This window comes from Trachurus japonicus, chromosome 20, assembly GCF_045865225.1.
Source record: "Trachurus japonicus isolate A0001 chromosome 20, Traja_1.0".
Classification (NCBI taxonomy): Eukaryota; Metazoa; Chordata; class Actinopteri; order Carangiformes; family Carangidae; genus Trachurus; species Trachurus japonicus.
In genome coordinates, this window is record NC_140926.1 from 5,644,933 (window position 1) to 5,709,237 (window position 64,305).

General features: G+C 39.7%; 2 protein-coding genes and 1 long non-coding RNA gene across 3 annotated transcripts; all 3 read right to left on the reverse strand.

The window, feature by feature from the left end:
- Positions 1 to 7,671: 7,671 nt before the first annotated feature.
- On the reverse strand, positions 7,672 to 18,002 carry LOC146966264 (WW domain-containing adapter protein with coiled-coil-like). The gene is made up of 8 exons (XM_085763958.1): positions 17,978 to 18,002; positions 15,238 to 15,507; positions 11,202 to 11,324; positions 10,716 to 10,864; positions 9,341 to 9,465; positions 8,323 to 8,518; positions 7,872 to 7,999; positions 7,672 to 7,785 (listed from the first exon to the last, which is right to left on the reverse strand). Exons 1-8 carry the CDS (start codon positions 18,000 to 18,002, stop codon positions 7,716 to 7,718), a joined length of 1,086 nt encoding a protein of 361 aa, XP_085620084.1. The 3' UTR covers positions 7,672 to 7,715.
- An 8,954-nt stretch (positions 18,003 to 26,956) lies between these two features.
- LOC146966265 (uncharacterized) lies at positions 26,957 to 29,021 on the reverse strand. The gene is made up of 5 exons (XR_015034485.1): positions 29,005 to 29,021; positions 27,998 to 28,193; positions 27,252 to 27,379; positions 27,035 to 27,148; positions 26,957 to 26,982 (listed from the first exon to the last, which is right to left on the reverse strand). It is a non-coding gene; the product is annotated as an uncharacterized LOC146966265 (long non-coding RNA).
- A 4,835-nt stretch (positions 29,022 to 33,856) lies between these two features.
- Positions 33,857 to 50,468, reverse strand: LOC146966266 (WW domain-containing adapter protein with coiled-coil-like). Its single transcript, XM_085763991.1, has 10 exons — positions 50,462 to 50,468; positions 48,694 to 48,963; positions 45,837 to 45,959; positions 45,351 to 45,499; positions 43,984 to 44,108; positions 42,756 to 42,897; positions 41,524 to 41,651; positions 35,263 to 35,458; positions 34,077 to 34,204; positions 33,857 to 33,976 (listed from the first exon to the last, which is right to left on the reverse strand). Exons 1-10 carry the CDS (start codon positions 50,466 to 50,468, stop codon positions 33,907 to 33,909), a joined length of 1,338 nt encoding a protein of 445 aa, XP_085620117.1. The 3' UTR covers positions 33,857 to 33,906.
- Positions 50,469 to 64,305: the final 13,837 nt, after the last annotated feature.

Genomic DNA, 64,305 nt, shown 5'->3' on the forward strand with positions numbered 1-64,305 from the left:
GTTTGCACCCCTGAAACTTACAAGATAAAATATACACGCGCCTGTTAAGAAAAAAATAACATACAAGTGTTTATGTAACAGTTCAAGGTTAAAAAAAGAAAAATATTGTTTTGCTCTTTTAAACTCACATGTGAAGTTATTGTACTCTGACTTGTTTCAATGCCTTTTTTTCCATTACAAATCTATGTGTGGCACAGAAATTATGAATAATTTACACTTTTATGTGTTTACAACAAATAAAGTTTTCTATAATCACTACAAATGAAATAAATCAAACTACTTTAGGTCATAACAGAGCAACAGCAGCAGCAACAGCAGCAGCAATGTTCTGTGTGTATGACCCTTAAAAATGTGAAATATTATAAATAATATTAATACAAAGTTGACTTACCAGTTTCTTTTTAGATTTGTTTCAACTATGAGATATTGTCAGAAACTTATTTAGTCTGTTCTCAGCTTCCATACATCACAGGAGGAAACACTGAGCAGCTGGCGCCACCTGTCGGTCAGAGAGAGGAGCTGCAGGGAAACAACATAAAAACAGCTGCGTCCTATGAGATCATTTACAACTTAGATAATGAGACACTTTAATCACTGATGAGTTGTTAATAACATCACAACAGACTGAACAGCTGCTGCTCTGCACTGAACACTTAGAGTTGCTATGTTTTGATGTAATTAATATGTTTTTTCTACTGTAAATATTAAATATTATAGGCTGAAGTCTGGAAGATAAATAAAGAATATGAATATAAGTACATTTATACTTTTTAAACTATAGTTTCTTATTTATTTTTGTGTTTGTTTAGATTTAGTTGCTTTGTATTTTTGTACTTTTACTCATTTGAGTACATACACCGTAGATCCATCTCTCAAACACTGCAACATTTCTTCTGTCATTGTGCTGCTGTGCTGTTTGAATGCTTATCTGAGACTTTTGCCTGAAGACTAAACCTGTAACTTTGTGCTTTAAATAATCAACCTGTTTGAATTGCATGAAGAATATTGATCGTTTAAACTCTAAACCGATCCTAACATCTATAAAATAAAGTATTATAGTTTGTGTTTTACATGCAGACTCTGTAAATAGGTAATTCAGAGAGAGCTACAACAGGGAATCAGTGAGGAAGGCTGGATAAAGATTTGTGCTCAGATACAAATGCCAATTCATGGAGAGAGTTTCAATGGAAGATAGTAAAAGATAGTAAAAATTTGTTTTAGAACACCTGAAACTATGGCAAAGATAAATTCAAATCAGACAAGTTTATGTTGGTAGGGGATGTGGTGAGAACACAGCAACTCACTTACATATATTTCGGCAATGCCCATTGTTAGACAATTTTTGGGAATCAATTTTTACTACTGTGAACAAAGCACTAGAAGTTGAACTGGTAGGAGACTGTCTGTCAGGATGAAACCAGATGTCATTCTCAACAGGAAAAGGATGTAGCTACAGTGTATCCTACACGGTGATGGGAATAGCTTCTCTCATTTTCTCTAAACTGTGAACACAAACCCCAATTTTCAAGCTACATTCACAAAACCTCAGACTCTTCTTGCAAAACCAAACTTTCACCTCAAAACAGTTCAATCTGTGCCCAAAACTGAACTATGTTGTCAAATCGTGCCCCGAGTCAATCAAAATTAAAAGCACTACTGAGCAGCCACTAAACACTACATAGAAAAATAGAAAACACAACGCTCAGCACATGAAGCTGTAGAAATAAATGTTTATCGTTCACTGTAGCTAAATGCATGTTGCAAAACAAAAAACCTGTGCATTTACACTGTAGAACTTCTCTCCTTCCCTTTCTTTCACCCTCTTCCTTCCCTCCCCACATCCACTTTATCCCCTTTTCCTTCCTTCTTCTTTTTTCTTCCCAGTTCATCCCTCCCTCCCTCCCTCATCCTTTCTTCCTTCACCCTGTCGTCTCTCATCTTCTCCTCTTGCAAAACAAAAAACCTGTGCATTTAGCACTTGTACATAGTAAAAAAAAGAAGTACAAAAACCAGAAATCCTGTGCATTTACAGGTAGCAGTTGTACAGTACAAAGACAAACAGAAATCTTGTGCATTTAGCATTTGTATACCGTAAGCCTACGTAAAAAATAAAGTACAAAAATATAGAAATAAAAGAGCATAACTCAGCCACATCATTTCTCTGTACTGGATCAGGCCACAGGACTTCATCCTGAACTGGCTTACAGTATATGTGCCCTCACATCATTTGACACAAGTGTTATCAATTTATCAATTTTGAGTTGTTGTGTTCAACCGGTGAAACTTGTGCTTTACTTGTGTTTGACTTTTGCCTGTGCTCAGCATTATGCAACACAGGTGCATCACAATGAAAATGTGTTGGTAAGATGTGTCTAAACAGGTGAAAAGTGCTGATGGTTTTGCCAAAAGAGTGACTGATTCAATCAGTGGGTTCAGGCAACTGAGAATTTGGTTCAGACAACAGGGTTTAGTGTTTTAGCAACTGAGAAAAACTGTAAATGAGGCGCGTTACAAACTACTCAGTGAAGCCGTTCTCCTCCGACTTGGCTCATCTCAGCCACGAAGCTGTTAAACTGTTTTTTTTTTTTCCTTCTCTCCTTTGGTGAGGGGAGGGAGGAGTAGGGAGGGACGAGACAACCGCATAAGTGATGATGATTGGTTGAGGCAGAGTAAGGTTTCATGCTAAGCCAATCAGAGGCAGTGTTCAGTTTGTACACAAACTACACACGCACGCAGTTTAGCCTCACACACACAAACTAGCAGAGGGAAGCTGCCGAGTTCAGAGGTAAAGTACAGACACTACTTTAATCTCCTTGAGGTAAAAGACAAGAACATGTGAGGTGTAGCTACATTATGTCCCGGAGCGAAGTGTTTGTCCTGAGCTTCTGCTCACCTGACTCTGTGCAGCTTCTGCATTAAATCCAAACAGTCCGACACAGCGACGCACTGCTCCTTTAGACTCTGAAGTCTCTGTAGCTCATCAGCCCGGAACTCTTCCAGAGCAGGTACAGCGCAGCGTTGTGACCTCAACCGTGGTTGATGAGAGCAGAAATGTTGTTGTTGTAGTGAAAATGGGCGAGCTCGTGAAGACGCGAATTTACACAAAGTCAAAACGAGCGATAAACCGCGTATCTCGCGTTTGGTCGCGCGTCACAACTCGAGCGAAAAAAAAAGCGTTCCTCGTGTTTGGTGGGAAGCCCCTTGTGGGTCTTCCCACCAAACACGATGAAATAGACGAAGACGCGAGGGTCCCGTCGCCATAAAAGAATCGGGTGTATTGCGTCGCAAAAAAAAAAAGTCGCGTCTACCGCGTCTCGCGCCTAATCGCGTCTTTGCGTCACGGCCTTTTACACCGCGGACGTAACGAATAAACGGTGACGGTGTGAACGAACAACATAGAACAGGACCAGACGTGGCGTTGTTTCCTCTTTTCACCGACAGCTCCACTCTCCCTTACTTACACTAACTACTGTTATTGTTGAGGCCAGAGAATTGTGGGATTTGTAGTTTTTGACCAATCGCAGGTTGTGCTCTTTCTTTTTTGTGATTTTCCCGGTTCACACATGTATTTTTTTTTAGGGGCAAATGCGAGACTAAAATTATTGAAGACTTGAACACAATAATTCAACAAATTTAAGACATTTTAAGACCTAAAATTTTGATTTTCAAATTTTAGACTTTTTAAGACCCCGCGGATACCCTGTTATTTCATATAAAAGTTTAAGTGCAAACATATTTAATGATGCTGTGTATTATATATTATATATTTAAGACCATCTTTGAATTTTCTAATAAATGTAATACTTTTTAAGGCCTTAATTTTAGATACATGAATTTAAGACTTTTTAAGGATCCGCGGATACCCTGAGAAGTTGTGCGCTCGCAGCAGGACAGATAATCAGATGGATAATCGGTAAAGTTAATAATTTCACTTTATGTGCCCATGAATAAATTAATTTCGATGTTTCCTGTTATTGTTGCCCAAACGCAAATCTTGAATAGGTCTCCACTGTTTTCACATTTAAAAAGGTCTTTGTTGTCTTTGTACAGACAATATGAGATTTGCTTGTAGGCAGCCACAGCACTTAAAAAACCCACTGTAACCTATTTTCATACGCACACCAGCCTCGCTTTCAATAAAACACACACTCGCATTCCATAATTGCGATCAGTGAAATATATGAAAACAATAAAATACAATTTAAAAATGCTCTTGGAAAGAAAAAGTAACGCAATAGTTACTTTCCCTGGTAACTAGTTGCTATTATAGTGAAGTAGTGGAGTTACTAACTCAGTTACTTTTTGGAAGAAGTAACTAATTACTTTTTAAAATTAACATTCCCAACACTGATCCTACAAATACAAATAGCAGCAAAGAAAGCCATTACATTAAGATGGCTTAAACAGGTGCTGAATAGGTAACAATCCTAAGAAATATTAACACAATGGGGGGAAGAAAAATCACATTTATGTTGAGATTAAAGAAGAAAGTGTTTATAGAAAGATGGAGGTGGTTGATAACTCAAAAGAGTTTTTCTTCGTTTGTTTGTTTTCAAGACTTGAGCTGGATTATAAGTGATACCCAGAGGTGAAAGATAAAAGATATATAGCCTACGTGCTGATGAATTGATTAAGGGTATTTACGCAAAGGGAATTTATAACCCTATGATTAGTTTTAATTTTGATATATTGTTTTTCTTCTCTTTGTCTTTCCTTCTTAAAATATTCTAAATTTTGATTTTCTGCATTACTTTTTACACACACATAATGAAACTAATGCTGATTGTTTGTCTACTAAGACCACTTGTAAACGATGTTGTTGTAAAAGTGGATGTAATTCAGCGCATTCAATTCACTTTTCTGGGGATTAAAAACCTCTTTTCTTTTATTCTTTTGACAGCTCATCATCTACTCTTATGTAAGAAGCTGCTTACGACCATCTGATAACATTAATCTCCTGGAGTTCCCATAGTCACTACACCACCAGCAGGGGGCAGCACAGTCTCATCTTTGTTTTATTGTTTTTTTTTTTTTTTTAAAGCATCTAAACCAAAATATCAAACACTTTTTTTTTTTAAATAAAAAGTTGAAGGGACCAAAAGAGCCAGAGAAGAAGCACGTGGCCCTGGAGAGGCATATTTTATTTCATTTGTTGTCAATATACTTCAGGAAACAATATACAAAGCAATGATGTGGTCACCGTTACTGAATGTGTGGTGCAGCTCAGTTATTATAGACTCAATAGATAAGTAATGGTGGCAGAAAACAGGCCTTTGCAGCGTCGGACCCTGCTCTTCATGAGTGGAGGGGGGCAAAGGGGCAAAGGGAGGGCAAGGGGGGCAAATAATAGAGAGATAAAGAGGGGGATGATGGGATGTGCTGGAGAAAACAAAAACCCCTGTGCACGACGACATCATGCCTGTTGAAGATCTCACTGTTGGTTTGTATTTTAAAAGAAAAAGAAGTGAAGGAGGATAAAGGGATAGTTCAGCATTTTGGCAAATTGGCCCATTGCCATAATCCCTATAGTCAGAGCAGTAGGTTCGTTACCTTTAATTGTCGGTGCAAGCTATTTTTAGAATGGCGGGGCAGAGCCGTGAGCTGCTCAGAGCTACACTACGGAGGCTCATGGGATTTCTTGGTTTCCCCTCATCAAACTCATCAAATACACAATCCAACAACTCCACAACGCTCTGGTGGACAAGTTGTGACCTGCACATTTACCACGCTATGAGATAATAACACGTCGTTACCAGACAGAGTTGTTGTAGAGGGAAATTCATGCAAAACCACTGATGCGCGTTGCCTTCAGGGACTGTTTTTCATCAAGCAGTCTCTGCATTTCCCTCTAAAACAACTCTGTCTGGTAACGTTGTGTTATTATCTCATAGTGTGGTGAATGTGCAGGTCACAACTTGTCCACTAGAGCGTTTTGGAGTTGTTGGATTGTGTGTTTGATGAGTTTGATGAGGGAAACCAAGAAATCCCATGAGCCTCCATCACGTAGCTCTGCTCCGCTGTTCTAAAAATAGCTTGCACCGACAATTAAAGGTAACAAACCTACTGCTATGACTATAGTGATTATGGCAATGGGCCAATTTGCCAAAATGTTGAACTATCCCTTTTTTAAAGACTTTCAACAAGGCACTAGCGTCCGAACCAAACCAAAACCAACCTATACCGCTCCAATAAAATAACCAGTGCTCGCTTTTTTATATGTTTAATATGTTTATTACAATACATACAGTTCACATTTGACCTTGTGACCGCTCGTTTGCCCAGCACATCTGCCTCTAACCTCAACGCCCACCGCCGCCACAGCTGGGTGAAGACGCCACTGCTGCTGCTGCTGCTGCTGAACCGGGTGCAGATGAGTGACTAAAGTTATAAATAAAACCTTTTTTTTTCTGTTTTTCTGTTTTGTTTTTCATTTTCTCTGCATCTTAAAACTTCATTGTTGTTGTGTTGTTGGCGACTGTACAAAGGAATGAACCAGTGGAACAAAAACAAAAAAATAAGAATAAAAATAAGAAGTAGAAGAACCGATGTGGAGGGTGTGGGTGTGTGAAGTGACTCAAGACTCAAGGAGGGAGGAAGAGGAGGAAGAGGGGGAGAGGGGAAAGAAGAAGTAGTAGTAGTAATAATAAAAGTGGGAATGGTCCAAAGCAGCACGTCATCATCACATCTCTAATTTATTTATTCATTTATATATATTTTTTTGTTTCTTTTTCTCGTCTTTTTCTTTAAATCACTCACTCCACCACACCACCAGGCACTGTTTTTTGTTTTTGTTATGTTTTCGCTTTTTCAGACTGGGAAACGCAGGGCCACCAGAAGCTGCAAAAAAACAAAAAAGAAAAGGAAAAAGGAAAAAAAAAAACAGAAAAAGAAAGAAATAGATCAGTGAACCAGGGGGTGAGGCGATGGCATGAACAGCTCGGGATTCAGACGGTCGTTGCTTTAACCAAGATTATTATGAAGAAGAGAAGGAGGAAGAGGAGGAGGAACCACTTTGACACCAGTGTGTTTATGTTTTAATGTGAATAAAATGGCTTCGCTGCAGCCGCCATCGCACGCCGTTCGCTCGCTCACTCTCTGGTTCTCAGATCCACGAACGGACAAAATGAAGCTTTAAGTCTGCAGACGAGTTAACATGAAGGAGAGGCTAGGCTAATGAACGTAGCCGCCTAGGCGTTGATTAGTTTGGATGTCAAAAGCTTTTGATAGGCATGGCTTTCCATGGCTTCAATCTACAAAACATATTTACAACATAGATAATAACATCTACAAGAAATCTACATTTTTTTTTCTCCGTTGAGGGTTTTTTACAAAACCTGTAAATCGCCCCGCCCCCTCCCCCTCCATCCCTCCCTCCCCGTGTTTTTTTATTCTCTGTCTCTCTTTCTTTCTCCCACTCCCACAACAACGACAGCTCTTCCGTGTTTCCCCACCTCTTGGTTTTTAACCCAGCCCAACGGTCCAAAGGCAAAACCCCGACTGCCGCTCCTGTGTGTGTGTGTTTGTGTGTCTGTCTGTGTTTGTGTGTGTGTTAAGACTGGGCTCAAGAGGAACTGAACAACTGCAGCTTCCAACTATGTGCAATGGGTCTTTTCTTCTCAACCCCCTCACCCCTTCTTTCTTTCTCTCTCCCTCCCTCCCTCCCCCTCCCACCCCCAACCAGAAAAACGCTCTCAACTCGCACAAACCAGAAGTTCTCAGACCATGAAGGAATTCTGATTCTTCAACTTTTCAAGTTCTTTGATTTGCTGTCTCAGAAACAGTATCCTGTGGACGGGAGAGAGGACAGGCGTTAGTTCACATCCATACAAACAAGTCAACGATACATGAACAAATAGCAGCAGTGTTGTTACCTCTGCTCACGCAACGTGGCTTGTATTTCACAGACTCTGACCAAAGACCGGAGGTTTTTGAGCTCGGTGCAGTTCTCCGACATACAGATGCTGCCCATGGTGTGAGCCTCTTCACGTAGCCTCGACGCCTTCAAGGTCAATTCAGAAGAAACAAGAATGAGCTTTAATGTGCACAACCAGAACCATTATAAACTATTATGGGTTACACTTTATAATAACCGTACACTTCTCAATTCATCATTTATGAAGCATTCTTCCTGTTGATTGTTATCTAACATAACATCATCAGCTTGATCTTTATGATACTTCATCTAACTAGTTTGATTATCTGCCCTTTTAATTATTGCTGTTTTTAATAATCACTGTTATAATAAACTTGTAAGGTCTGATATACAATTGAAACCCAGCTAGTGTGTAGTTATCACAGGTTGTAAATAAATGAAGCACAGACCTGCTTCTCTGCGTGTTCGGCCGGCCAACCCTGCACGTGTTTGATAAGATTCTCATTGAAGTGGGCGGCGAGGGTGGGGGTGAAGGTGCAGGAGGGCCGGGCTGCGGAGGCGGAGGGGGGGGCGGAGGCAGAGTTGGGGGCATTGCTGCTACTGGAGGCGACGTGGTTGGGACCCGGGGAGGGACTCCTCTGACTGCTGCAACCAACACAGGGAGGAGAAATGTGAAGAACATCCATAGATATGAATTCTGTATCTTGCAGAAAATGTTAATAATTAATAAGCTCTGCATTTGAAATAAAATCTTTGCATATCTTATGGTTTATGGGTGTGTAATTGTTTGTAAAAGTTGTCTTGTTATCCATGTTATCGTCACTACAGATGTGTATTGTGACATATTTTAAAAGCACCACGTCAGCATTTTCAGCCAGTTTGTCTCTACGTGACTGTACAAATAAAGTTATGTTCACACAAATATTAACATGTTTATAATATTCCCAGATCCACTTTGGATTTGGAGAATGACCGACTTTGCTTTCTGGTGTTTTATCGACCAAACAACTCATCAAAAAAAATCAATTGTCAGATGAGTCAATAATGAAAATGTTAATTAGATAGACTTACAGTTGTGAATCTTCACTAAATCAACACTCTGCCTCATGTGAATTAACATTTTAATGAATGTTTTTCCCTTAAAATGTTCAATGTAAACACTCTAACCTGTAGTAATAAATATCTGTCATCAATCTCACTACTTATTTGCTCCTTTTAGTAAATTATTGCACAAACAACTGCATGAAATCAATGAATGAATGAATGAATGAATGAAACAACTGTTGTTCCTTTAACGACCAGCAGATGGTGCCGACGTGCTGCTGGAGTGAACGACCCGTCCTGTTTAGATGGGGTTTTTTTGCCTCTCAAACCATCATTATGATCTAATTATCTATAAATAATCATCAATTTGCCTGTTTTTTGTCATGTTGTTGCATGCTGAGTTGTGAGTTGTGTGCGACCTACCCTTGGCGCTGCAGGGTGCGTGGCGAGGCCGTGGTGACGTCGTGACTGTGCTGCTTATCGCTGGAGAGGGACTGCTGGGACGTGGGCTGGGGATGAGACGCCTGCTTCACCGCTGGCGTGCTCACCTGAACGCATCACCAAGACACAGACATTAAAAACACATTTTCATTGGCAACAAAGCACCAAACGCTTCCGAAATCCATCGTTTCATGGCCACATTATTCAAAAAAGCTCCACAAAACGACACTGTTTTTGTTGTTTTTAAACTAAAGATGCATCCAACTCCATTTGCAATGATTAAATGTTTTTTTTCACACAACAACCTACTTCCACCCTGCAAACAGGAGCTGTTCAGTAATCTGCAATATGAGTAAATTTATCGAATAACCTTGATAAAGAATTAAAAACGTGCCCATCAGTCACTAAATTTAAAAAGATGTTTAAAACTAAGGTATTCAATGCAATGAATATAAAAGATTATGATACAGTAAGCCAAGTATTAGTAAAAAAATTTAAGATAATAACGTATAATGACAAGTAAAAACCAAAATACGATACACAAGGACAAATGCATTGATTACTAATTAGCAATGAATGTATTGACCTGTGTAATAAGATTGGTACTGCGATGGACAGTCCAGTCCATTGCTATGTACTGTATGTGTGTATATATAATATAAACTAGGGATGCACAATAACTTTTTTTTGAAACCGATACCAATAACCGATAACATACCTGGAGATAAGAAAGACTAGTGAGGAGGTTTGACTCTTTAAATGAAGATATTCTATTAGCAAGCCCTTCAAACATTCGCTAAAAGATATGAAACAAAACGTTTTGATATCTCAAATGAACATCGATTTAAATAAGGTGCATTACTTATTGATATAAAAATAAAGGCCTATAGAACTGATGCAAATATTTTGAATCAGGATTTTAAATAATTTGACCGATAATTACTGCGCATCCCTAACATAAACTTAATAAATTGTAAGACTCTTTCTTAGATAATCTTATTTATTCTTCTCAGTTGAGTTTAAAAAAAAATCATTGTTAAATTGTGTTATCTCGTTACCTAGCTCTGTTATGCAACTTTTAAATAGGGTAGGCAAAATAAGCTGCGGCTTCAGCTTGACATAGTAATCCAAAATGTATCTATGTATATATTATGTTCTGTTGAATGGACGAATAAACTACTACTATACTACTTTAGACTCAAGTAATCCACACAAGGCTTCCTCACTAAAAAGCTTTAAAAAGTGAAATCTCTGTCGCTTTTTTTTCTCCAGTGTGACTCAAGAGGAAATCTACTTGTGCTGAAACAGGGAGTTAGTTCCTCTACTGGATTTAAATCAGTGTGGTCTCTCTCTTTACCTTTGGCTGTGATATGACGGGCTGCGTGCTGAGATGGGGCTTATGAGGACCGGCGTTGGTCTGTGGTGTGCTGATCCTCGGAGAAACATAGGACCTGGGCGACGAGGCGTCCGACGTTAACGACATCGGCGACTGGTTCGATTGCTGAGCTGTTTATAGAGAAAAAAAGAATAAAGAGGGACAATAAGGAATCAATAGAGTCAAGAAATTCAATATCCAGCAGCAGGAAACACCACAGACGTTTTCTTGTTCTTCAGACACTTGAGTTTTCAAGCACCTTCAGTTTGAAACTACATTAAAGTGTCAGTACAAAGAGAAATATGTGAGATGTTGCCCTTGACACAAATACAAATATAGTTTATGTGAAAGGCTGCAACAAAGGTGAGGAAACAGACTTTATGATATCAATATTAAACAAAAGGTGTTAACCTCAGAGGAAACATTAAAACACTTAAACCCTGCTGCTTCTGTGAGGCGTTCACTTACCTTGGTTGGAGAGTTGAGCAGCTTGAGAGAGGATAGTAGTGATATTAAAAGCCGATGGTCCAGCAGTGAGGATCTTATGAAGCATCGACTGTAATGAAGCTTGTGTGACAGCAGCTGTGAGAACTAGAGAGAGATGTGGAAAGAAAAATAAATGAAAGTTTGTCAGAGCAGTGATACTGATCTGTTGCTGCAGTGTGTCAAAGTTAATCTGTACGAATCATTTAGCTTGAACGGACTCGGCGTTAATCAAAATGAACATGTTTCCACTGAGGATGCAGTCGCAGTGAAACAACTCTGCAGAGGGCTTTTATTTTGAAAATGGAAGAGACAAATAACTGATTCACCAACACAGAAATACGGCAAGATAAAGATGCTCGTCATGTCATCCAGGAGTTTCTATTATTATCTTATTATATTTTTTGCTAACAAGGTCAATAATGACTGTAATTTGCTCTTGTTACTTTCACTACAGCTTAACCGAGGCTGTTGAGGCCCAATCAGGGAGCGACCATGGGACGGCGACCATCAGCCCGTCACCAGCACAACCTCAGGGTTTTAAAACTACAAAAGGACCAACACCGTAGGGCTGCACGATTATGGCCAAAATGATAATCACGATTATTTTTGTCGATATTGAAATCACGATTATTAATCACGATTATACATTATGTTAGATAAAACATGTTTTTATTGCACTTTCTATTTGAAACAAACAATAGGCTATGTGAACAAGGCTTTCAGTTCAAAATAAAACGTAAAATAAAAATAAATAATAGCCTAAAATAAAATTTACCCAAGACAAAGGGCTAGCGAAAAATAAATGCCATTGCAGAGTGCAGAGGTGTCATTCTGTACAGTAGCGTACAGATACTTGTGTAAAAAACAAAAAATAAAAAATAAATCTGGTAGAAGTAGCTGCTGATTCAACTCCTTTACTCAAATAAAAGTAAGAAAGTACAGGCTCTGAAATGTAATTTCAAAGTAGACTATAGGTAAAAATTAATTTTTGCCATCAATGATACACAGAGATGTGTGGGCAAGAGTCTGTCCAGCATGGACCAAAGCACAGCACGGGTGGTTCAGCAGCAATTTGGAACGAATTAAAAACATTTAGGCTAATTAACAGACCAAGTGTTTTCACACAGGCAGCGTCCAGCAGGTCGGCCTGGCTCAACTGTGCTGCCACCAAAACGGCCATAGATCGCCGTTACCGGCCGTTATGATCACGGTCGGAACGTTTTATTTACACGACGTATGTAATTAACACCAAAACGGCCGCGTGGGGTGACGGGGTCTCGGCCCAGCTTAGAGACCACCCTGCAGCCCGACCTCGATCCGATCCAGAGAGAGACGGCGACAGTAGACAGCCTGAGGTGCTGACTGACCAGACACAGACACACGTCATGTCTGTACTGTCGCCGTCTGCTGCCGACATCGTCTCACTCTCACTTCAGAGTGAGATCCATACAGTCTAGGAGTGAGACGTAACACCGGGCGCAGAAGGTGACACAGTACAGCAGCATCTGAAGGTGCCGACTGACCGGCCGGCCGGGACACACACTCTGGACTGTAAACAACATGTAAAGGGAGGATGCGCTCGCTTGTTAGTTAGGCAGCTTCATGGAGCCCTGACCTCTCGTTCGCCCCCTGGTGGTTGGCGGACTATTGGTTGAGAAAGCGCTTGATTTGATGCAGCACAGCCCGTTTTTTTACATGTTAATAATCGTGACGATCATCTTAATTTAATCGTGGCAGCCAAAATCGTGATCGTGATTAAAATTCGATTAATTGTGCAGCCCTACAACACCGTTCTCAAAAAACTCAATTTTCAGGGCTCGAACAACTCTGGAGAAGTGTGGACAGCAGGAAAACGTCATCCGCACACCCAGACAGCACAAACAGCTTAATTTGGCCATAAACTATGATTTTAGCTTCTTTCTAAACTAGGGACTGATCGTCTGGGCCCAAAAAACTAATATTCAGTACATTAGCCAAATACATTGTGAATATATTTCCATTCAAAATTCAAACCTCAAATTTCAATTTTCATTCAATTATCAATTAGTTGGGGAAATGTTCTTCATTGGTGGAATAATCAAAAGGTAACTTTATTTACTTTATCACAGTACTGGTTTAAAAATCAGGTGCAAAATATAAATGTATATACACTACATGATAAATGTTGTTTATTTGACCACTCTGAATTGAATCACATTCACATTTTGTTCCTGAATCCACCAAACTGCTGCGATCAGAATAATCCTGGATCCAAGGTTTCCAGATCCTACTAAAAAGTTTTGAACACCACAAACTGAGGGTTTGATCCAGATTAAAACCAAGACTGGATTACGTGATCCAATCCGATCCCAGAATCCATTTTTAGTCTTGAACAACCAAAATCTAATCAGATTACTTCTGAACAACTGGGCTCTGCTCCTGAACAACCATTGGACCAAATGTCTGACGTGTCATAATAAATGTTGGTCGGTCGACCTCAGCCTCTCACACACACACAGATGAAGCAGAGCAAGGAGTCAATTCCCCAACAACAGTGTCTTTTTTCTCTCACTACGCCTGCATGAAGTGACTAACACAACGTCTGAAAACGCCATGGCAACACGACGCTGGAGAGAGACAAAAATATGGAGGCCAGGTTGGTCGAGCTGCTGCTGCCTCCTCCTCCCATCATCATCACAGCCGATACGAACCAGAGTAAAAAGCACTGATGCACAAAGCAGCTTCTTCTGCCACTGAGCTTTCAAACAAATCTTTATTGACACTTGTCAATAGTGACGATGGTGCACATGGGGGGCAACAGGCCTTTTTGTTTTTACTCGTACAGTGTGAGCACAGAGATCGTGAGCTTTGGCTTCACACTGCAGATGATTGACTAAAAATCGTACAGTGAATCAGACGCAGGACTCAAACTGAGCTCAGACCAGCAGGACAGAACCAGATCATCATGTCGTCGTCTAGACAGACAGCCGACAGCAGATGCAGCAGCCGCAGCAACAGCCTGAACGTGAATAATCTGCATCTTAAGGCGCCGTTTCCACTGCAGGACCGTCTGGGTAATTTTACAGGGCCTAAACGAGTCCCTGCCCCGAAAAACTTCAGGTCGGGCTTGAGGTTTACTCGGTGCTGATCAAAGCGTATGGATGTAGACATGTTTCTGAATGGAATAAGGCCTCCCCTTGCATCCCTCAGACACAAAGTATAACAGGCTGCTGATGACTCATGATTACATAGTGTACTGCAGACTGGAAATAAGGAATCATTATGTCATAAATATTACTGTCTTGGTCAATTTGACCCTGATCAAATACACAATCCAACAACTCCACAACGCTCTGGTGGACAAGTTGTGACCTGCACATTCACCACGCTATGAGATAATAACAGAACTTTACCAGACAGAGTTGTTTTAGAGGGAAATTCATGCAAAACCGCTCTCGTCGGGACAGTTTTTCATCAAGCAGTCTCTGCATTTACCTCTAAAACAACTCTGTCTGGTAACGTTGTGTTATTATCTCATAGCGTGGTGAATGTGCAGCTCACAACTTGTCCACCAGAGCGTTGTGGAGTTGTTGGATTGTGTATTTGATGAGTTTGATGAGGGAAACCAAGAAATCCCATCAGCCTCCGTAGCGTAGCTCTGAGCAGCTCACGGCTCTGCTCCGCCGTTCTAAAAATAGCTTGCACCGAAAATTAAAGGTAACAAACCTACTGCTATGACTATAGGGATTATGGCAATGGGCCAGTTTGCCAAGATGTTGAACCATCCCTTTAATGAAAGACATATGATAAGTGGACAGCAAAGATCAAAACAACATTTTTACAACCCGGTATTATTAGAAAGCGTCTATACTGCCAGAAAAACCAACAACAACCAGAGCAGGAAACAAAAAAATGCAGCACAATGATCGAAACCGTTGCACGTCGCCTCAAGAGTCCGAATGGTTCCCGTAAAAATCGTCTCTCTATACCAGGAACTGCTTCAGTGGGAACGCGCCTATAGATCTGCGTCGTTTCTTACCTTCGTTGATTTTCGCCATGTCCACGCTGGCGTTGTTGAGCTGCAGCGCGGTCTGAAGTGCTGGGAGGAGCTGGCGGAGCAGGGTGGGGTCTTGGAGCAGCGGAGGGGCGGGCGACTGCAGGACCGGAGACACGGGCACCGTGGACGCCGACGACGAGCCGGGCGGCCCCGATGACGGGTTCAAGCTCCCTGAGCCTGAGGATGATGACGACGACTGGGACTGGGACTGGGAGGAGAGCGTCGCCGAGGGCTTCTCCGCCTGGGACGACTCTGTGAGGGACCGACAGGGGGCGACACGTGAGTGAAATCCAGAAAACACGCACAACAAGAAGGAGCTTTTGTGTTCCTGTCTGTGGAAATAAACTATGGAACAGTTTGAATGTCCAAACATAATCCAGTTCAAAAAGAAGTACAAAGAAATGATTTTCTATATGTACAGGAATGAGGTTTGACAATTACAAGGTGCTTATTATTGGCATTTACTTACTTATTTTTCTTTGTATATGTGTTTATGTCTTTATACACTGCTCAAAAAAATAAAGGGAACACTTAAACAACACATCTTAGATCTCAACACATCTTAGATCTCAATTAATGAAATATTGCAGTTTAAAACCGTTATTCAATATATAGTAGAGTGTGTTGAGAACAAAATAACATAATCAAAATTATCATCCCAGGTTGATTTCACACGGGTGTGATATACTTGGAGTTACAATGTGTTGTTTAAGTGTTCCCTTTATTTTTTTGAGCAGTTATATTGGAATAAATCCAGCTAAATTGACTTTAGCTGGACTTTAGCTTAAATTGATTTTTTTATGACTCTGTAAGACAAAAACTGTTTAGTAAGGTAGATCCAAATAATGAATTTGTGTGGTTAGACGATGCTGAGTAGGGGTGGGAGAAAAAATCGATTCACATAGATATCGCGATATCTTTTTTGACGATTTTTAAATCGATTTTTTTTTTCAAAAATCGATTTTTTTTTTTTGAAAAAAAATTGTTTTTTGAATTTTTGAAATTTTTTTTTTTGAATTTTTTTAAATATTGTGCAATGTGTATTTGTTAGCCTCTTTTACATACAGAGAGTACAGGCTTTGAAAAGGGTTTAAGTTCATTTTATAATGGAGTATGTTAATTTATAGGCTCCTACAGTGTTTGTGTGCAGATAAATGTTAAAAATGCGACTAAAAATCGAGAGAATCGGCAATATCGTAGAATCGCAATTTAAATCGAATCGGCATCCAAAAAATCGTAGAAGAATCGAATCGGGAGAAAAGCATATCGTCCCAGCCCTAATGCTGAGAAGCTAAAACATCTTTTTCAGTTGAATATAGTTTATTTTCTTGAAAAGGCTTGGGCAATGAGACGAAGAGCGATATGTAGTTGAGTACTCTAAAATTGTTTATTTATGTCACACTTGTATGGCAGGTAACACCAACAGGAAGGACTGTTTAGTCTTTTTCAAATTCATTCATTCATATAGATTATAATGACAAGGAAGCTTGATAGTTAATTTATGAATAGGGGGTGAGAGTAAATAAGTTTCACTTCTTCCCACTGAAAAATCTAATTATTTTCATTTTCAATTACTTTTATCTTTCATGTGTTGTCTTTGTAAAGTATTTATTTGTTATGTCGGTCCATTACTGTATTATTTTTAGTTGGTTAGTTTCAGTTTATTTTTCGAACATGTTAAAAGAAATAAGTGTAGTTCCTTCTTTTTTTTTTTTTAAACTTTTTATTGGTTTCCATCGGAAAACATAAAAATAGGACAAGAGCAGAAAGGGCTCAATAACAACAAAGCAAAAAAAAGGGAAATTATATATGTACATAAATAAAAATAAATAAATACAAAGACAAACACCAGACAAGAGAAAAATCCCCCCCTTCCCGCCCCACCCCAGGCAGCAAGGACACATCAGTTCAAGGACAGGCTCAGAACATCAGATTATACTTGGACAAAAAAAAAAAAAAGAGAAAAAACAAAAAAAACAAAATAGAGGAAACACACAACATACGAGGCTCTAAACATCAATTTGAGGGCACAAAAGGTTCTTAATTTTTTCTATTGACGAAGTCCAGGAGGTAATAGTGGCTTGCTTTGCGTTGTGCATTCTGGCTACTGACAGCTCCATGTACAGGATATCTAACAAAGAAAGTAACCAGTGAGTCCGAGAAAGAGAATGAGGAGGTTGCCAGCGAAGTGCTAGCATCTTTTTGGCAGCTGTCAGGCTAGCAAACAAAGCAGGGTAGTGGTAACTAGGTAAATTCAAAGCAGAGGTATCATTCAATAAAAACAATTTGGGACAGTACGGAATTAATACATCAAAAAGTTTAGTCAACGTTAAGGATATCATTTCCCAAAAGGTTGTGACTTCTGGACAGTACCAGTACATATGCATGAAAGATCCAACATCACGATTTGGGCAGAGATCACAATTAGGAGAGGATACAAGTTTCATTAGATGGAGTCTTCTAGGTGTAAGATACATCCTATGTAAAAATTTGAAGTGTATCAATTTGTGATTGGGATTTTTGGAAACATGATCTAGATTACTCCAAACAGTTGTCCAACATATATCTTTCTCCGTAATATCAAGATCTCTACTCCAAATATAACCAATATTTAAAGATTTACAACCAGAATTTAAAAGAGCATAAATTTTGGATGTTAGACCTTTAGTTTTACCTCTGACATTTAATAAAGAGTAAAGTGGATGAGTTGCCAACTTTTCACCCCATGGAACGCCGTAAGTGCGCATAGCTAGTCTGAGTCTAAGATAAAAGAAAAAAGAACTCTTTGCGACATTGTACAGGGAACATATATCATCAAAAGATCTCATCCCATTTTCTTCCCAAACATCCATTAAAATGTTGATTCCCTTAGTAGACCATTGAGGGAGCTTAAAAGGAGCTCCTCCCGTGGTGAGGTCAAAATTGTTGAAAAGAGGGCTATGTGTGTGCCATTTTAAAGAAATCTGACATTGTTTCTCTATTGCTCGCCATGTTGACAATAAAAAAGACATAATAGGACCAAGTTGGCGTTGAGTACTCTTGGAAGGGAAAGCAGAGAAAACAAGGTCCTGTAACCTATGTGGGTAAGCCAAGTTTTCTTCAATTGGTCTCCAGGAGACCACCATAGATGGATCAAACCAAACAGATATTGGACGAATTATATAGGACCAAGAGTACAATTTAAAATTTGGAACATTTAAACCCCCATCCTTCTTGCTCCTTTGCAGTGTAGACAACTTGAGACGTGGTCTTTTACCACCCCATATAAAGTTTGTAGTGATCTTATTCAGACTGTCCCAGTAGTTTTTGGGAGGTGCAAGAGGAATCATATTTGAATAAAAATTTATTCTTGGTAGAACATCCATTTTAATTATGGATATTCTTGCTGACATTGAAATAGGTAATTTTGTCCATCTTTCCATATCTTCCTCAACACGTTTAAAGGGATAGTTCACCCTAGAATGATATTTCGCTCATTATCTACTCACCCTCATGTTGACTAAGGGCTGGAAGAAGTTTCAGAGTCCTCCGTCCCTTCTCTGAGTTACAGGGGGTCTTAGCGTAGCAGTGCATTTCAAGGCAACGGTTGTAAAGGGACACCAGAGCTCTTCGTAAAAAAACACACACAAAAAAACATCCAAATACCTCCATGATGCTCGTATGTAATGTCCGTCTTGTGCTGAAGCCCCAAATTGCGTAATTGTCCCGAAAAAAATTAAATAAGTCCACATTCCAAGCATGTTTGTAGCATTAGCTCTGTGTCTGTTGTCCGGTCTTCCGCTGCCAGCGCGCATGCGCAAGGTTCGCACTGAGACCGACTCGAGTCTCAGTCTGGTTGCGCATGCGCGCTGGCAGCGGAAGACCGGACAACAGACACAGAGCTAATGCTACAAACATGCTTGGAATGTGGACTTATTTAATTTTTTTCGGGACAATTACGCAATTTGGGGCTTCAGCACAAGACGGACATTACATACGAGCATCATGGAGGTATTTGGATGTTTTTTTGTGTGTGTTTTTTTACGAAGAGCTCTGGTGTCCCTTTACAACCGTTGCATTGAAATGCACTGCTACGCTAAGACCCCCTGTAACTCAGAGAAGGGACGGAGGACTCTGAGACTTCTTCCAGCCCTTAGTCAACATGAGGGTGAGTAGATAATGAGCGAAATATCATTCTAGGGTGAACTATCCCTTTAAATATGTGTTGGAAATTTTTGGTAGCGATAACTGATAAGGTGGGATAAATATCAACACCTAGGTATTTGAAAGAATTAACCACCGGGATAAGAGATGGAAGTGTAGATAGACTAACAGATGGATTTAAGGACATTAGTTGAGACTTAGTCCAATTAATCTTGTACCCAGAGAGGTTACTAAACTCTAACACACCCAGAAACTAAACTTACAAGATAAAATATACATGTACAAGTGTTTATGTAACAGTTCAAGGTTAAAAAAAGAAAATTATTGTTTTGCTCTTTTAAAATCACATGTGAAATTATTCTACTCTGACTTGTTTCGATGCCTTTTTTCATTACAAATCTATGTGTGGCACAGAAATTATGAATAATTTACACTTTATCAAAGATTATTAAATCTAAGATGTGTTCACAACAAATAAAGTTTTCTATAATCACTACAAATGAAATAAATCAAACTACTTTAGGTCATAACAGAGCAGCAGCAGCAGCAGCAATGTTCTGTGTGTATGACCCTTAAAAATGTGAAATATTATAAATAATATTAATACAAAGTGCACTTACCAGTTTCTTTTTAGATTTGTTTCAACTATGAGATATTGTCAGAAACTTATTTAGTCTGTTCTCAGCTTCCATACATCACAGGAGGAAACACTGAGCAGCTGGCGCCACCTGTCGGTCAGAGAGAGGAGCTGCAGGGAAACAACATAAAAACAGCTGCGTCCTATGAGATCATTTACAACTTAGATAATGAGACACTTTAATCACTGATGAGTTGTTAATAACATCACAACAGACTGAACAGCTGCTGCTCTGCACTGAACACTTAGAGTTGCTATGTTTTGATGTAATTAATATGTTTTTTCTACTGTAAATATTAAATATTATAGGCTGAAGTCTGGAAGATAAATAAAGAATATGAATATAAGTACATTTATACTTTTTAAACTATAGTTTCTTATTTATTTTTGTGTTTGTTTAGATTTAGTTGCTTTGTATTTTTGTACTTTTACTCATTTGAGTACATACACCGTAGATCCATCTCTCAAACACTGCAACATTTCTTCTGTCATTGTGCTGCTGTGCTGTTTGAATGCTTATCTGAGACTTTTGCCTGAAGACTAAACCTGTAACTTTGTGCTTTAAATAATCAACCTGTTTGAAACTGCATGAAGAATATTGATCGTTTAAACTCTAAACCGATCCTAACATCTATAAAATAAAGTATTATAGTTTGTGTTTTACATGCAGACTCTGTAAATAGGTAATTCAGAGAGAGCTACAACAGGAAATCAGTGAGGAAGGCTGGATAAAGATTTGTGCTCAGATACAAATGCCAATTCATGGAGAGAGTTTCAATGGAAGATAGTAAAAGATTTTCTCTAAACTGTGAACACAAACCCCAATTTTTAAGCTACATTCACAAAACCTCAGACTCTTCTTGCAAAACCAAACTTTCACCTCAAAACAGTTCAATCTGTGCCCAAAACTGAACTATGTTGTCAAATCGTGCCCCGAGTCAATCAAAATTAAAAACACTACTGAGCAGCCACTAAACACTACATAGAAAAATAGAAAACACAACGCTCAGCACATGAAGCTGTAGAAATAAATGTTTATCGTTCACTGTAGCTAAATGCATGTTGCAAAACAAAAAACCTGTGCATTTACACTGTAGCACTTCTCTCCTTCCCTTTCTTTCACCCTCCTCCTTCCCTCCCCACATCCACTTTATCCCCTTTTCCTTCCTTCTTCTTTTTTCTTCCCAGTTCATCCCTCCCTCCCTCCCTCATCCTTTCTTCCTTCACCCTGTCGTCTCTCATCTTCTCCTCTTGCAAAACAAAAAACCTGTGCATTTAGCACTTGTACATAGTAAAAAAAAGAAGTACAAAAACCAGAAATCCTGTGCATTTACACGTAGCAGTTGTACAGTACAAAGACAAACAGAAATCTTCTGCATTTAGCATTTGTATACCGTAAGCCTACGTAAAAAATAAAGTACAAAAATATAGAAATGAGAAGTGCATAATAACTCAGCCACAACATCATTTCTCTGTACTGGATCAGGCCACAGGACTTCATCCTGAACTGGCTTACAGTAGGCTATATGTGCCCTCACATCATTTGACACAAGTGTTATCAATTTTGAGTTGTTGTGTTCAACCGGTGAAACTTGTGCTTTACTTGTGTTTGACTTTTGCCACCTGTGCTCAGCATTATGCAACACAGGTGCATCACAATGAAAATGTGTTGGTAAGATGTGTCTAAACAGGTGAAAAGTGCTGATGGTTTTGCCAAAAGAAGTGACTGATTCAATCAGTGGGTTCAGGCAACTGAGAATTTGGTTCAGACAACAGGGTTTAGTGTTTTAGCAATTGAGAAAAACTGTAAATGAGGCGCGTTACAAACTACTCAGTGAAGCCGTTCTCCTCCGACTTGGCTCATCTCAGCCACGAAGCTGCTAAACTGTTTTTTTTTTTTTCCTTCTCTCCTTTGGTGAGGGGAGGGAGGAGTAGGGAGGGACGAGACAACCGCATAAGTGATGATGATTGGTTGAGGCAGAGTAAGGTTTCATGCTAAGCCAATCAGAGGCAGTGTTCAGTTTGTACACAAACCACACACGCACGCAGTTTAGCCTCACACACACAAACTAGCAGAGGGAAGCTGCCGAGTTCAGAGGTAAAGTACAGACACTACTTTAATCTCCTTGAGGTAAAAGACAAGAACATAGGCTACATGTGAGGTGTAGCTACATTATGTCCCGGAGCGAAGTGTTTGTCCTGAGCTTCTGCTCACCTGACTCTGTGCAGCTTCTTCATTAAATCCAAACAGTCCGACACAGTGACGCACTGCTCCTTTAGACTCTAAAGTCTCTGTAGCTCATCAGCCCGGAACTCTTCCAGAGCAGGTACAGCGCAGCGTTGTGACCTCAACCGTGGTTGATGAGAGCAGAAATGTTGTTGTTGTAGTGAAAATGGGCGAGCTCGTGAACACGCTAATTTACACAAAGTCAAAACGAGCGATAAACCGCGTATCTCGCGTTTGGTCGCGCGTCACAACTCGAGCGAAAAAAAAGCGTTCCTCGTGTTTGGTGGAACACGATGAAATAGACGAAGACGCGAAGGTCCCGTCGCCATAAAAAAATCGGGTGTATTGCGTCGCAAAAAAAAAAAGTCGCGTCTACCGCGTCTCGCGCCTAATCGCGTCTTTGCGTCACGGCCTTTTACACCGCGGACGTAACGAATAAACGGTGACGGTGTGAACGAACAACATAGAACAGGACCAGACGTGGCGCTGTTTCCTCTTTTCACCGACAGCTCCACTCTCCCTTACTTACACTAACTACTGTTATTGTTGAGGCCAGAGAATTGTGGGACTTGTAGTTTTTGACCAATCGCAGGTTGTGCTCTTTCTGTTTTGTGATTTTCCCGGTTCACGCATGTATTTTTTTTTAGGGGCAAATGCGAGACTAAAATTATTGAAGACTTGAACACAATAATTCAACAAATTTAAGACATTTTAAGACCTAAAATTTTGATTTTCAAATTTTAGACTTTTTAAGACCCCGCGGATACCCTGTTATTTCATATAAAAGTTTAAGTGCAAACATATTTAATGATGCTGTGTATTATATATTATATATTTAAGACCATCTTTGAATTTTCTAATAAATGTAATACTTTTTAAGGCCTTAATTTTAGATACATGAATTTAAGACTTTTTAAGGATCCGCGGATACCCTGAGAAGTTGTGTGCTCGCAGCAGGACAGATAATCAGATGGATAATCGGTAAAGTTAATAATTTCACTTTATGTGCCCATGAATAAATTAATTTCGATGTTTCCTGTTATTGTTGCCCAAACGCAAATCTTGAATAGGTCTCCACTGTTTTCACATTTAAAAAGGTCTTTGTTGTCTTTGTACAGACAATATGAGATTTGCTTGTAGGCAGCCACAGCACTTAAAAAACCCACTGTAACCTATTTTCATAGGCACACCAGCCTCGCTTTCAATAAAACACACACTCGCATTCCATAATTGCGATCACTGAAATATATGAAAACAATAAAATACAATTTAAAAATGCCCTTGGAAAGAAAAAGTAACGCAATAGTTACTTTCCCTGGTAACTAGTTACTATTATAGTGAAGTAGTGGAGTTACTAACTCAGTTACTTTTTGGAAGAAGTAATTAGTAACTATAACTAATTACTTTTTAAAAGTAATGTTCCCAACACTGATCCTACAAATACAAATAGCAGCAAAGAAAGCCATTACATTAAGATGGCTTAAACAGGTGCTGAATAGGTAACAATCCTAAGAAATATTAACACAATGGGGGGAAGAAAAATCACATTTATGTTGAGATTAAAGAAGAAAGTGTTTATAGAAAGATGGAGGTGGTTGATAACTCAAAAGAGTTTTTCTTCGTTTGTTTGTTTTCAAGACTTGAGCTGGATTATAAGTGATACCCAGAGGTGAAAGATAAAAGATATATAGCCTACGTGCTGATGAATTGATTAAGGGTATTTACGCAAAGGGAATTTATAACCCTATATAGTTTTATTTTTGATATATTGTTTTTCTTCTCTTTGTCTGTTTGGTGTTTTTGATGTTCCTTGTCTTTCCTTCTTAAAATATTCTAAATTTTGATTTTCTGCATTACTTTTTACACACACATAATCAAACTAATGCTGATTGTTTGTCTACTAAGACCACTTGTAAACTGAATTGTTCGGATGTTGTAAAAGTGGATGTAATTCAGCGCATTCAATTCACTTTTCTGGGGATTAAAAACCTCTTTTCTTTTATTCTTTTGACAGTTCATCATCTACTCTTATGTAAGAAGCTGCTTACGACCATCTGATAACATTAATCTCCTGGAGTTCCCACAGTCACTGCACCACCAGCAGGGGGCAGCACAGTCTCATCTTTGTTTTATTGATTTTTTTTTATTTTTAAAGCATCTAAACCAAAATATCAAACACTTTTTTTTTTTTTAATAAAAAGTTGAAGGGACCAAAAGAGCCAGAGAAGAAGCACGTGGCCCTGGAGAGGCATATTTTATTTCATTTGTCGTCAATATACTTCAGGAAACAATATACAAAGCAATGATGTGGTCACCGTTACTGAATGTGTGGTGCAGCTCAGTTATAGACTCAATAGATAAGTAATGGTGGCAGAAAACAGGCCTTTGCAGCGTCGGACCCTGCTCTTCATGAGTGGAGGGGGGCAAAGGGGCAAAGGGAGGTGGGGTGGGGGGTCAAATAATAGAGATAAAGAGGGGGATGATGGGATGTGCTGGAGAAAACAAAAGCAACCCCTGTGCATGACGACATCATGCCTGTTGAAGATCTCACTGTTGGGTTTGTTTTTAAAAAGAAAAAGAAGTGAAGGAGGAGTTAAAGGGATAGTTCAACATTTTTGGCAAGTTGGCCCATTGCCATAATCCCTATAGTCAGAGCAGTAGGTTCGTTATCTTTATTTGTCGGTGCAAGCTGTTTTTAGAACGGCGGAGCAGAGCCGTGAGCTGCTCAGAGCTACGCTACGGAGGCTCATGGGATTTCTTGGTTTCCCTCATCAAATACACAATCCAACAACTCCACAACGCTCTGGTGGACAAGTTGTGAGCTGCACATTCACCACGCTATGAGATAATAACACGTCGTTACCAGACAGAGTTGTTTTAGAGGGAAATTCATGCAAAACTGCCGATGCACATTGCCTTCAGGGGCATTTTTCCATCAACAGTCTCTGTATTTCCCTCTAAAACAACTCTGTCTGGTAACGTTCTGTTATTATCTCATAGTGTGGTGAATGTGCAGGTCACAACTTGTCCACCAGAGCGTTTTGGAGTTGTTGGATTGTGTGTTTGATGAGTTTGATGAGGGAAACCAAGAAATCCCATGAGCCTCCATCACGTAGCTCTGCTCCGCCGTTCTAAAAACAGCTTGCACCAACAATTAAAGGTAACAAACCTACTGCTATGACTATAGTGATTATGGCAATGGGCCAATTGGCCAAAATGTTGAACTATCCCTTTTTAAAGACTTTCAACAAGGCACTAGCGTCCGAACCAAACCAAAACCAACCTATACCGCTCCAATAAAATAACCAGTGCTCGCTTTTTTATATGTTTAATATGTTTATTACAATACATACAGTTCACATTTGACCTTGTGACCGCTCGTTTGCCCAGCACATCTGCCTCTAACCTCAACGCCCACCGCCGCCACAGCTGGGTGAAGACGCCGCCGCCGCTGCTGCTGCTGCTGCTGAACCGGGTGCAGATGAGTGACTAAAGTTATAAATAAAACCTTTTTTTTTCTGTTTTTCTGTTTGTTTTTCATTTTCTCTGCGTCTTAAAACTTCATTGTTGTCGTGTTGTTGGCGACTGTACAAAGGAATGAACCAGTGGAACAAAAACAAAAAAAATAAGAATAAAAATAAGAAGTAGAAGAACCGATGTGGAGGGTGTGTGTGTGTGAAGTGACTCAAGACTCAAGGAGGAAGAGGAGGAGGAGGAAGAGGGGGAGGGGGAAGAAGAAGTAGTAGTAGTAATAATAAAAGTGGGAATGGTCCAAAGCAGCACGTCATCATCACATCTCTAATTTATTTATTCATTTATATATATTTTTTTGTTTCTTTTTCTCGTCTTTTTCTTTAAATCACTCACTCCACCACACCACCAGGCACTGTTTTTTGTTTTTGTTATGTTTTCGCTTTTTCAGACTGGGAAACGCAGGGCCACCAGAAGCTGCAAAAAAGAAAAAAAAAAGGAAAAAAAAAACAGAAACAGAAAGAAAAAGAAATAGATCAGTGAACCAGGGGGTGAGGCGATGGCATGAACAGCTCGGGATCCATACGGTCGTTGCTTTAACCAAGATTATTATGAAGAAGAGAAGGAGGAAGAGGAGGAGGAGGAACCACTTTGACACCAGTGTGTTTATGTTTTAATGTGAATAAAATGGCTTCGCTGCAGCCGCCATCGCACGCCGTTCGCTCGCTCACTCTCTGGTTCTCAGATCCACGAACGGACAAAATGAAGCTTTAAGTCTGCAGACGAGTTAACATGAAGGAGAGGCTAGGCTAATGAACGTAGCCGCCTAGGCGTTGATTAGTTTGGATGTCAAAAGCTTTTGATAGGCATGGCTTTCCATGGCTTCAATCTACAAAACATATTTACAACATAGATAATAACATCTACAAGAAATCTACATTTTTTTTCTCCGTTGAGGGTTTTTTACAAAACCTGTAAATCGCCCCGCCCCCTCCCCCTCCATCCCTCCCTCCCCGTGTTTTTTTAATTCTCTGTCTCTCTTTCTTTCTCCCACTCCCACAACAACGACAGCTCTTCCGTGTTTCCCCACCTCTTGGTTTTTAACCCAGCCCAACGGTCCAAAGGCAAAACCCCAACTGCCGCTCCTGTGTGTGTTTGTGTGTGTCTGTCTGTGTTTGTGTGTGTGTTAAGACTGGGCTCAAGAGGAACTGAACAACTGCAGCTTCCAACTATGTGCAATGGGTCTTTTCTTCTCAACCCCCTCACCCCTTCTTTCTCTCTCTCCCCCCTCCCTGCCCCACCCCCAACCAGAAAAACGCTCTCAACTCGCACAAACCAGAAGTTCTCAGACCATGAAGGAATTCTGATTCTTCAACTTTTCAAGTTCTTTGATTTGCTGTCTCAGAAACAGTATCCTGTGGACGGGAGAGAGGACAGGCGTTAGTTCACATCCATACAAACACGTCAACGATATATGAACATATAAATATAGAAACAAATCGCAGCAGTTGTTGTTACCTCTGCTCACGCAACGTGGCTTGTATTTCACAGACTCTGACCAAAGACCGGAGGTTTTTGAGCTCGGTGCAGTTCTCCGACATACAGATGCTGCCCATGGTGTGAGCCTCTTCACGTAGCCTCGACGCCTTCAAGGTCAATTCAGAAGAAACAACAATGAGCTTTAATGTTCACAACCAAGAACCAGGACCATTATAAACTATTATGGGTTACACTTTAAAATAGCTGTACACTTCTCAATCCATCATTTATGAAGCATTCTTCCATCACCTTGATCTTTGTTATGATACTTCATCTAACTAGTTTGATTATCTGCCCTTATAATTATTGCTGTTCATTTTATTTTCTTTATCTGTGTGACTGTACGAAGGAATTTTAACTTATTCAATGTAAGTTCTGATATACACTTGAAATTTCCTAAGAAATATTGCTTAAAAAGAAAAAGATTCTTCCTCCTTTGATACTAATTTTTGCATTTTCCATCTGAGAACAAACATTTTTTCAAACAGTTTTTTCTAACTTAGTATTTTTCCTAATTTACTTATATTTAAGAGTTATATCAAGTGCTGCACATATCTAGAATATGCAAACCATTAATATCAACCAGTAAAGACTTCTTGTACGGTATAACATGGGTTTGTATTTTCATAAAATAAACTGTTCTCCAAATAATCAGCAAGAATGCTTCATGAATAATGAGTAACAGTGTGTAGTTATCACAGGTTGTAAATAAATGAAGCACAGACCTGCTTCTCTGCGTGTTCGGCCGGCCAACCCTGCACGTGTTTGATAAGATTCTCATTGAAGTGGGCGGCGAGGGTGGGGGTGAAGGTGCAGGAGGGCCGGGCTGCGGAGGCGGAGGGGGGGGCGGAGGCAGAGTTGGGGGCATTGCTGCTACTGGAGGCGACGTGGTTGGGACCCGGGGAGGGACTCCTCTGACTGCTGCAATCAACACAGGAAGGAGAAATGTGAAGAACATCCATAGATATGAAATCTGTATCTTGCAGAAAATGTTAATAATTAATAAGCTCTGCATTTGAAATAAAATCTTTGCATATCTTATGGTTTATGGGTGTGTAATTGTTTGTAAAAGTTGTCTTGTTATCCATGTTATCGTCACTACAGATGTGTATTGTGACATATTTTAAAAGCACCACGTCAGCATTTTCAGCCAGTTTGTCTCTACGTGACTGTACAAATAAAGTTACAAATATTAACATGTTTGTAATATTCCCAGATCCACTTTGGATTTGGAGAACGACCGACTTTGCTTTCTGGTGTTTTATCGACCAAACAACTCATCAAAAAAAAATCAATTGTCAGATGAGTCAATAATGAAAATGTTAATTAGATACATTTACAGCTGAATGACAGTGAATCTTCACTAAATCAACACTCTGCCTCGTGTGAATTAACATTTTAATGAATGTTTTTCCCTTAAAATGTTCAATGTAAACACTCTAACCTGTAGTAATAAATATCTGTCATCAATCTCACTACTTATTTGCTCCTTTTAGTAAATTATTGCACAAACAACTGCGTGAAATGAATGAATGAATGAATGAAACTGTTGTTCCTTTAACGACCAGCAGATGGTGCCGACGTGCTGCTGAAGTGAACGACCCGTCCTGTTTCGATGTTTTTTTTAGCCTCTCAAACCATCATTATGATCTAATTATCTATAAATAATCATCAATTTGCCTGTTTTTTGTCATGTTGTTGCATGTTGAGTTGTGAGTTGTGTGCGACCTACCCTTGGCGCTGCAGGGTGCGTGGCGAATCCAAACAGTCCGACACAGTGACGCACTGCTCCTTTAGACTCTAAAGTCTCTGTAGCTCATCAGCCCGGAACTCTTCCAGAGCAGGTACAGCGCAGCGTTGTGACCTCAACCATGGTTGATGAGAGCAGAAATGTTGTTGTTGTAGTGAAAATGGGCGAGCTCGTGAACACGCGAATTTACACAAAGTCAAAATGAGCGATAAACCGCGTATCTCGCGTTTGGTCGCGCGTCACAACTCGAGCGAAAAAAAAGCGTTCCTCGTGTTTGGTGGGAAGCCCCTTGTGGGTCTTGGTGGGAAGCCCCTTGTGGGTCTTCCCACCAAACACGATGAAATAGACGAAGACGCGAAGGTCCCGTCGCCATAAAAAAATCGGGTGTATTGCGTCGCAAAAAAAAAAAGTCGCGTATACCGCGTCTCGCGCCTAATCGCGTCTTTGCGTCACGGCCTTTTACACCGCGGACGTAACGAATAAACGGTGACGGTGTGAACGAACAACATAGGACAGGACCAGACGTGGCGTTGTTTCCTCTTTTCACCGACAGCTCCACTCTCCCTTACTTACACTAACTACTGTTATTGTTGAGGCCAGAGAATTGTGGGATTTGTAGTTTTTGACCAATCGCAGGTTGTGCTCTTTCTTTTTTGTGATTTTCCCGGTTCACATGTATTTTTTTTTAGGGGCAAATGCGAGACTAAAATTATTGAAGACTTGAACACAATAATTCAACAAATTTAAGACATTTTAAGACCTAAAATTTTGATTTTCAAATTTTAGACTTTTTAAGACCCCGCGGATACCCTGTTATTTCATATAAAAGTTTAAGTGCAAACATATTTAATGATGCTGTGTATTATATATTATATATTTAAGACCATCTTTGAATTTTCTAATAAATGTAATACTTTTTAAGGCCTTAATTTTAGATACATGAATTTAAGACTTTTTAAGGATCCGCGGATACCCTGAGAAGTTGTGTGCTCGCAGCAGGACAGATAATCAGATGGATAATCGGTAAAGTTAATAATTTCACTTAATGTGAATTAATTTTGATGTTTCCTGTTATTGTTGCCCAAACGCAAATCTTGAATAGGTCTCCACTGTTTTCACATTTAAAAAGGTCTTTGTTGTCTTTGTACAGAGACAATATGAGATTTGCTTGTAGCCACAGCACTTAAAAAAAACACTGTAACCTATTTTCATAGGCACACCAGCCTCGCTTTCAATAAAACACACACTCGCATTCCATAATTGCGATCAGTGAAATATATGAAAACAATAAAATACAATTTAAAAATGCCCTTGGAAAGAAAAAGTAACGCAATAGTTACTTTCCCTGGTAACTAGTTGCTATTATAGTGAAGTAGTGGAGTTACTAACTCAGTTACTTTTTGGAAGAAGTAACTAATTACTTTTTAAAATTAACATTCCCAACACTGATCCTACAAATACTAATAGCAGCAAAGAAAGCTATTACATTAAGATGGCTTAAACAGGTGCTGAATAGGTAACAATCCTAAGAAATATTAACACAATGGGGGGAAGAAAAATCACATTTATGTTGAGATTAAAGAAGAAAGTGTTTATAAAAAGATGGAGGTGGTTGATAACTCAAAAGAGTTTTTCTTTGTTTGTTTGTTTTCAAGACTTGAGCTGGATTATAAGTGATACCCAGAGGTGAAAGATAAAAGATATATAGCCTACGTGCTGATGAATTGATTAAGGGTATTTACGCAAAGGGAATTTATAACCCTATGATTAGTTTTATTTTTGATATATTGTTTTTCTTCTCTTTGTCTGTTTGGTGTTTTTGATGTTCCTTGTCTTTCCTTCTTAAAATATTCTAAATTTTGATTTTCTGCATTACTTTTTACACACACATAATCAAACTAATGCTGATTGTTTGTCTACTAAGACCACTTGTAAACTGAATTGTTCGGATGTTGTAAAAGTGGATGTAATTCAGCGCATTCAATTCACTTTTCTGGGGATTAAAAACCTCTTTTCTTTTATTGTTTTGACAGCTCATCATCTACTCTTATGTAAGAAGCTGCTTACATCCTCCCATCTGATAACATTAATCTCCTGGAGTTCCCACAGTCACTGCACCACCAGCAGGGGGCAGCACAGTCTCATCTTTGTTTTATTGATTTTTTTTTTTTTTTAAAGCATCTAAACCAAAATATCAAACACTTTTTTTTTAAAAAATAAAAAGTTGAAGGGACCAAAAGAGCCAGAGAAGAAGCACGTGGCCCTGGAGAGGCATATTTTATTTCATTTGTTGTCAATATACTTCAGGAAACAATATACAAAGCAATGATGTGGTCACCGTTACTGAATGTGTGGTGCAGCTCAGTTATAGACTCAATAGATAAGTAATGGTGGCAGAAAACAGGCCTTTGCAGCGTCGGACCCTGCTCTTCATGAGTGGAGGGGGGCAAAGGGAGGTAAGGGAAGGGGGGGGGGGCAAATAATAGAGAGATAAAGAGGGGGATGATGGGATGTGCTGGAGAATACAAAAACAACCCTGTGCACCATGACGATATCATGCCTGTTGAAGATCTCACTGTTGGTTTGTGTTTAAAAGAAAAAGAAGTGAAGGAGGAGTTAAAGGGATAGTTCAACATTTTTGGCAAGTTGGCCCATTGCCATAATCCCTGTAGTCATAGCAGTAGGTTCGTTACCCTTATTTTTCGTTGCAAGCTATTCTTTAGAACGGCGGAGCAGAGCCGCGAGCTGCTCAGAGCTACGCTACGGAGGCTAATGGGATTTCTTGGTTTCCCCTCATCAAACTCATCAAACACACAATCCAACAACTCCACAACGCTCTGGTGGACAAGTTGTGACCTGCACATTCACCACGCTATGAGATAATAACACAACGTTACCAGACAGAGTTGTTTTAGAGGGAAATTCATGCAAAACTGCTGATGTGCGTTGCCTTCAGGGACAGTTTTTCATCAAGCAGTCTCTGCATTTCCCTCTAAAACAACTCTGTCTGGTAACGTTGTGTTATTATCTCATAGCGTGGTGAATGCGCAGGTCACAACTTGTCCACCAGAGCGTTTTGGAGTTGTTGGATTGTGTATTTGATGAGTTTGATGAGGGAAACCAAGAAATCCCATTAGCCTCCGTAGCGTAGCTCTGAGCAGCTCTCAGCTCTGCTCCGCCGTTCTAAAAACACCTTGCACCGACAATTAAAGGTAACGAACCTACTGCTATGACTATAGGGATTATGGCAATGGCAATTTGCCACAATGTTGAACTATTCCTCTAAGACTTTCAACAAGGCACTAGCGTCTCTGAACCAAACCAAAACCCTATACCGCTCCAATAAAATAACCAGTGCTCGCTTTTTTATATGTTTAATATGTTTATTACAATACATACAGTTCACATTTGACCTTGTGACCGCTCGTTTGCCCAGCACATCTGCCTCTAACCTCAACGCCCACCGCCGCCACAGCTGGGTGAAGACGCCGCTGCTGCTGCTGCTGCTGCTGAACCGGGTGCAGATGAGTGACTAAAGTTATAAATAAAACCTTTTTTTTTCTGTTTTTCTGTTTTGTTTTTCATTTTCTCTGCGTCTTAAAACTTCATTGTTGTTGTGTTGTTGGCGACTGTACAAAGGAATGAACCAGTGGAACAAAAACAAAAAAAATAAGAATAAAAATAAGAAGTAGAAGAACCGATGTGGAGGGTGTGTATGTGTGTGTGTGAAGTGACTCAAGACTCAAGGAGGGAGGAAGAGGAAGAGGAGGAAGAGGGGGAGGGGGGAGAAGAAGTAGTAGTAGTAATAATAAAAGTGGGAATGGTCCAAAGCAGCACGTCATCATCACATCTCTAATTTATTTATTCATTTATATATATTTTTTTGTTTCTTTTTCTCGTCTTTTTCTTTAAATCACTCACTCCACCACACCACCAGGCACTGTTTTTTGTTTTTGTTATGTTTTCGCTTTTTCAGACTGGGAAACGCAGGGCCACCAGAAGCTGCAAAAAAACAAAAAAGAAAAGGAAAAAGGAAAAAAAAAACAGAAAAAGAAAGAAATAGATCAGTGAACCAGGGGGTGAAGCAGCGGCGGTGGCAGCGGTGAACAGCTCGGGATCCATACGGTCGTTGCTTTAACCAAGATTATTATGAAGAAGAGAAGGAGGAAGAGGAGGAGGAGGAACCACTTTGACACCAGTGTGTTTATGTTTTAATGTGAATAAAATGGCTTCGCTGCAGCCGCCATCGCACGCCGTTCGCTCGCTCACTCTCTGGTTCTCAGATCCACGAACGGACAAAATGAAGCTTTAAGTCTGCAGACGAGTTAACATGAAGGAGAGGCTAGGCTAATGAACGTAGCCGCCTAGGCGTTGATTAGTTTGGATGTCAAAAGCTTTTGATAGGCATGGCTTTCCATGGCTTCAATCTACAAAACATATTTACAACATAGATAATAACATCTACAAGAAATCTACATTTTTTTTCTCCGTTGAGGGTTTTTTACAAAACCTGTAAATCGCCCCGCCCCCTCCCCCTCCATCCCTCCCTCCCCGTGTTTTTTTATTCTCTGTCTCTCTTTCTTTCTCCCACTCCCACAACAACGACAGCTCTTCCGTGTTTCCCCACCTCTTGGTTTTTAACCCAGCCCAACGGTCCAAAGGCAAAACCCCGACTGCCGCTCCTGTGTGTGTGTGTTTGTGTGTCTGTCTGTGTTTGTGTGTGTGTTAAGACTGGGCTCAAGAGGAACTGAACAACTGCAGCTTCCAACTATGTGCAATGGGTCTTTTCTTCTCAACCCCCTCACCCCTTCTTTCTCTCTCTCCCCCCTCCCTGCCCCACCCCCAACCAGAAAAACGCTCTCAACTCGCACAAACCAGAAGATCTCAGACCATGAAGGAATTCTGATTCTTCAACTTTTCAAGTTCTTTGATTTGCTGTCTCAGAAACAGTATCCTGTGGACGGGAGAGGACAGGCGTTAGTTCACATTCATACAAACACGTCAACGATATATGAACATATAAATATAGAAACAAACAGCAGCAGTGTTGTTACCTCTGCTCACGCAACGTGGCTTGTATTTCACAGACTCTGACCAAAGACCGGAGGTTTTTGAGCTCGGTGCAGTTCTCCGACATACAGATGCTGCCCATGGTGTGAGCCTCTTCACGTAGCCTCGACGCCTTCAAGGTCAATTCAGAAGAAACAACAATGAGCTTTAATGTGCACAACCAGGACCAGAACCAGGACCATTATAAACTATTATGGGTTACACTTTAAAATAACTTAACACTTCTCAATCCATCATTTATGAAGCATTCTTCCATCACCTCGATCTTTGTTATGATACTTCATCCAACTAGTTTGATTATCTGCCCTTATAATTATTGCTGTTTTTAATCATCACTGTTCATTTTATTTTCTTTATCTGTGTGACTGTACGAAGGAATATAAACTTATTCAATGTAAGTTCTGATATACAATTGAAATTTCATAAGAAATACTGTTTAAAAAGAAAAAGATTCTTCCTCCTTTGATACTAATTTTTGCATTTTCCATCTGAGAACAAATGTTTTTTCAACAGTTTCAAACACAGTTTTTTCTAACTTAGTATTTTTCCTAATTTACTTATATTTAAAGGGACAACGAGGAGTTTCTATTTGGTTATAAAAAAGTCTCATATTAATGTGGATGAATCTACGTTACCACTTGTTAATGGGCCCATTTTCGATAAATATATCGTTTTGTCTCTATCGTTATTTTGTTATTATTAGTGGTGGCGGAAATGCTGGTCGAGCCGACCAGCGTTTCTTTACTTTCAGTTTCGCGGACGCTGCCTGTCGAGTCATGAGAATAACGGCGCCGAATCGCCGTTTATGGTGGGAACTACGACGGTATGTGATCGTCTTCGAACCTCTGACTTTAATTCTTGATGAATGAAAACATGAGTCTGTCTTGCGCCGGTCAAAGAATTTCACGGTGCGGAGGCTCATAAATGTAGTGTGAAAACGCTTCGCTTTTCCAAAACTCCTCGTTGTCCCTTTAAGAGTTATATCAAGTGCTGCACATATCTAGAATATGCAAACCATTAATATCAACCAACAAAGACTTCTTGTACAGTATAACGTGGGTTTGTATTTTCATAAAATAAACTTTTCTCCAAATAATCAGGAAGAATGCTTCATGAATAATGAGTAACAGTGTGTAGTTATCACAGGTTGTAAATAAATAAACCACAGACCTGCTTCTCTGCGTGTTCGGCCGGCCAACCCTGCACGTGTTTGATAAGATTCTCATTGAAGTGGGCGGCGAGGGTGGGGGTGAAGGTGCAGGAGGGCCGGGCTGCGGAGGCGGAGGGGGGGGCGGAGGCAGAGTTGGGGGCATTGCTGCTACTGGAGGCGACGTGGTTGGGACCCGGGGAGGGACTCCTCTGACTGCTGCAAGCAACACAGGGAGGAGAAATGTGAAGAACATCTATAGATATATGAAAACGTGTCATCACGTCTCCTCTAACGACAAATAGTTATTTCAGATTTTAAATGCTGCTTGTACAAGGAAGTGGCCAAAACTAGAAAAACCTACAGTGGATTGACATAATTTATGACATTTTTAAGATGGAAAGAATTACTTTTGCCATACAGCTACAAGGTCTGTTTTTGAAAAGATGGGAAGCGTTTATCTCATGCCATGTTCCTTTTTTTTCCTTTACAGTTCATTTTAGTGTATATATATTACGTAAAGCAAATTATTCTGTATCTTGCAGAAAATGTTTATAATTAATAAGCTCTGCATTTGAAATAAAATCTTTAGATATCTTATGGTTTATGGGTGTGTAATTGTTTGTTTTTGTCTTATTATCCATCACTACAGATGTGTATTATGACATATTTTAAAAGCACCACGTCAGCATTTTCAGCCGTTTGTCTCTACGTGACTGTACAAATAAAGTTATGTTCACACAAATATTAACATGTTTATAATATTCCCAGATCCACTTTGGTCGATAAAACACCAGAAAGCAAAATCGGTCATTCTCCAAATCCAAACAACTCATCAAAAAAATCAATTATCAGATGAGTCAATAATGAAAATGTTAATTAGATACATTTACAGTTGTGACACTTGTCAAGTAAAAGTTGAATCTTCACTAAATCAACACTCTGCCTCGTGTGAATTTACATTTTAATGAATGTTTTTCCCTTAAAATGTTAAATGTACACACTCTAACCTGTAGTAATAAATATCTGTCATCAATCACACTACTTATTTGCTCCTTTTAGTAAATTATTGCACAAACATCAACTGCATGAAATCAATGAATGAATGAATGAATGAATGAAACAACTGTTGTTCCTCTAACGACCAGCAGATGGTGCCGACGTGCTGCCGAAGTGAATGACCCGTCCTGTTTAGATGGTTTTTTTTGCCTCTCAAACCATCATTATGATCTAATTATCTATAAATAATCATCAATTTGCCTGTTTTTTGTCATGTTGTTGCATGTTGAGTTGTGTGTTGTGTGCGACCTACCCTTGGCGCTGCAGGGTGCGTGGCGAATCCAAACAGTCCGACACAGTGACGCACTGCTCCTTTAGACTCTAAAGTCTCTGTAGCTCATCAGCCCGGAACTCTTCCAGAGCAGCTACAGCGCAGCGTTGTGACCTCAACCGTGGTTGATGAGAGCAGAAATGTTGTTGTTGTAGTGAAAATGGGCGAGCTCGTGAACACGCGAATTTACACAAAGTCAAAATGAGCGATAAACCGCGTATCTCGCGTTTGGTCGCGCGTCACAACTCGAGCGAAAAAAAAGCGTTCCTCGTGTTTGGTGGGAAGCCCCTTGTGGGTCTTCCCACCAAACACGATGAAATAGACGAAGACGCGAAGGTCCCGTCGCCATAAAAGAATCGGGTGTATTGCGTCGCAAAAAAAAAAAGTCGCGTCTACCGCGTCTCGCGCCCAATCGCGTCTTTGCGTTACGGCCTTTTACACCGCGGACGTAACGAATAAACGGTGACGGTGTGAACGAACAACATAGGACAGGACCAGACGTGGCGTTGTTTCCTCTTTTCACCGACAGCTCCACTCTCCCTTACTTACACTAACTACTGTTATTGTTGAGGCCAGAGAATTGTGGGATTTGTAGTTTTTGACCAATCACAGGTTGTGCTCTTTCTTTTTTGTGATTTTCCCGGTTCACACATGTAATTTTTTTTAGGGGCAAATGCGAGACTAAAACTATTGAAGACTTGAACACAATAATTCAACAAATTTAAGACATTTTAAGACCTAAAATTTTGATTTTCAAATTTTAGACTTTTTAAGACCCCGCGGATACCCGCGGATCCTTAAAAAGTCTTAAATTCATGTATCTAAAATTAAGGCCTTAAAAAGTATTACATTTATTAGAAAATTCAAAGATGGTCTTAAATATATAATATATAATACACGGCATCATTAAATATGTTTGCACTTAAACTTTTATGTGTGCTCGCAGCAGGACAGATAATCAGATGGATAATCGGTAAAGTTAATAATTTCACTTAATGTGGCCATGAATAAATTAATTTCGATGTTTCGCCTGTTATTGTTGCCCAAACGCAAATCTTGAATAGGTCTCCACTGTTTTCACATTTAAAAAGGTCTTTGTTGTCTTTGTACAGAGACAATATGAGATTTGCTTGTAGGCAGCCACAGCACTTAAAAAACCCACTGTAACCTATTTTCATAGGCACACCAGCCTCGCTTTCAATAAAACACACACTCGCATTCCATAATTGCGATCAGTGAAATATATGAAAACAATAAAATACAATTTAAAAATGCTCTTGGAAAGAAAAAGTAACGCAATAGTTACTTTCCCTGGTAACTAGTTGCTATTATAGTGAAGTAGTGGAGTTACTAACTCAGTTACTTTTTGGAAGAAGTAACTAATTACTTTTTAAAATTAACATTCCCAACACTGATCCTACAAATACAAATAGCAGCAAAGAAAGCCATTACATTAAGATGGCTTAAACAGGTGCTGAATAGGTAACAATCCTAAGAAATATTAACACAATGGGGGGAAGAAAAATCACATTTATGTTGAGATTAAAGAAGAAAGTGTTTATAGAAAGATGGAGGTGGTTGATAACTCAAAAGAGTTTTTCTTCGTTTGTTTGTTTTCAAGACTTGAGCTGGATTATAAGTGATACCCAGAGGTGAAAGATAAAAGATATATAGCCTACGTGCTGATGAATTGATTAAGGGTATTTACGCAAAGGGAATTTATAACCCTATGATTAGTTTTATTTTTGATATATTGTTTTTCTTCTCTTTGTCTGTTTGGTGTTTTTGATGTTCCTTGTCTTTCCTTCTTAAAATATTCTAAATTTTGATTTTCTGCATTACTTTTTACACACACATAATCAAACTAATGCTGATTGTTTGTCTACTAAGACCACTTGTAAACGATGTTGTTGTAAAAGTGGATGTAATTCAGCGCATTCAATTCACTTTTCTGGGGATTAAAAACCTCTTTTCTTTTATTGTTTTGACAGCTCATCATCTACTCTTATGTAAGAAGCTGCTTACGACCATCTGATAACATTAATCTCCTGGAGTTCCCACAGTCACTGCACCACCAGCAGGGGGCAGCACAGTCTCATCTTTGTTTTATTGATTTTTTTTTTTTTTTAAAGCATCTAAACCAAAATATCAAACACTTTTTTTTTTTTTAATAAAAAGTTGAAGGGACCAAAAGAGCCAGAGAAGAAGCACGTGGCCCTGGAGAGGCATATTTTATTTCATTTGTCGTCAATATACTTCAGGAAACAATATACAAAGCAATGATGTGGTCACCGTTACTGAATGTGTGGTGCAGCTCAGTTATTATAGACTCAATAGATAGTAATGGTGGCAGAAACAGGCCTTTGCAGCGTCGGACCCTGCTCTTCATGAGTGGAGGGGGGCAAAGGGGCAAAGGGAGGTGGGGTGGGGGGTCAAATAATAGAGATAAAGAGGGGGATGATGGGATGTGCTGGAGAAAACAAAAACAACCCTGTGCACCATGACGATATCATGCCTGTTGAAGATCTCACTGTTGGGTTTGTTTTTAAAAAGAAAAAGAAGTGAAGGAGGAGTTAAAGGGATAGTTCAACATTTTTGGCAAATTGGCCCATTGCCATAATCCCTATAGTCATAGCAGTAGGTTCGTTACCTTTAATTGTCGGTGCAAGGTGTTTTTAGAACGGCAGAGCAGAGCCGTGAGCTGCTCAGAGCTACGCTACGGAGGCTCATGGGATTTCTTGGTTTCCCCTCATCAAACTCATCAAATACACAATCCAACAACTCCACAACGCTCTGGTGGACAAGTTGTGACCTGCACATTCACCACGCTATGAGATAATAACACAACGTTACCAGACAGAGTTGTTTTAGAGGTAAAATCATGCAAAACTGCTGATGTGCGTTGCCTTCAGGGGCATTTTTCCATCAACAGTCTCTGTATTTCCCTCTAAAACAACTCTGTCTGGTAACGTTCTGTTATTATCTCATAGCGTGGTGAATGTGCAGGTCACAACTTGTCCACCAGAGCGTTGTGGAGTTGTTGGATTGTGTATTTGATGAGTTTGATGAGGGGAAACCAAGAAATCCCATGAGCCTCCATCACGTAGCTCTGCTCCGCCGTTCTAAAAACAGCTTGCACCAACAATTAAAGGTAACGAACCTACTCCTAAAAATATAGGGATTATGGCAATGGGCCAATTTGCCACAATGTTGAACTATTCCTCTAAGACTTTCAACAAGGCACTAGCATCTGAACCAAAACCAAAACCAACCTATACCGCTCCAATAAAATAACCAGTGCTCGCTTTTTTATATGTTTAATATGTTTATTACAATACATACAGTTCACATTTGACCTTGTGACCGCTCGTTTGCCCAGCACATCTGCCTCTAACCTCAACGCCCACCGCCGCCACAGCTGGGTGAAGACGCCGCCGCTGCTGCTGCTGCTGCTGAACCGGGTGCAGATGAGTGACTAAAGTTATAAATAAAACCTTTTTTTTTTTCTGTTTTTCTGTTTTGTTTTTCATTTTCTCTGCGTCTTAAAACTTCATTGTTGTTGTGTTGTTGGCGACTGTACAAAGGAATGAACCAGTGGAACAAAAACAAAAAAATAAGAATAAAAATAAGAATAAGAAGAACCGATGTGGAGGGTGTGGGTGTGTGTGTGAAGTGACTCAAGACTCAAGGAGGGAGGAAGAAGAGGAAGAGGGGGAGAGGGGAAAGAAGAAGTAGTAGTAGTAATAATAAAAGTGGGAATGGTCCAAAGCAGCACGTCATCATCACATCTCTAATTTATTTATTCATTTATATATATTTTTTTGTTTCTTTTTCTCGTCTTTTTCTTTAAATCACTCACTCCACCACACCACCAGGCACTGTTTTTTGTTTTTGTTATGTTTTCGCTTTTTCAGACTGGGAAACGCAGGGCCACCAGAAGCTGCAAAAAAGAAAAAAAAAAGGAAAAAAAAAACAGAAACAGACAGAAAAAGAAATAGATCAGTGAACCAGGGGGTGAGGCGATGGCATGAACAGCTCGGGATTCAGACGGTCGTTGCTTCAACCAAGATTATTATGAAGAAGAGAAGGAGGAAGAGGAGGAGGAGGAACCACTTTGACACCAGTGTGTTTATGTTTTAATGTGAATAAAATGGCTTCGCTGCAGCCGCCATCGCACGCCGTTCGCTCGCTCACTCTCTGGTTCTCAGATCCACGAACGGACAAAATGAAGCTTTAAGTCTGCAGACGAGTTAACATGAAGGAGAGGCTAGGCTAATGAACGTAGCCGCCTAGGCGTTGATTAGTTTGGATGTCAAAAGCTTTTGATAGGCATGGCTTTCCATGGCTTCAATCTACAAAACATATTTACAACATAGATAATAACATCTACAAGAAATCTACATTTTTTTTCTCCGTTGAGGGTTTTTTACAAAACCTGTAAATCGCCCCGCCCCCTCCCCCTCCATCCCTCCCTCCCCGTGTTTTTTTATTCTCTGTCTCTCTTTCTTTCTCCCACTCCCACAACAACGACAGCTCTTCCGTGTTTCCCCACCTCTTGGTTTTTAACCCAGCCCAACGGTCCAAAGGCAAAACCCCGACTGCCGCTCCTGTGTGTGTTTGTGTCTGTATGTGTTTGTGTGTGTGTTAAGACTGGGCTCAAGAGGAACTGAACAACTGCAGCTTCCAACTATGTGCAATGGGTCTTTTCTTCTCAACCCCCTCACCCCTTCTTTCTCTCTCCCTCCCTCCCTCCCCCAACCAGAAAAACGCTCTCAACTCGCACAAACCAGAAGTTCTCAGACCATGAAGGAATTCTGATTCTTCAACTTTTCAAGTTCTTTGATTTGCTGTCTCAGAAACAGTATCCTGTGGACGGGAGAGAGGACAGGCGTTAGACTTCACATCCATACACACACGTCAATGATACATGAACAAATAGCAGCAGTGTTGTTACCTCTGCTCACGCAACGTGGCTTGTATTTCACAGACTCTGACCAAAGACCGGAGGTTTTTGAGCTCGGTGCAGTTCTCCGACATACAGATGCTGCCCATGGTGTGAGCCTCTTCACGTAGCCTCGACGCCTTCAAGGTCAATTCAGAAGAAACAACAATGAGCTTTAATGTGCACAACCAGGACCATTATAAACTATTATGGGTTACACTTTAAAATAACTTAACACTTCTCAATCCATCATTTATGAAGCATTCTTCCATCACCTTGATCTTTGTTATGATACTTCATCCAACTAGTTTGATTATCTGCCCTTATAATTATTGCTGTTTTTAATCATCACTGTTCATTTTATTTTCTTTATCTGTGTGACTGTACGAAGGAATATAAACTTATTCAATGTAAGTTCTGATATACAATTGAAATTTCATAAGAAATACTGTTTAAAAAGAAAAAGATTCTTCCTCCTTTGATACTAATTTTTGCATTTTCCATCTGAGAACAAATGTTTTTTCAACAGTTTCAAACACAGTTTTTTCTAACTTAGTATTTTTCCTAATTTACTTATATTTAAAGGGACAACGAGGAGTTTCTATTTGGTTATAAAAAAGTCTCATATTAATGTGGATGAATCTACGTTACCCACACTTGTTAATGGGCCCATTTTCGATAAATATATCGTTTTGTCTCTATCGTTATTTTGTTATTATTAGTGGTGGCGGAAATGCTGGTCGAGCCGACCAGCGTTTCTTTACTTTCAGTTTCGCGGACGCTGCCTGTCGAGTCATGAGAATAACGGCGCCGAATCGCCGTTTATGGTGGGAACTACGACGGTATGTGATCGTCTTCGAACCTCTGACTTTAATTCTTGATGAATGAAAACATGAGTCTGTCTTGCGCCGGTCAAAGAATTTCACGGTGCGGAGGCTCATAAATGTAGTGTGAAAACGCTTCACTTTTCCAAAACTCCTCGTTGTCCCTTTAAGAGTTATATCAAGTGCTGCACATATCTAGAATATGCAAACCATTAATATCAACCAACAAAGACTTCTTGTACAGTATAACGTGGGTTTGTATTTTCATAAAATAAACTTTTCTCCAAATAATCAGGAAGAATGCTTCATGAATAATGAGTAACAGTGTGTAGTTATCACAGGTTGTAAATAAATAAACCACAGACCTGCTTCTCTGCGTGTTCGGCCGGCCAACCCTGCACGTGTTTGATAAGATTCTCATTGAAGTGGGCGGCGAGGGTGGGGGTGAAGGTGCAGGAGGGCCGGGCTGCGGAGGCGGAGGGGGGGGGCGGAGGCAGAGTTGGGGGCATTGCTGCTACTGGAGGCGACGTGGTTGGGACCCGGGGAGGGACTCCTCTGACTGCTGCAACCAACACAGGGAGGAGAAATGTGAAGAACATCTATAGATATATGAAAACGTGTCATCACGTCTCCTCTAACGACAAATAGTTATTTCAGATTTTAAATGCTGCTTGTACAAGGAAGTGGCCAAAACTAGAAAAACCTACAGTGGATTGACATAATTTATGACATTTTTAAGATGGAAAGAATTACTTTTGCCATACAGCTACAAGGTCTGTTTTTGAAAAGATGGGAAGCGTTTATCTCATGCCATGTTCCTTTTTTTTCCTTTACAGTTCATTTTAGTGTATATATATTACGTAAAGCAAATTATTCTGTATCTTGCAGAAAATGTTTATAATTAATAAGCTCTGCATTTGAAATAAAATCTTTAGATATCTTATGGTTTATGGGTGTGTAATTGTTTGTTTTTGTCTTATTATCCATCACTACAGATGTGTATTATGACATATTTTAAAAGCACCACGTCAGCATTTTCAGCCGTTTGTCTCTACGTGACTGTACAAATAAAGTTATGTTCACACAAATATTAACATGTTTATAATATTCCCAGATCCACTTTGGTCGATAAAACACCAGAAAGCAAAATCGGTCATTCTCCAAATCCAAACAACTCATCAAAAAAATCAATTATCAGATGAGTCAATAATGAAAATGTTAATTAGATACATTTACAGTTGTGACACTTGTCAAGTAAAAGTTTAATCTTCACTAAATCAACACTCTGCCTCGTGTGAATTTACATTTTAATGAATGTTTTTCCCTTAAAATGTTAAATGTACACACTCTAACCTGTAGTAATAAATATCTGTCATCAATCACACTACTTATTTGCTCCTTTTAGTAAATTATTGCACAAACAACTGCATGAAATGAATGAATGAATGAATGAATGAAACAACTGTTGTTCCTTTAACGACCAGCAGATGGTGCCGACGTGCTGCTGGAGTGAACGACCCGTCCTGTTTAGATGGGTTTTTTTGCCTCTCAAACCATCATTATGATCTAATTATCTATAAATAATCATCAATTTGCCTGTTTTTTGTCATGTTGTTGCATGTTGAGTTGTGAGTTGTGTGCGACCTACCCTTGGCGCTGCAGGGTGCGTGGCGAGGCCGTGGTGACGTCGTGACTGTGCTGCTTATCGCTGGAGAGGGACTGCTGGGACGTGGGCTGGGGATGAGACGCCTGCTTCACCGCTGGCGTGCTCACCTGAACGCATCACCAAGACACAGACATTAAAAACACATTTTCATCGGCAACAAAGCACCAAACGCTTCCGAAATCCATCGTTTCATGGCCACATTATTCAAAAAAGCTCCACAAAACGACACTGTTTTTGTTGTTTTTAAACTAAAGATGCAACCAACTCCATTTGCAATGATTAAATGTTTTTTTTCACACAACAACCTACTTCCACCCTGCAAACAGGAGCTGTTCAGTAATCTGCAATATGAGTAAATTTATCGAATAACCTTGATAAAGAATTAAAAACGTGCCCATCAGTCACAAAATTTAAAAAGATGTTTAAAACTAAGGTATTCAATGCAATGAATATAAAAGATTATGATACAGTAAGCCAAGTATTAGTAAAAAAATTTAAGATAATAACGTATAATGACAAGTAAAAACCAAAATACGATACACAAGGACAAATGCATTGATTACTAATTAGCAATGAATGTATTGACCTGTGTAATAAGATTGGTACTGCGATGGACAGTCCAGTCCATTGCTATGTACTGTATGTGTGTATATATAATATAAACTAGGGATGCACAATAACTTTTTTTTGAAACCGATACCAATAACCGATAACATACTTGGAGATATGAAAGACTAGTGAGGAGTTTTGACTCTTTAAATGAAGATATTCTATCAGCAAGCCCTTCAAACATTCGCTAAAAGATATGAAACAAAATGTTTTGATATCTCAAATGAACATCGATTTAAATAAGGTGCATTACTTATTGATATAAAAATAAAGGCCTCTAGAATTGATGCAAATATTTTGAATCAGGATTTTAAATAATTTGACCGATAATTATTGTGCATCCCTAACAAAAGCTTAATAAAAAATTGTAAGACTCTTTCTTAGATAATCTTATTTATTCTTCTCAGTTGAGTTAAAAAAAAAATCATTGTTAAATTGTGTTATCTCGTTACCTAGCTCTGTTATGCAATTTTTAAATAGGGTAGGCAAAATAAGCTGCGGCTTCAGCTTGACATAGTAATCCAAAATGTATCTATGTATATATTAGGCTATGTTCTGTTGAATGGATCAATAAACTACTACTACTATACTACTTTAGACTCAAGTAATCCACACAAGGCTTAAAGTGAAATCTCAGTCGCTTTTTTTTCTCCAGTGTGACTCAAGAGGAAATCTACTCGTGCTGAAACAGGGAGTTAGTTCCTCTACTGGATTTAAATCAGTGCGGTCTCTCTCTTTACCTTTGGCTGTGATATGACGGGCTGCGTGCTGAGATGGGGCTTATGAGGACCGGCGTTGGTCTGTGGTGTGCTGATCCTCGGAGAAACATAGGACCTGGGCGACGAGGCGTCCGACGTTAACGACATCGGCGACTGGTTCGATTGCTGAGCTGTTTATAGAGAAAAAAAGAATAAAGAGGGACAATAAGGAATCAATAGAGTCAAGAAATTCAATATCCAGCAGCAGGAAACACCACAGACGTTTTCTTGTTTTTCAGACTCTTGAGTTTTCAAGCACCTTCAGTAGGAAACTAAATTAAAGTGTCAATACAAAGAGAAATATGTGAGATGTTGCCCTTGACACAAATACAAATATAGTTTGTGTGAAAGGCTGCAACAAAGGTGAGGAAACAGACTTTATGATATCAATATTAAACAAAAGGTGTTAACCTCAGAGGAAACATTAAAACACTTAAACCCTCCTGCTTCTGTGAGGCGTTCACTTACCTTGGTTGGAGAGTTGAGCAGCTTGAGAGAGGATAGTAGTGATATTAAAAGCCGATGGTCCAGCAGTGAGGATCTTATGAAGCATCGACTGTAATGAAGCTTGTGTGACAGCAGCTGTGAGAACTAGAGAGAGATGTGGAAAGAAAAATAAATGAAAGTTTGTCAGAGCAGTGATACTGATCTGTTGCTGCAGTGTGTCAAAGTTAATCTGTACGAATCATTTAGCTTGAACGAACTCGGCGTTAATCAAAATGAGCATGTTTCCACTGAGGATGCAGTCGCAGTGAAACAACTCTGCAGAGGGCTTTTTTTTTTGAAACTGGAAAACACTCAATACCTGATTCGCCAACACAAAAATACATGCTCGTCATGTCATCCAGGTGTTTCTATTATTATCTTATTATATTTCCAGCTAACATGGTCATTAATGACTGTAATTTGTTCTTCATGTTACTTTCACTACAGCTTAACCGAGGCTGTTGAGGCCCAATCAGGGAGCGACCATGAAGCGTCTACATCAGCCCGTCACCAGCACAACCTCAGGGTTTTAAAACTACAAAAGGACCAACACCGTTCTCAAAAAACTCAATTTTCAGGGCTCGAACAACTCTGGAGAAGTGTGGACAGCAGGAAAACGTCATCCGCACACCCAGACAGCAGCACAAACAGCTTTATTTGGCCATAAACTATGATTTTAGCTTCTTTCTAAACTAGGGACTGATCGTCTGGGCCCAAAAAACTAATATTCAGTACATTAGCCAAATACATTGTGAATATTTTTCCATTTGTTTCAAATTCAAACTTCAAATTTCAATTTGCATTCAATTATCAAGTAGTTGGGGAAAAGTTATTCATTTGTGGAATAATCAAAAGTTAACTTTATTAACTTTATCACAATACTGGTTTAAAAATCAGGTGCAAAATATAAATGTATATACACTACATGATAAATGTTGTTTATTTGACCACTTTGAATTGAATCACATTCACATTTTGTTCCTGAATCCACCAAACTGCTGCGATCAGAGTCATCTTGGATCTAAGTTTTCCAGATCCTACTAAAAAGTTTTGAACAACACAAACTGAGGGTTTGATCCAGATTAAAACCCAAAACTGGATTACGTGATCCAATCCGATCCCAGAATCCATTTTTAGTCTTAAACAACCAAAATCTAATCAGATTACTTCTGAACAGCCATTGGCCCAAATGTCTGACATGTCATAATAAATGTTGGTCGGTCGACCTCAGCCTCTCACACACACACACACACAGATGAAGCAGAGCAAGGAGTCAATTCCCCAACAACAGTGTCTTTTTTTTCTCACTACGCCTGCATGAAGTGACTAACACAACGTCTGAAAACGCCATGGCAACACGACGCTGGAGAGAGACAAAAATATGGAGGCCAGGTTGGTCGAGCTGCTGCTGCCTCCTCCTCCTCCTCCTCCTCGTCCTCCTCTTCCTCCTCCTCCTCCCATCATCACAGCCGATATGAACGAGAGTAAAAAGCACTGATGCACAAAGCAGCTTCTTCTGCCTCGTAAACAAACCTGCCACTGAGCTTTCAAACAAATCTTTATTGACACTTGTCAATAGTGACGATGGTGCACATGGGGGGCAACAGGCCTTTTTGTTTTTACTCGTACAGTGTGAGCACAACGATCGTGAGCTTTGGCTTCACACTGCAGATGATTGACTAAAAATCGTACAGTGAATCAGACGCAGGACTCAAACTGAGCTCAGACCAGCAGGACAGAACCAGATCATCATGTCGTCGTCTAGACAAACAGCCGACAGCAGATGCAGCAGCCGCAGCAACAGCCTGAACGTGAATAATCTGCATCTTAAGGCGCCGTTTCCACTGCAGGACCGTCTGGGTAATTTTACGGGCCCTAAACGAGTCCCTGCCCCGAAAAACTTCAGGTCGGGCTTGAGGTTTACTCGGTGCTGATCAAAGCGTATGGATGTAGACATGTTTCTGAATGGAATAAGGCCTCCCCTTGCATCCCTCAGACACAAAGTATAACAGGCTGCTGATGACTCATGATTACATAGTGTACTGCAGACTGGAAATAAGGAATCATTATGTCATAAATATTACTGTCTTGGTCAATTTGACCCTGATCAAATACACAATCCAACAACTCCACAACGCTCTGGTGGACAAGTTGTGACCTGCACATTCACCACGCTATGAGATAATAACAGAACATTATGAGACAGAGTTGTTTTAGAGGGAAATTCATGCAAAATTGCTAATGCACGTTCCCGTCGGGGGCAGTTTTTCAGCGAGCAGTCTCTGTATTTAGCTCTAAAACAACTCTGTGTGGTAACGTTGTGTTATTATCTCATAGCGTGGTGAATGTGCAGCTCACAACTTGTCCACCAGAGCGTTGTGGAGTTGTTGGATTGTGTATTTGATGAGTTTGATGGGAGGGAAACCAAAGAAATCCCATTAGCCTCCGTAGCGTAGCTCTGAGCAGCTCACAGCTCTGCTCCGCCGTTCTAAAAATAGCTTGCACCGACAATTAAAGGTAACAAACCTACTGCTATGACTATAGGGATTATGGCAATGGGCCAGTTTGCCAAGATGTTGAACCATCCCTTTAATGAAAGACATATGATAAGTGGACAGCAAAGATCAAAACAACATTTTTACAACCCGGTATTATTAGAAAGCGTCTATACTGCCAGAAAAACCAACAACAACCAGAGCAGGAAACAAAAAAATGCAGCACAATGATCGAAACCGTTGCACGTCGCCTCAAGAGTCCGAATGGTTCCCGTAAAAATCGTCTCTCTATACCAGGAACTGCTTCAGTGGGAACGCGCCTATAGATCTGCGTCGTTTCTTACCTTCGTTGATTTTCGCCATGTCCACGCTGGCGTTGTTGAGCTGCAGCGCGGTCTGAAGTGCTGGGAGGAGCTGGCGGAGCAGGGTGGGGTCTTGGAGCAGCGGAGGGGCGGGCGACTGCAGGACCGGAGACACGGGCACCGTGGACGCCGACGACGAGCCGGGCGGCCCCGATGACGGGTTCAAGCTCCCTGAGCCTGAGGATGATGACGACGACTGGGACTGGGACTGGGAGGAGAGCGTCGCCGAGGGCTTCTCCGCCTGGGACGACTCTGTGAGGGACCGACAGGGGGCGACACGTGAGTGAAATCCAGAAAACACGCACAACAAGAAGGAGCTTTTGTGTTCCTGTCTGTGGAAATAAACTATGGAACAGTTTGAATGTCCAAACATAATCCAGTTCAAAAAGAAGTACAAAGAAATGATTTTCTATATGTACAGGAATGAGGTTTGACAATTACAAGGTGCTTATTATTGGCATTTACTTACTTATTTTTCTTTGTATATGTGTTTATGTCTTTATACACTGCTCAAAAAAATAAAGGGAACACTTAAACAACACATCTTAGATCTCAACACATCTTAGATCTCAATTAATGAAATATTGCAGTTTAAAACCGTTATTCAATATATAGTAGAGTGTGTTGAGAACAAAATAACATAATCAAAATTATCATCCCAGATTTACTCAGGTTTGCACAGCTTTTGCTCCTGTTAAACCTGCACAATCTGTCTCTGTTTGGTTTTGAAATATGTGAAGGGGGTCTTCAGCCTATGCAGGTTTAGCATGAGCAAAAGCTGTGCAAAACTTAGAGAATCTGTCCCTTGATGTCCATCAGATGAACCTTGCAAACCTTGCCTTCAAACTAAATACTGATTGGTTCATTGTAAAACATTTATTTATTGATGTAAATGTGTTTTCTGTACGTAGGCTATGCTCCAAGGCAGCGCTGCTCTTTCTGTCCAATAACACACATGAAGCTTAAAAATGCCATAGGCTACGTAAAACATATTAAGCGGCAATATGTATTTAAAAGATGTTCAAGCAAACGGTTCGGTTCACGGTTTTGTGGTCATGGTTTTCGGTTCGGTTTGGTTTACTTTGATCGTTGGGAAAATCAATCATGTCTTAGTATATTCAGGTTAAAACTGAAAGAATGAGGCAGTCTGACATCTGATACATCATTGTGACAGTCTGAGGTTAAAAGTAGTGAGATTCTGGCCTCAAGGGAGGAGACATCGATAGTTCCAACATGTTTTAATTTATTGGGCAAAGAAAGTTATCTAACAAATGCTAAGAACAATTAGATATTCACTGAAATATATAACCTATATTTATTAATTGTGGTTCTTACAAAAAATGTATCTTATAAAATATAAAAGCTAAAATGTCTCTTAAAGCTCTGCCCCTTTAATTAGTGCATACTAAATAATTTAACTTTAGCCTACTACTTTTACAACCACATTATTTACCAGCAACATAAAGTGAAACAGAGGCAGAGGTGTCCTGCCACAGTCAGTCAACCTCCTCCTCCTCCTGCTGCTGCTGCTGCTGAACAGGTCCGTTAATATAATACATCCATGAACAGGTCGCACTGGAGCTAGTCTCGCTCGCCAGACCCTCCTCCAGAGAAGAGAGAAACACTGGAGCTAATAAATGCTAAACGCGCTAATCGCTAATCGGCCGCGATCGCGATCATCACACACACGCGGTCCCATACAGCACCTATACAACGCTGCTGGCGCGTCTTCTTGCTCCGACTCTTTCACTCGCCATGCTCAAAAAGTCGCGTTAGTTAGTTAGTCTGTATTAAAAGTGAAGCTTGTGTATTGCTGGACAGAAGAGGAGCGCTGCCACCACTGGCTGTCATCCAGATAAGGTGCATGCGCCTTAAAGAGACAGGTGCATTGGCTCGGCTCGGCTCGCCTCGCCGGACCCCCCCCCCCCCCCTCAAAATGTTTTTTATTGCGGATTTACACGAATCACACAAATGACCAATTTGGGATCCAAAACGGCGAATTTCGCCGAAAGGTGACAAGTTTGCACCCCTGAAATAATGAATTTGTGTGGTTAGACGATGCTGAGAAGCTAAAACATCTTTTTCAGTTGAATATAGTTTATTTTCTTGAAAAGGCTTGGGCAATGAGACGAAGAGCGATATGTAGTTGAGTACTCTAAAATTGTTTATTTATGTCACACTTGTATGGCAGGTAACACCAACAGGAAGGACTGTTTAGTCTTTTTCAAATTCATTCATTCATATAGATTATAATGACAAGGAAGCTTGATAGTTAATTTATGAATAGGGGGTGAGAGTAAATAAGTTTCACTTCTTCCCACTGAAAAATCTAATTATTTTCATTTTCAATTACTTTTATCTTTCATGTGTTGTCTTTGTAAAGTATTTATTTGTTATGTCGGTCCATTACTGTATTATTTTTAGTTGGTTAGTTTCAGTTTATTTCGAACATGTTAAAAGAAATAAGTGTAGTTCCTTCTTTTTTTTTTTTTTTTTTTTTTTTTTTAAACTTTTTATTGGTTTCCATCGGAAAACATAAAAATAGGACAAGAGCAGAAAGGGCTCAATAACAACAAAGCAAAAAAAAGGGAAATTATATATGTACATAAATAAAAATAAATAAATACAAAGACAAACACCAGACAAGAGAAAAATCCCCCCCTTCCCGCCCCACCCCACCCCACCCCAGGCAGCAAGGACACATCAGTTCAAGGACAGGCTCAGAACATCAGATTATACTTGGACAAAAAAAAAAAAAAGAGAAAAAAAAAAAAAAAAAATAGAGGAAACACACAACATACGAGGCTCTAAACATCAATTTGAGGGCACAAAAGGTTCTTAATTTTTTCTATTGACGAAGTCCAGGAGGTAATAGTGGCTTGCTTTGCGTTGTGCATTCTGGCTACTGACAGCTCCATGTACAGGATATCTAACAAAGAAAGTAACCAGTGAGTCCGAGAAAGAGAATGAGGACGTTGCCAGCGAAGTGCTAGCATCTTTTTGGCAGCTGTCAGGCTAGCAAACAAAGCAGGGTAGTGGTAACTAGGTAAATTCAAAGCAGAGGTATCATTCAATAAAAACAATTTGGGACAGTACGGAATTAATACATCAAAAAGTTTAGTCAACGTTAAGGATATCATTTCCCAAAGGTTGTGACTTCTGGACAGTACCAGTACATATGCATGAAAGATCCAACATCACGATTTGGGCAGAGATCACAATTAGGAGAGGATACAAGTTTCATTAGATGGAGTCTTCTAGGTGTAAGATACATCCTATGTAAAAATTTGAAGTGTATCAATTTGTGATTGGGATTTTTGGAAACATGATCTAGATTACTCCAAACAGTTGTCCAACATATATCCTTCTCCGTAATATCAAGATCTCTACTCCAAATATAACCAATATTTAAAGATTTACAACCAGAATTTAAAAGAGCATAAATTTTGGATGTTAGACCTTTAGTTTTACCTCTGACATTTAATAAAGAGTAAAGTGGATGAGTTGCCAACTTTTCACCCCATGGAACGCCGTAAGTGCGCATAGCTAGTCTGAGTCTAAAGATAAAAGAAAAAAGAACTCTTTGCGACATTGTACAGGGAACATATATCATCAAAAGATCTCATCCCATTTTCTTCCCAAACATCCATTAAAATGTTGATTCCCTTAGTAGACCATTGAGGGAGCTTAAAAGGAGCTCCTCCCGTGGTGAGGTCAAAATTGTTGAAAAGAGGGCTATGTGTGTGCCATTTTAAAGAAATCTGACATTGTTTCTCTATTGCTCGCCATGTTGACAATAAAAAAGACATAATAGGACCAAGTTGGCGTTGAGTACTCTTGGAAGGGAAAGCAGAGAAAACAAGGTCCTGTAACCTATGTGGGTAAGCCAAGTTTTCTTCAATTGGTCTCCAGGAGACCACCATAGATGGATCAAACCAAACAGATATTGGACGAATTATATAGGACCAAGAGTACAATTTAAAATTTGGAACATTTAAACCCCCATCCTTCTTGCTCCTTTGCAGTGTAGACAACTTGAGACGTGGTCTTTTACCACCCCATATAAAGTTTGTAGTGATCTTATTCAGACTGTCCCAGTAGTTTTTGGGAGGTGCAAGAGGAATCATATTTGAATAAAAATGTATTCTTGGTAGAACATCCATTTTAATTATGGATATTCTTGCTGACATTGAAATAGGTAATTTTGTCCATCTTTCCATATCTTCCTCAACACGTTTAAATATGTGTTGGAAATTTTTGGTAGAGATAACTGATAAGGTGGGATAAATATCAACACCTAGGTATTTGAAAGAATTAACCACCGGGATAAGAGATGGAAGTGTAGATAGACTAACAGATGGATTTAAGGACATTAGTTGAGACTTAGTCCAATTAATCTTGTACCCAGAGAGGTTACTAAACTCTAACACACCCAGAAACTAAACTTACAAGATAAAATATACATGTACAAGTGTTTATGTAACAGTTCAAGGTTAAAAAAAGAAAATTATTGTTTTGCTCTTTTAAAATCACATGTGAAATTATTCTACTCTGACTTGTTTCGATGCCTTTTTTTCATTACAAATCTATGTGTGGCACAGAAATTATGAATAATTTACACTTTATCAAAGATTATTAAATCTAAGATGTGTTCACAACAAATAAAGTTTTCTATAATCACTACAAATGAAATAAATCAAACTACTTTAGGTCATAACAGAGCAGCAGCAGCAGCAGCAATGTTCTGTGTGTATGACCCTTAAAAATGTGAAATATTATAAATAATATTAATACAAAGTGCACTTACCAGTTTCTTTTTAGATTTGTTTCAACTATGAGATATTGTCAGAAACTTATTTAGTCTGTTCTCAGCTTCCATACATCACAGGAGGAAACACTGAGCAGCTGGCGCCACCTGTCGGTCAGAGAGAGGAGCTGCAGGGAAACAACATAAAAACAGCTGCGTCCTATGAGATCATTTACAACTTAGATAATGAGACACTTTAATCACTGATGAGTTGTTAATAACATCACAACAGACTGAACAGCTGCTGTTCTGCACTGAACATTTAGAAGTGCTTCATTTTGATGTAATTAATATGTTTTTTCTACTATAAATATTAAATAGTATAGGCTGAAGTCTGGAGGATAAATAAAGAATATGAATACATATACATGTATACTTTTTAAACTATAGTTTATTCTTTATTTTTGGACTTTTACTTATCTGACTGTCCCTCCCTCTTGTTCTTTGCTCCACACACCAAATTCCTTGTAGGTCGATCTATTTCTCAAACACTGCAACATAGACAGCAAACAACTTCTCTTTCTTCTGTCATTGTGCTTGAGAAAATTGAGACTTTTGCCTGAAGACTAAAGACTAAACCTGCAATTTTGAGCTTGAAATAATCAACCTGTTTGAAACTGCATGAAGAATATTGATCGTTTAAACTCTAAACTGATCCTAACATCTATAAAATAAAGTATTATATAGTTTGTGTTTTACATGCAGACTGTAAATAGGTAATTCAGAGAGAGCTACAACAGGAAATCAGTGAGGAAGGCTGGATAAAGATTTGTGCTCAGATACAAATGCCAATTCATGGAGAGAGTTTCAATGGAAGATAGTAAAAGATAGTAAAAATTTGTTTTAGAACACCTGAAACTATGGCAAAGATAAATTCAAATCAGACAAGTTTATGTTGGTAGGGGATGTGGTGAGAACATAGCAACTCACTTACATATATTTCGGCAATGCCCATTGTTAGACAATTTTTGGGAATCAATTTTTACTACTGTGAACAAAGCACTAGTAAATGTGTTGGTAAGATGAGTCTAAACAGGTGAAAAGTGCTGATGGTTTTGCCAAAAGAAGTGACTGATTCAATCAGTGGGTTCAGGCAACTGAGAATTTGGTTCAGACAACAGGGTTTAGTGTTTTAGCAACTGAGAAAAACTGTAAATGAGGCGCGTTACAAACTACTCAGTGAAGCCGTTCTCCTCCGACTTGGCTCATCTCAGCCACGAAGCTGCTAAACTGTTTTTTTTTTCCTTCTCTCCTTTGGTGAGGGGAGGGGGGAGGAGGGAGGAGGGGGGGACGAGACAACCGCATAAGTGATGATGATTGGTTGAGGCAGAGTAAGGTTTCATGCTAAGCCAATCAGAGGCAGTGTTCAGTTTGTACACAAACTACACACGCACGCAGTTTAGCCTCACACACACAAACTAGCAGAGGGAAGCTGCCGAGTTCAGAGGTAAAGTACAGACACTACTTTAATCTCCTTGAGGTAAAAGACAAGAACATGTGTGCTACATTATGTCCCGGAGCGAAGTGTTTGTCCTCGAGCTTCTGCTCACCTGACTCTGTGCAGCTTCTGCATTAAATCCAAACAGTCCGACACAGCGACGCACTGCTCCTTTAGACTCTAAAGTCTCTGTAGCTCATCAGCCCGGAACTCTTCCAGAGCAGCTACAGCGCAGCGTTGTGACCTCAACCGTGGTTGATGAGAGCAGAAATGTTGTTGTTGTAGTGAAAATGGGCGAGCTCGTGAACACGCGAATTTACACAAAGTCAAAATGAGCGATAAACCGCGTATCTCGCGTTTGGTCGCGCGTCACAACTCGAGCGAAAAAAAAGCGTTCCTCGTTCCAAACACGATGAAATAGACGAAGACGCGAAGGTCCCGTCGCCATAAAAAAATCGGGTGTATTGCGTCGCAAAAAAAAAAAGTCGCGTCTACCGCGTCTCGCGCCTAATCGCGTCTTTGCGTCACGGCCTTTTACACCGCGGACGTAACGAATAAACGGTGACGGTGTGAACGAACAACATAGAACAGGACCAGACGTGGCGCTGTTTCCTCTTTTCACCGACAGCTCCACTCTCCCTTACTTACACTAACTACTGTTATTGTTGAGGCCAGAGAATTGTGGGATTTGTAGTTTTTGACCAATCTAAAAATTCTCCACATCAGCTTTGATCTCTGAGCTGCAGGAATTCACGCAGACTTTATCTGGACAGGAAACTGACGACATCCACCTTTGTTTCTGCTGCTCAGATTTAATCCATCAGCTTCTGTTGTTCTGTCTCGCCCCCTCAGACACACACACACACACACACACACACACACACACACCAGTGGCGGCTGGTGACTGAAAAAATTGGGGAGGACAGGAGGAAAACCAGTCCACGGTGTCATGTTATTTTAGTCAACTACCTATCTCTACTTTCTTATATTCGATTTAATTTGAGTAATAAAACAATGACGTACAAGACTTCTTTAAAAAAACATTTTATTAAAGGATTAAAGTCTGTTGACATCAGGACCATGAGTGGAGGTGAGTGACTTTGACATCAGGACCATGAGAGGAGCAGAGATCCTGTTGACAACATCAGAGGTGCAGAGTGAGCAGAAATCAAACTTTGTCAGTTTCATAGTAATTGGAAAAAACACTGAGAAAAAAAAAATAATAATAAAAAAATAATTGAACTATTAAGTACTCACCTTTTCTTTAGAATTTGTAAAGCCACAAGGCAGAGTGACTTTGACATCAGGACCATCTTCATCTTCCTCATGTGCTGTTCTCCTCTCTGCGCTGTCTGACCTGTCTCCGTTGCGCCGTAGCGCTTCACTCCGTCAATTCAGAGTATTTTCACAGCGTATTCTGCGGTCAGTCTTCGGTCTCTGCTCCGGTCCCGACTGGGCTCCGGACACGGAGCAGAGAGCCAGGTCCGACAGTGCCAGGCTATCCCTCTCTGAAGCAGAGGAGAGGTCGGCTTCACTCCCGTCTGTCTTCACAGAGTCCACAAAGGGTTTCTGATCACAGGGTTTCCAGCGCTGCCGCCTAAACTAACGTGTTAAAAAAAAAAAGTAGCGATATTCGCCGCCGCCGCCCCCCTTGGGACGATCGCCTTCATTCATCTCCGCATCCTCACACACACATAGGCTACACACCACAGAGAAACGCGCATGCATAACAGCAGCGCGCGCTATAGGTGCCGGCCTTTCGTGTAAACAAAGCCTGGTCATTATATGACACCCGGCTATTAATTAAATGTTTGAAAAATAAATGCGACTTATAAACCGGTGCGACTTATATATGTTCTTTTCCTCTTCATGACGTATTTTTAGGCAGATGCGACTAATACTCAGGTGCGACATATAGTCCGGAAAATACGGTAATTAGTGGGGCTCGGACCGTCGGACAGTCACCGGCATGCCAGCCATCTGCTCTACCCACTACGCTACCGCAGCAGTTTACAAAGACTGCAGGACAGCACAGCACATCACACAACACTCATTAGTACACTCGCCCAAGACAAAGTGCGTTGCTGTTCCGTATTATGTCCCGCTGTTGTGCCGCTAAATATCTTCTCCTTCCGCGCCTCGACCCCAGGTTACCGTTGTGACAGTCAACGCGAATGCAGCTGTCAGAGTAACTACACGACAGCAGCATATCACAACAAAACAACTTCGTTGCTGCTCCGTATTGTGTCCCGGTCGTGCCGCTAACATTAGCTGGTAGTGAAAGCTGTAAAATACATAGCGGTATTTCCTGTTTACAGCTGTATAAATGTGAGAATGAAATTTGGGAACTGTTATTGGACCAACCTGCTGTCAATCTTGTGTTCTGATTGCTGATTGGTACAGAAGAGCCTCCTCCGTCATGACGTCATTTTACGTGTCTTAGCCAATCACAGGTCAGGATGAAGACATCCTAAATGCATTGAGTCAATGGAAGAAGATCCCGCCCCGAGGCCAGTTAGGGAAGTAAAAATCTTGCCACCTCCGTAGAGCCCCCACCTTCCTGCTCCCTGCTCCTCACACAGCCTGCTCTGTCTCCTGAGCCTGCTGGCGGCGCAGTTGAGCTGTTTTAAGTGGATTTTCTTCCAAAAAACAAACTTTTTTTATGATAAAATACATATATAATATTTTATAAATTATACTGAGATTTGGTAATGATTTATTTCAACCAGTTACTCTTTCTTAAATAAAAAATAAATTTTCCTTTTGCCTCTCAAAAATAGAGGAGGACCAACCTCCTCTGCCTCAATGGACCAGCCTCCTCTGACACACACACACACCGACAAACACAGAGACTTTGTAGATAATCAGTGTTTGATCATCACGTCGATGATCAGCATCTCGGTGGAATCTGACCTGGCGACAGTTTGTTTTTTTATTCCTGCTCAGGTTCTCAAGATTTTTTGTTTCCTTTTTTTTTTTTTTTTTTTTTTACATAATACAAAAAAACAAAACAAAAGTTATGTAATTTTGTTGATTGATTAAAAGATTTTGTGGCATAAATGTGCAGAAATACAAACTGTTTAAATGTGCACATTTGCATAAAGACAAAGCCGACGGAGCTCTAACACACCCAGAAACCAAACTTACAAGATAAAATATACACGCGCCTGTTAAGAAAAAAATAACATACAAGTGTTTATGTAACAGTTCAAGGTTAAAAAAAGAAAAATATTGTTTTGCTCTTTTAAACTCACATGTGAAGTTATTGTACTCTGACTTGTTTCAATGCCTTTTTTTCCATTACAAATCTATGTGTGGCACAGAAATTATGAATAATTTACACTTTTATGTGTTTACAACAAATAAAGTTTTCTATAATCACTACAAATGAAATAAATCAAACTACTTTAGGTCATAACAGAGCAACAGCAGCAGCAGCAGCAGCAGCAATGTTCTGTGTGTATGACCCTTAAAAATGTGAAATATTATAAATAATATTAATACAAAGTGCACTTACCAGTTTCTTTTTAGATTTGTTTCAACTCTGAGATGTTGTCAGAAACTAATTTAGTCTGTTCTCAGCTTCCATACATCACAGGAGGAAACATTGAGCAGCTGGCGCCACCTGTCGGCCAGAGAGAGGAGCTGCAGGGAAACAACATAAAAACAGCTGCGTCCTATGAGATCATTTACAACTTAGATAATGAGACACTTTAATCACTGATGAGTTGTTAATAACATCACAACAGACTGAACAGCTGCTGCTCTGCACTGAACATTTAGAAGTGCTTCATTTTGATGTAATTAATATGTTTTTTCTACTGTAAATATTAAATATTATAGGCTGAAGTCTGGAAGATAAATAAAAAATATGAATATAAGTACATTTATACTTTTTAAACTATAGTTTCTTATTTATTTTTGTGTTTGTTTAGATTTAGTTGCTTTGTATTTTTGTACTTTTACTCATTTGAGTACATACAACGTAGATCCATCTCTCAAACACTGCAACATTTCTTCTGTCATTGTGCTGCTGTGCTGTTTGAATGCTTATCTGAGACTTTTGCCTGAAGACTAAACCTGTAACTTTGTGCTTTAAATAATCAACCTGTTTGAAACTGCATGAAGAATATTGATCGTTTAAACTCTAAACCGATCCTAACATCTATAAAATAAAGTATTATAGTTTGTGTTTTACATGCAGACTCTGTAAATAGGTAATTCAGAGAGAGCTACAACAGGGAATCAGTGAGGAAGGCTGGATAAAGATTTGTGCTCAGATACAAATGCCAATTCATGGAGAGAGTTTCAATGGAAGATAGTAAAAGATAGTAAAAATTTGTTTTAGAACACCTGAAACTATGGCAAAGATAAATTCAAATCAGACAAGTTTATGTTGGAGGGGATGTGGTGAGAACATAGCAACTCACTTACATATATTTCGGCAATGCCCATTGTTAGACAATTTTTGGGAATCAATTTTTACTACTGTGAACAAAGCACTAGAAGTTGAACTGGTAGGAGACTGTCAGGATGAAACCAGATGTCATTCTCAACAGGAAAAGGATGTAGCTACAGTGTATCCTACACGGTGATGGGAATAGCTTCTCTCATTTTCTCTAAACTGTGAACACAAACCCCAATTTTCAAGCTACATTCACAAAACCTCAGACTCTTCTTGCAAAACCAAACTTTCACCTCAAAACAGTTCAATCTGTGCCCAAAACTGAACTATGTTGTCAAATCGTGCCCCGAGTCAATCAAAATTAAAAACACTACTGAGCAGCCACTAAACACTACATAGAAAAATAGAAAACACAATGCTCAGCACATGAAGCTGTAGAAATAAATGTTTATCGTTCACTGTAGCTAAATGCATGTTGCAAAACAAAAAACCTGTGCATTTACACTGTAGCACTTCTCTCCTTCCCTTTCTTTCACCTTCCTCCTTCCCTCCCCACGTCCACTTTATCCCCTTTTCCTTCCTTCTTCTTTTTTCTTCCCAGTTCATCCCTCCCTCCCTCCCTCATCCTTTCTTCCTTCACCCTGTCGTCTCTCATCTTCTCCTCTTGCAAAACAAAAAACCTGTGCATTTAGCACTTGTACATAGTAAAAAAAAGAAGTACAAAAACCAGAAATCCTGTGCATTTACACGTAGCAGTTGTACAGTACAAAGACAAACAGAAATCTTCTGCATTTAGCATTTGTATACCGTAAGCCTACGTAAAAAATAAAGTACAAAAATATAGAAATGAGAAGTGCATAATAACTCAGCCACAACATCATTTCTCTGTACTGGATCAGGCCACAGGACTTCATCCTGAACTGGCTTACAGTAGGCTATATGTGCCCTCACATCATTTGACACAAGTGTTATCAATTTTGAGTTGTTGTGTTCAACCGGTGAAACTTGTGCTTTACTTGTGTTTGACTTTTGCCTGTGCTCAGCATTATGCAACACAGGTGCATCACAATGAAAATGTGTTGGTAAGATGTGTCTAAACAGGTGAAAAGTGCTGATGGTTTTGCCAAAAGAAGTGACTGATTCAATCAGTGGGTTCAGACAACTGAGAATTTGGTTCAGACAACAGGGTTTAGTGTTTTAGCAACTGAGAAAAACTGTAAATGAGGCGCGTTACAAACTACTCAGTGAAGCCGTTCTCCTCCGACTTGGCTCATCTCAGCCACGAAGCTGCTAAACTGTTTTTTTTTTTCCTTCTCTCCTTTGGTGAGGGGAGGGAGGAGTAGGGAGGGACGAGACAACCGCATAAGTGATGATGATTGGTTGAGGCAGAGTAAGGTTTCATGCTAAGCCAATCAGAGGCAGTGTTCAGTTTGTACACAAACCACACACGCACGCAGTTTAGCCTCACACACACAAACTAGCAGAGGGAAGCTGCCGAGTTCAGAGGTAAAGTACAGACACTACTTTAATCTCCTTGAGGTAAAAGACAAGAACATAGGCTACATGTGAGGTGTAGCTACATTATGTCCTGGAGCGAAGTGTTTGTCCTGAGCTTCTGCTCACCTGACTCTGTGCAGCTTCTGCATTAAATCCAAACAGTCCGACACAGCGACGCACTGCTCCTTTAGACTCTAAAGTCTCTGTAGCTCATCAGCTGGAACTCTTCCAGAGCAGCTACAGCGCAGCGTTGTGACCTCAACCGTGGTTTATGAGAGCAGAAATGTTGTTGTTGTAGTGAAAATGGGCGAGCTCGTGAACACGCGAATTTACACAAAGTCAAAACGAGCGATAAATCGCGTATCTCGCGTTTGGTCGCGCGTCACAACTCGAGCGAAAAAAAAGCGTGAAAATAGACGAAGACGCGAAGGTCCCGTCGCCATAAAAGACGCGAAGGTCCCGTCGCCATAAAAGAATCGCGTGTATTGCGTCGCAAAAAAAAAAAGTCGCGTATACCGCGTCTCGCGCCTAATCGCGTCTCGCGCCTAATCGCGTCTTTGCGTCACGGCCTTTTACACCGCGGACGTAACGAATAAACGGTTACGGTGTGAACGAACAACATAGAACAGGACCAGACGTGGCGTTGTTTCCTCTTTTCACCGACAGCTCCACTCTCCCTTACTTACACTAACTACTGTTATTGTTGAGGCCAGAGAATTGTGGGACTTGTAGTTTTTGACCAATCGCAGGTTGTGCTCTTTCTTTTTGTGATTTTCCCGGTTCACACATGTATTTTTTTTTAGGGGCAAATGCGAGACTAAAATTATTTAAAGGTGTACAGAAATGGCCGTTTGTCCCGTTTGTCGCGCCGAGTTGTCACGAGCTGCAACACGAGTTTACCCGAGTAAGGAAAATGAATTTGATTGGTCGTTATCGAGCGGGCGGGATATTCAAAGCTTGGGGCGAGACCGAGCTCCGTGTGTGTGTGCGTGTCTCAGACGTTTGAATGACGGATTACGGATCCAATATCAGTGGCTAGTGAATCGTGTACAGGCTGACGTATAATCCGTGCGCCTGCATTATCCAATACGAAAAAAAAAACTACACTAAAATACACACTTTCATCACGGATTTACTCAAAAATAGAATTTTGCACAAAGTTTGGCCTACATCGTCTGATAGATGAGTTATTACACTAATTTTATGACCCAGAGTGGGCTCAAATTCAATTTTCTTTTCTGTACACCTTTAAGACTTGAACACAATAATTCAACAAATTTAAGACATTTTACAGGGTTCCTACAAGTTTCTTAAAGTTAAATTTAAGACTATTTAATACCTTTTTAAGACCATTTATACATGAAATTAAGACTTTAGTCGGCCTGTTTTACAGCCATATCGGCAAAGAAGAAAAATGAAATTCTTGAATTTCACAGTGTGCGTTTATTTGAAAAACAGTTCACAGTAACCGTGCAAATGAACAGCCTGGGGTCTTCATAAATGAAGTCAACGCCTGAGTTCTGCACTCTTTGCAGAGATCTCATTGTCAATGTTGGCCAGTTCTTAAAAATAGAGAGAAGTTACAAACAGCACAATTTTTAAGACCCAAATATAAAAATTCAAGACTTTTTCAAGACTTTTTAAGGTATTATTTTCAAATTTGAAATTCAATGCTTAAGACTTTTTAAGACCCCGCGGGAACCCTGTTTTAAGACCTAAAATTTTGATTTTCAAATTTTAGACTTTTTAAGACCCCGCGGATACCCTGTTATTTCATATAAAAGTTTAAGTGCATACATATTTAATGATGCTGTGTATTATATATTATATATTTAAGACCATCTTTGAATTTTCTAATAAATGTAATACTTTTTAAGGCCTTAATTTTAGATACATGAATTTAAGACTTTTTAAGGATCCGCGGATACCCTGAGAAGTTGTGTGCTCGCAGCAGGACAGATAATCAGATGGATAATCGGTAAAGTTAATAATTTCACTTTATGTGCCCATGAATAAATTAATTTCGATGTTTCCTGTTATTGTTGCCCAAACGCAAATCTTGAATAGGTCTCCACTGTTTTCACATTTAAAAAGGTCTTTGTTGTCTTTGTACAGACAATATGAGATTTGCTTGTAGGCAGCCACAGCACTTAAAAAACCCACTGTGACCTATTTTCATAGGCACACCAGCCTCGCTTTCAATAAAACACACACTCGCATTCCATAATTGCGATCACTGAAATATATGAAAACAATAAAATACAATTTAAAAATGCCCTTGGAAAGAAAAAGTAACGCAATAGTTACTTTACACTTTTATTTTGGAAGAAGTAATTAGTAACTATAACTAATTACTTTTTAAAAGTAACGTTCCCAACACTGATCCTACAAATACTAATAGCAGCAAAGAAAGCCATTACATTAAGATGGCTTAAACAGGTGCTGAATAGGTAACAATCCTAAGAAATATTAACACAATGGGGGGAAGAAAAATCACATTTATGTTGAGATTAAAGAAGAAAGTGTTTATAGAAAGATGGAGGTGGTTGATAACTCAAAAGAGTTTTTCTTCGTTTGTTTGTTTTCAAGACTTGAGCTGGATTATAAGTGATACCCAGAGGTGAAAGATAAAAGATATATAGCCTACGTGCTGATGAATTGATTAAGGGTATTTACGCAAAGGGAATTTATAACCCTATGATTAGTTTTATTTTTGATATATTGTTTTTCTTCTCTTTGTCTGTTTGGTGTTTTTGATGTTCCTTGTCTTTCCTTCTTAAAATATTCTAAATTTTGATTTTCTGCATTACTTTTTACACACACATAATCAAACTAATGCTGATTGTTTGCCTACTAAGACCACTTGTAAACGATGTTGTTGTAAAAGTGGATGTAATTCAGCGCATTCAATTCACTTTTCTGGGGATTAAAAACCTCTTTTCTTTTATTCTTTTGACAGCTCATCATCTACTCTTATGTAAGAAGCTGCTTACGACCATCTGATAACATTAATCTCCTGGAGTTCCCACAGTCACTGCACCACCAGCAGGGGGCAGCACAGTCTCATCTTTGTTTTATTGATTTTTTTTTTTTTTTTTAAAGCATCTAAACCAAAATATCAAACACTTTTTTTTTTTTAAATAAAAAGTTGAAGGGACCAAAAGAGCCAGAGAAGAAGCACGTGGCCCTGGAGAGGCATATTTTATTTCATTTGTCGTCAATATACTTCAGGAAACAATATACAAAGCAATGATGTGGTCACCGTTACTGAATGTGTGGTGCAGCTCAGTTATAGACTCAATAGATAAGTAATGGTGGCAGAAAACAGGCCTTTGCAGCGTCGGACCCTGCTCTTCATGAGTGGAGGGGGGCAAAGGGGCAAAGGGAGGTGGGGTGGGGGGTCAAATAATAGAGATAAAGAGGGGGATGATGGGATGTGCTGGAGAA

Coding starts and splice junctions, on each gene's coding strand:
- LOC146966266 (XM_085763991.1), bottom strand. Junction 45,500..45,836: donor TGCTCAACTCTCCAACCAAG/GTAAGTGAACGC, acceptor CTCTATAAACAG/CTCAGCAATCGAACCAGTCG. Junction 44,109..45,350: donor CCGTCATATCACAGCCAAAG/GTAAAGAGAGAG, acceptor TGATGCGTTCAG/GTGAGCACGCCAGCGGTGAA.
- LOC146966264 (XM_085763958.1), bottom strand. CDS start 18,002: ATGCGCACTTACGGCGTTCCATGGG. Junction 15,508..17,977: donor CACTTACGGCGTTCCATGGG/GTGAAAAGTTGG, acceptor GGTCCCTCACAG/AGTCGTCCCAGGCGGAGAAG. Junction 8,519..9,340: donor CGCACCCTGCAGCGCCAAGG/GTAGGTCGCACA, acceptor TGTTGGTTGCAG/CAGTCAGAGGAGTCCCTCCC.